This window comes from Protopterus annectens, chromosome 9.part0 (assembly GCF_019279795.1).
Source record: "Protopterus annectens isolate FY-2018-M chromosome 9.part0, PAN1.0, whole genome shotgun sequence".
Classification (NCBI taxonomy): domain Eukaryota; kingdom Metazoa; phylum Chordata; order Ceratodontiformes; family Protopteridae; genus Protopterus; species Protopterus annectens.
The window spans coordinates 103,645,108-103,717,196 of record NC_056743.1 but is presented as its reverse complement, the minus strand read 5'-3'; the positions used below and the strand labels follow the sequence as shown (position 1 = coordinate 103,717,196).

At 37.0% G+C, this 72,089-nt stretch overlaps 1 protein-coding gene across 1 annotated transcript; it reads right to left on the bottom strand.

Moving 5' to 3' along the window:
- Positions 1-34,991: 34,991 nt before the first annotated feature.
- FGF4 (fibroblast growth factor 4) lies at positions 34,992-44,378 on the bottom strand. The gene is made up of 3 exons (XM_044082407.1): positions 43,720-44,378; positions 42,155-42,258; positions 34,992-35,250 (listed from the first exon to the last, which is right to left on the bottom strand). Exons 1-3 carry the CDS (start codon positions 44,084-44,086, stop codon positions 35,074-35,076), a joined length of 648 nt encoding a protein of 215 aa, XP_043938342.1. The 5' UTR covers positions 44,087-44,378; the 3' UTR covers positions 34,992-35,073.
- Between the last annotated feature and the right edge of the window lie 27,711 nt (positions 44,379-72,089).

Below are 72,089 nucleotides of genomic sequence, written 5' to 3'. Positions count from 1 at the left end.
GGCAGTGGATGGTCAGCTGTAAGGAGAGGGAGAAACAAAAAGGCAGAAAAATTACCCCATCAGTAACTCTGGCATATAGAGTAACATTCAACAAATTTCTAGCAGCCGATTTCTTGGAACTGTAATACAGTAGTTGCCACTACTAAAATGTAAACAGTCTCAATGCAGTATTTGCACTGTACCCTGAGCAAGATTAACATATAACTGCTTAAAGTACCGCCAAGAGCTGTTAGTTGGAAAACAGTGGTAAGTAAGCTTATGCCTACTTACCCTACCTGACCTGTCACAGCAGAGCTGTGTCTTGCTGGGCTTACTTCATAGAAGTTAATTTCTTTTAGCTGGATCTGTGAGTTGGCTCGCCTTAACCACTAGGGATCCCACCCACTTCTTGGGTTATAATACTTTTGTATAATCGGGCTGCTTAGATCATTTTTCTCATAGTGATCTCATTTGCCTAAAAGATGCTGGTATTTTTGTGTGATCACTTTTAATATATTACTTATGCAATAATGGCTACATTATCTCATATATTTTAATAAATATTTTATTACTACATACTGCTTCATTGTAATTGTTACATTGCTGTACTACTTTGCATAACACACCTTACCACACACTTGTCCATCTCTTCTATCAGATTTTTTTCATGGTAGCCAAAGCATCTGGTAGCAGTACTTCATAATAACTGCAAACCTGGACGGTGCAGTGGTAGTGTTGCTGCCTCACAGCAAGAGGCTCTTCAGTTCGATTCTTGGCTGGATTGCCTTGTGTAAGTTGTCTGCATGTCCTCTCTACATTTGTGTGAATTTTCTCCGGGTATACCCCAAAACCTGGAAACAGCAAAAATCTGGAGAAGGCCCATGAAAAATAGGTACAAATCTGTATACTGATTAACATAAAATTTGCATACATCATTACATAAACCCACCCACTCCACTGGGAATTGTGGGATACCAACTTTCAAAAAACAAACTGAAGAACGGACAACCAAAATATGGCACCAGAGTCCCCCTACAGCCATTCCAGTGTCTCATTACCTGGCTATTTCGCCCCATTTACCATAAACACTGTGTGCATACTGCTTTATTTCTACAATGATTATTTAGATTTTATTTTTACATTTTATAGCACAATTTATAAACACTAATAGACATCTGCTAAACAAAGCAATACTGTCTCACAATGAAAATAGACTTGGCATTAAAACTTCTCTGCCCTTGAAACCACATTGAAACCCACACTACATCCAAAAGAAAATGCATCTGGCCCCTGGTGGATAAAGATTATCTTTGGGCTGTTTTCAAATCATTGCCCCCTTGCACACAAAACAAGAAACATACATGTGTTCATAGGTTCATAGGTTCATACTAGGCTATCTGCCCAAGGGCATTTATAAGCCTAGCCCATAGTTATGTGGCTTTCGCCACCCCTTTAGTTTGAATAAAACTATGCCTATTATTTTGCTGTGCCTCTGTCAAGCAGTGACACTGAAGTAATCCCTGGGGTATATCTGCAATCTCCCATCCATTGGTCAAGATTCCTCTTGAACAAGGCCAGCGAGGTGCTCTGCCTCACATGTACCGGGATTTTGTTCCACAGCATAGGGAGTCTCTGGGTGATGAATTTGTCCCTCCAGCACGTTCTATTAATAACCGTGTCAAGGTTTAAGTCTCCGCCCTTGTGGTTCTGAGGGATCTAGATTTTTGAGGTGAAGCATATTCATCAAATCTGGGTTTGACATGGCCTTATATGTCAGGCACAGGTCACCTCTGAGCAAGCGGTATGAGACTGAATAGAGCTGGAGTTCTTTCAGTCGGGCAGCATAAGACATATTTTTGAGACCCTTTATCCTTTTGGTGAGGAACTTTTGGGGCCTTTCCAGCTGCTGCAGGTGTCGGGTCAGATACATTCCGAATGGGGAATTGTACTCAATCATAGGTCTAATGAGTGATGAGTACAGGGAGACGATGACCTCCCTTGATCTAGATGTGAATCCCTTCATGATCAGGTGGGCAATGTAGAAGGTTTTCCTAACTACTTTAGCAACATGAGTGTCAAACGAAAGGCTACTGTCAACCTGCGTCCCCAGATCCCTGATGACTTCTGTGCTCAGTGGATTGACACCTATATGGTAGCTAGGGGTAACCTTGTTTTTCCCGAAGGGTATGACTATGCATTTCTTGGCGTTTAACTTTAGGCCATGGCTTTGGCACCAGTTATCCGTTTCTGTGAGGCCCTTCTGAAGGATATCTGTGTCAGATATGTTTTTGACTATGGCGCACAGTTTGCAGTCATCTGCAAACTTTGTCAGCCATAACCCTCCTGTGTTTGCTTGTACTTCAGAAAAGTAGATGCCGAACAAGAGTGGACCCAGGACTGAGCCCTGTGGGACACCACTTGTGACAGGCTTTGAGTCTGACATGGCTCCAGCAACTCTGACCCTGTGGGTTCTGTCACTTAGCCAGTTTGCAACCCATCTTGTGATGTATTGGTTTACATTCAAGCTGATGAGTTTTTCGATGATACCTGAGTGGGGTATTGTGTCGAAGGCCTTTGCCAGGTCAAGGTAGGCTGTATGGACTGCCTTTCCCTCATCAATGGCCTTGGTGACTGTCTCGAAAAAGTCAACCAAGTTTAAAAGGCATGATCTGGCTTTGACAAAGCCAAACTGGGTTGGATCCAAAGTCTGAAAGTTCCCTATGTCTTTATTTATGAGTTCCATTATGATCCTCTCCATGGCTTTGCAGATAAGGCTCATCAAGCTAATGGGACGGTAATTACCAGGGTCGGCGGAGGCACCGCCCTTGTGAAGTGGGACCACAGTTGTCGTGCGCCACTCCTTGGGTACGTATCCTGAGGTGAGGCTAAGATTAGACAGCTGTCCTAACTGTGGGTTTAATTCCTCATTGAGTTTGTAGAGCACACAGCCGGGGACACCATCCAGTCCCATGGATGCTGTGTTTTTTGCCTTGGAGAGAGCAGTTCTCACCTGGGCGTTGGAGATGTTTGGGGGGCTACAATCCTCTGGTATAGATATCTCTCCTTTTGGGGGGGGGGGAGAAGTTTGCACTGAACCTGTCAGCCAGTATGTTGGCAATGTGTGTAGGTTCAGTAATCTTCACATCATTTTGAACTAATTCTGAGCATATCTGGGAGTTTCCTCCTAGGTTTCTAACATAGCTAAAGAAGGCCTTATGATTGTCTTTTGAGTCCTTGGCGATTTTTCTCTCAAAATTTGCCTTGGATGATTTTATGAGAGCTCTTAGTGTTTTACTTATAATGATCAAAGGTGTCTTACCTTTCAAGGATTTTGCTCTATCTTGTAGTAGCTTCCTCCTTTTGTTGTAGAGCTTGTTTATGGCTGGGGTCCACCAGACTGGACGCTTGCCTTTGGTACAGAGAGTCTTAGTTTTGTTTGGGATTGCCTGATCCATGCAGTCCTGTAGGTGCTGGTAGAAGGCATTTGTGAGTGATTCAGCGGTTTGAGTAATGTTTACCACTGGCTCAGGGGCCTTAAAGGAGACCACGCTAGTTTTTAGAAGTGTGAAGTCGGCTTTTGAGAAGTTTTTCACTGTGGTCTTTTTATTTCAGGTGGGGGCGGGATGAGGACCTCCAGCGAGATTAGTTTATGATCTGATCTCACCAGTGAGGGGTATACTTCCGGTGTTGAACATTGTGATCCCATGTTCGTGATGATGAGATCAAGTATGTTTTCTCCTCTTGTGGGGATGGTGACTAGTTGTTCCATGGCATTTGAGTTTATGAACTCCAGGAACCTTTGGGCTAGAGTGTTTGGGCTTGAGTAGTGTTCCCAGTCTATATTAGGGTAGTTGAAATCACCTACTATGATGGTGTTTGGAGATATATTTATCCCCTCCAATGTTTTCAGGAAGGCCATGTGAGGTTCCTGAGTTTGACAGGGTGGCCTGTAACATGCTACAAATTGCAGAGCAGACTTGCCTATGGTTAATTGCACCTGGATGGTCTCCGATGCATCGTGCGTTGCCACCAACCTTGAGGTGTGGGTGTCCTTTATAAATATGGACACCCCCCCTCCTTTCTTGGTGTTGTCCGGATTTTGGGGCAGGAACGCATGATATGAGGTGAAACCTGATAGTGCTGGGGTGCTCTCAGGAGCCTTGAACCAGGTTTCTGTCACAGCACAGACATCGATGTTCTCCATACTGAGAAGGGCCTCGAGTGCATGCATCTTGAGATTGAGACTTCTGGCATTGAGCAGCATTACCCTTAGTTTTTTCCTTTTTTGTGTTCTAGGGTGGTAGGTTTAGAATTTGAGCCTTGCCTAAAAAGGCACTATGGGGTGGCAAGAGCCTTTGCCAATATCCGGAAGCCTAGGGTGACAGGTGCAAGCCATCCCTTGCGAAGCAGCGTGGCTTGTCCAGCATGTCATCCCAGGCAGACAGACATTGGATCCCCTTTGAATGACACCAGAATTTAAGCCAATTATTAAAGCTGATCATCTTATCACTGTATTGTGGCATCATTCTAGGTGAAGGTAGGATACTGCTCAAGGTCAGGGTCATACCTGCCTGGGCTACATAATCAGAGAGCTCCTCAATGTCTCTTTTCATGTAGTCCAAGGAGGTACGTCTCAGGTCGTTGACACCAGCGTGGACAATGACTGAGTCATACTTGTACCTGCTGTTGAGAAACCTGAGTGCTTGCGTTATGTGGCGGATTCTAGCGCCCGACAGGCAGCTTACTGTGACCTTCTCCTTACTCAGTCTGGTGAGCGGGACGTCAGTGTGTCTGACTATGGAGTCACCTATGACAAGTATGTTTGGTGTTGTATTTGGCCTTAAGGGCAGTGACTGCTTTGCACACTGATTTTGTTGTTTATGTGTTGTTTGTGTGGTGTATTGAGTTTGCAGTTGCTTGGGTGTCTGCTTTGGAGGCCTCTGCTGTTTAGGTAAATTTTACTCAGGGCCTCGAGTATGTCTTAGTGTGTTTATGTGTTTGATTCAGTGGTGTGGTTGAGTTATGTGAGACTGGTATTGTGGTGTGTGTAGTTGCCTTCTCCTCCTGCCTGGTCTTGCCAGTCCTGAGTTGAGAGAGCTCAGCCTCCAGTCTGGCTAAATAGCTGCATCTCTCACAAGTGTTAGTGTTACGTGAGAGGAGGAGAGGGTTGTCCGTGTACATGAGGCAATTGTAACATTGTCTCAGAATTCCCAGATTCACCAACTGGGCAGGAGAGGACGCCAGCATCTGACCCTTCGACATGCTAGAAAGAATTATGAGTTGGTATGAGACAGAAAAGTAGTGGGCTTAGCAGGGAAGTGGGCACTCCTGGGGGGTTTTGCTAGTGAGAGATTTGTATAATATAGGAGTGCTTGACCTGCAAAGAGAATGCTTATAAGACAAGGGATATGCTTATAAGACAAGTGCTGAGCTTTTTGAGAAGAAAAAGCTATTTGGAACAAGTGCTGCACTTTTTGTGAAGGTGTAAACTGTTTAGGTTCCTAACAGAGCAGTTCTAAGGGAAAAATTGAAGAACAGACTTTCTGGAGCCAGAAAGAGTTTAACCTTGTTTAACCGGCGCTGCCCGATGCTGCTGTAGTGGCAAATCTGTGCTAAATCGCGCTAAAGCACGTTAAAGCGTGCTTGATAGCAGGGACTGGAAAGAAGCAGGAATAGACCCAAAATGGACAATAAAACTACAGGTTCAAGTCAGTAACCACCTCTACGGGGGGCAGGGAAGCTGCTCAATGTTATTCACTGCCACTGATCACAGAGAGACCCTCCTTCAGCCCAAGCAAAAATGGCCTCTCAGAAACTTTCAAACAGTTCAGGAACAGCAAGCCTGTAACTGAACTTTTTTAACTCTCAGAAAAGTGGGAAAAAAGCAAGATTTTTTTTTTACAGAGATAGCAGAGGTTCACAAGTAATATCAAGTTATAACAGTGCAGTAAATGACCCCACACAAGAGTGCTAGGTCAAGGACAGAAAATATGCAAGTTTTAAGAAAAAACGATTTAAAATTAAGTGCAAACAGGAAATTTAGCAAACAGCTTTTGGTTGTGCTCTAAATACAGCTACTAATACAGAAATCAAGTTTAACAAGCCAGAAAATGCTCAAGCTAGGCAGCTATGCAGAAAAACTTAGCAAATAAACAGAGAAAAAATACTTAAAATCTCAAAAGTGGCTCCCTTCTTCTCTCAGCGTTTTTTCCTCTTGGAGGGTGCTTCACCAACAGCCAACAAGCCTGAAAAGACACCCAAACCACGAGGCAACTAGGTTTTAAGAGAGGAAGATGAAGGAGTTTTGGAAATGACCCTAGTGGCCAATAAAACTACAGTTTCAAGTCAGTAACCACCTCTATGGGGGACAGGGAAGCTGCTCAATGTTATTCACTGCCACTGATCACAGAGAGACCCTCCTTCAGCCCAAGCAAAAATGGCCTCACAGAAACTTTCAAACAGTTCAGGAACAGCAAGCCTGTAACTGAACTTTTTTAACTCTCAGAAAAGTGGGAAAAAAGCAAGATTTTTTTTTTTTTTTTTTTTTACAGAGATAGCAGAGGTTCACAAGTAATATCAAGTTATAGCAGTGCAGTAAATGACCCCACACAAGAGTGTTAAGTTATATTCCTTGCATAATACAGCACACTTGCTAGTCAGAGCACATTTTAAATTTATTGTTTGAACATTTTTCCAGTAGGCAATGAAACAAAATGCATCAACCCATAATGACAAAACTGCCCAATTCAGAACATTTCCATCATAAAAGTCTACTTCCCACCCAGACACTATACATATATATATATATATATATATATATATATATATATACACACACACACACACATATATAGTGCTGCCGCTTCACAGTAAGACGTTCCACTCTCAGCTAGAGAGTCTTCTGTGTGGAGACATGCGTGAATGGGCGTACCTTCATTGAAGGTTGTGCGTCAGGGCTGGCAACTCGGCACGTAAAGATCAACTGCCAATCATTAGCGGACCGGAGTTCTGCTGTGGCGACCCCTAACCGGGAAAAGCCGAAAGACACAACAACAACAACATATAAATAGAATGACAGTAGTGTAAGCCACAGGCTTCTCACACTTATTTTCACTTTCATTTTTTTTTTGTGGGGGGGGGGGGGCAAAAGGCCAAAAAACAGGGACACATTTTAAACATTGCTTATATAATTTTGGAAAGTTGCTAGAATAAAATGTTATGCTACCACCACTGCCAAGTCTTGAACCCAGGATCCTGTGCACTACAATCAGAGCAACATACCACTATGAAAAATCAGCAGTTTCCTGAAAGACAGGAAGAATGAAACTTAAATGGCTATCATTTAGTGAATTCAGTTCTCACTTCTCACCATAGCTGTCAACCTCTTAGCACAAACAACCTGGACAAAGCTAATAATGGGGGAATATAGCCCCAAAGTAGTGACACATTTCAAATACTGATCTTATAAACTTAGAAAATTGCTAGAATAAAAGGTTTTGTGTTACCATTTATTTTCTGAAGAATATGAAGTCTGAAATTCAAATATTTGTCATTATTTAGTGAATTCAGTCCTTCAGTGATTTGCCACAAGAATCCTGGAAACCACAGATTTTATGAGGAACAGCTCAAAAATATGAGGCATACATTCACAAGTAGTGGTGGCTAGGGACTTTAGGCTCCTTTTACCTTGTACCCAAGGTACAGGGTTTGAACCTCTAGCCAACAGCTGTATTAAACTTGGGGCATATGTACACACACACACCAGATATGTGAAATAGATTATTTCTCGAGTGCCAGAATAAGAATAAACAAACATTTCCATTAATCCTTCCTTCCCTCTGCAGTACCCAGGGGCAGCCAGTCCATTCAAAATAAACTAAAACATGTTACCTGAAATAGAAACTGCTCACAAGTGCAACCAGAACAGACTTTTTTCTGTTCACATTCCCAGGACTTCCTGTAAGTGCAGCCAGTCCATTCCTTGTTGAGTGCAGGCAGTATAAATAAAACATTAACATGTTTCTTTCTTGAGTGCAGCCAGAATAATTAAAACACTTCTAAATGTTCACTCTTCTGCAGTACCCATGGCTTCCTGCTCACTCCGACAGAGCTGGCGTCATCACACATGTGATGATGTCAACTCAGAAAGCATGAAAAAAATTAAAAAAAAAAAAAACTGGGAAAATTTCAGAAATGCAGGGGTGCCACTCTGGAATCATGGCACCCCATTATTTGGACCCTAAAACTCGGTAAAAAATGAGTAATTTGGTATGGTTGGAAGGTATGTGTCTGGGTACTCCAGTTTCCTCCAACATTACAAAGACATGCATCTGGAGCAATTTTCCCAAGGCCTTTGCTGAAAATTGGCTTTGTTCCAAGTCAGACTTTCCCAGTAAACAAATGTTAAATAAATAAATAAGCAAGCTTGGATATCAATGGAATCAAAGTTTTTGCACAGCTGAGCCCGTATACGGGTAAATTTCAACATGTTCACAATGGTGAATATTAATTTAAAACACCATAGTTAAGATTAGCAAAAAATAACTCTAAAGCAATTGGCTGTCTTTATACAGAACAGCAATATCCTAAAAATATCCCACCATGATGTTCACAAATGTTATTTCAATGGCACTCCACCTCTTACTCAATCATCTGAAGGGAAGAAACTATGTCAGTGTGTTGTTTGTTGACTTCAACTCGGCATTCAGTACAGTGGTTCCAATGCAGCTTATGGACAAGCTTGCACATTTTGGAGTTAGCAAGCTCATGTGCAACTGGATCCTTGACTTGATGAACAGACTGCAGAAAACATGGGAACAGAATAGTCCCCTTGCAAAAGCCTGGCACTGTGGTTCTTAACTAGGAGTCCAATACAAATCTTGGAGTCCTGGACACCACATTTCTGTGCCCTAAACTTGACACCTTTCCCGCAAATGCCTGCCATGTCTGCCACGTATCAAGAGCTGTGCAGGCAACAACACCTCAGGGTGCATAATACTCAACACTGGTGTTCCTCAGGGTTGTGTGCTAAGCCCTCTGTTGTTCACCATCCTCATGACTGTTATGCAAAATACACCACCAATCACATCATAAAATTTGCAGGTGATACTACAGTTGTAGGCCTCATCAAAGGGGAAGATGAAAGAGCTTACACAGACAAGGTCTACTCATTGTTTGATGTGCTAAGAACAACCTTGACCTGAATGTCAATAAAACAGAAGAAATCATTACCGACTTCAGGAAAAAGTCAACACACTCATTGTTCATGATAAATGTAGAAATGACCCTTTCCACCTCTTCGCCAAAGTTTTTAGGGGTGCACATTTCGGAGGATCTCTTTTGGACAATGAACACTGAACAGATGGTCAAAAAAGCACATCAACATCTCCACTTTCTCAGAAAGCTCAAAAAAGCTGAGCGCACACCTACTGCTCTCACTACATTTTGAGACAGGAGCAGTTGAGAGCATTCTGACTAGTAGCTTCAAAGTTTGGTTTGGGAACAGTACAACAGCAGAAAGAAAGAAAGAAGCTGTAGAGAGTGGTGCAGGTAGCTAAAAAGTCATGGGCACCAAGTTGCCATCAATCCAGCATCCAAAATAATTTGTGACCTCTCTCACTCTGCACATGGCTGGTTTACACAACTGTCTTTGGGGAAGAGATATCAGAGTATCTGCTGCAGGACCACCAGATACTTAAACAGCTTCTACCCAACAGTGTTGAGACTTACAAACTCTGATACCAGCCACCAATTATTTAGTCAGTAATCATTCTCAATATGTAGTTCAGCTAAAAACTGTATAGTACCCTTTTTATTCGTTGATGTAGCAATATATTTTCTTATTCATGTGTAATTGCCTGCTGTTTGTCTGATGCAGATGAACAAAGGAGGACAATCTTAACATGTGAAGTCCCACACTGTCATGCTGCTTTGTACAGTATTCTTGTTATGACTGTCTGGGGGCTTATGTGTTTTTGCTGCTTTTATTGGTTTATTTACCCTTCTCTGGGTCTTGTATTTAATATCTTATTTTAAATTGAAATGTTATTCTCTTGTTCTTGTTATCCTTGCGTCCTATGTACTCTCTGGAGGGTTGAGACTCGGAATTTCGTTCAGGCTGCACTTGTATAGTCCTAAATGACAATAAAGTTGACTTTGACATATGGGGCTTTATAAATATGCCACTATTTACGGTGGCAGAATGTGCAAGGGAAGACCTCACTAAAGAACAAGTTATATTAGGCCTCCTCTTACCAAAACTCTTCAACAATATTAACCACAAAAAATTCTTATAAACAGACTACCCAGCTTTGGTTTGCACAACACCACCATCTGATTGTTTTATAGCTTCTTTTAAAGAACTGAAATATTCAATAAAGTGGAGTCAGGAACCCGTAAGAAGATATGTGCATCAGGGTTCTGCACTGTCTGTGATTCTTAAGCCAGCATGTTACTTTACCATTAAAGTAACCTATCTGTGGCCCAGTAGGGTGAAGCTGTCTCTGCGTTGCTTCGTACATTATCACGAGCTAAGAGTTAAAGCTGTTACAGGTGCATTTTTCCTTAACTAAAATGTCTTGGTGATTTACAGGTGCATTTTTCCTTAGCTAAAATGTCTTAGTGATTTTCATCTTATTCTGAGTTTTAGTCAAAGTAATTTCCTTTGGGCTGCCAGGCTGCAGTCATTCCATTTTTATCTAAAATAATTTTTAAACATTATTTTTTTATTTTAATTAAAACATACTTATTTTTATGACCACTAAAAACACTGGAACTCAGGACATGTACTATAGTTATGAGTTGCATAAACAAAATGTTGGCTATGCTGATTTTAAGTGTCCAGCTTTTAAACTTGGTCTCCCATAGTGAATAAGGATATCTTCATTTATGATATTCCCCTTGGCTTTTTATGGCTATACAAAATGGTATTTCAATGGGGTCCATTTTGGATAAAAGAGAAAACAAGCATGTAGCTTGAGGCTGCAGGTGGTGTACCAATACAGCAAGCTCTGTAGCCTGAGGCTGCAGGTGGTGTACCAATACAGCACGCCCTGTAGCCTGAGGCTGCAGGTGGTGTACCAATACAGCAAGCCCTGTAGCCTGAGGCTGCAGGTGGTGTACCAATACAGCACGCCCTGTAGCTTGAGGCTGCAGGTGGTGTACCAGTACAGCACGCCCTGTAGCCTGAGGTTGCAGGTGGTGTACCAATATAGCAAGCCCCTGTAGCCTGAGGCTGCAGGTGGTGTACCACTATAACAAGAATGTAGCCTGAGGCTGCAGGTGGTGTATCAATAATAGCAATCCTGTAGCCTGAGGCTGCAGGCGGTTTATCTACATAGCTGAAGTGACAGTATGGATGACAGGTTCATTGGGTAGAATGTAACTTAAGTGTGTTTAACTAGCACTGGGAGTACACTGAAAAAGTGATGGAATTTAGATAAAATATATTTTATAAATCCACTGTTGCAGGTTTTGTACTGATCTGTATAAAATACACACATACACACACACACATATATATATATATATATATATATATATATATATATATATATATATATATATATATATATATTACTTACTCACTTATCAAAGTAATGATATAGTTCAAACTGTCAGTGTGGTAGCTGTTATGATAAACGAACCAACAAAAAAATGAAGAAACCAGGAATAAACCAACGGAAGACCTCACCAAATCCAAAACTTCCAGACAGTAAGCGTACCAGCAAATACAACTGTCCCTTCTTCTTGGAGATAAGCTTCCTCTTACTCTAAACAATAGTTTCCAAATCCAGGCAGAAAAATAGCCAAACCAACATGCTAAGTCGAATACCACTTTTTATTAATGCACAACGGAGAAGTAAAAGCAAACGTAGTGAAACACAATAAGACACAAGCGCTTTCGCCCGGTAATACCGGGCTTTTTCAAGTACAATCATCATGAATTTGCAATAGACTTAAATAGTCTGTTAGGTACATATTGATTGGTTAAGAACTTAATTAACTAATTAATTAAATTACTCTATAATGTATGAGTGATACACCGGAAAACTATCATGTAGACCCTGTAATGTTTCCGTGTACGACCTTTAAAGTACAAAACAGTTTAAATACTGATACCAAATTGTAAATATAAATTCATGAATAAAATGCAGCTTGTCTGTAAGCTTGTTCCACTTTACAAAAAATCAAACTGTAAAGTCTAAATAGCTTTTAAAACTTTTTTATATAAACAATTTGAATATAATTCATAAAACTTTGGTTGACTTCCACAAAAAAAAATAAAAATATGTAAAATATTAAAATGTGTGCATATTTGTGCAAAAACTATAACCCTAATTGAATAAGTTGCTAAAATGCAGTATAGTTCACTATATATTGTTGTTAAACTTCATAGAATTTAAAAACTAATGAGTTGTGTTGCTCATAAACTCTTAATCATAAAAAAATAGAATAAATGTTAAATAAATTAATCAATGGATGTACAATAAATCAACTAAACTACTAAAATCTTTGATGTATGATGCTCATAAATTAATATATTGGTGAAATAACTACTGCTCGTCAATTGTGGTTATACCTTAAGATTATTTCAAATATGCATATATACTGTACAAGTTAATGAATGCTTCTTAATTACTTGTGTTCTAAATTCATTAGTTAAAAAACCTTATTAAAATTGTGCAAAATACTTAATCAGTATAATGTTCTTATAAATACAATTCTGGGCACAGAGTTAATGAGTTATACAACGTTTCTATTTGCCTTTAAAATACAAGCCAAACTAGTATTTTCATTCAGCCCAGGGGGTTTTGTGGCATCTAGTTTTAACTGCCAAATAAGCTCTCTAGTACCTAGCCTAGTCTCCCAGTCCCCACCTCTTTGATCTTGGGTCACTTTTTCTAATACAAAAAATTTGATAGACATGTTCGAACAAGTAAGAGAGTGTTTAAAAAATGCGTTTGTTTCTTTCTTTTTACTAATCTCATAAAGATGTTCATAGATCCTGCGTCTGAATGCTCTTTCCGTCTTGCCCACGTAAAAAGCTGGGCAGCTTTGGCATAAGCCAAGATAAACTACACCAGTGGATGTGCAAGAATAATGATCATAAGCTTTTAAATTAATTTTTCGAGATGGTATCTTGATATGATCATCTTGCAATATGTAGGCACATTGGTGACATCTGCCACAGCAAAATGTTCCCAACCTTTTGGTGGAACAATTACAAATATGCCTCTGTGTAAAGTGTGGGCTCTTTTCAAAAATTCCCTTAAGATTGATATCTCTTTTTCTTGTAAAATTAATTGTTGCAGGAAGCAAATCCCCAATGTCTTGTTGCATAATGACAATTGGCCAAAAATTCTTAATGGTGTCTTCTATGAGATGTGAATCATTAGTGTAAGTGTATGTAAAATTCTTTTGTTTGTTAGTTTCCACTTGCTTAGTTAGTAAGGATAGAGGTAGCCCTGTTCCTAGTAGTGGGGGATAAGAACTATCTCTTTTCTCCAAAACCTCCACTAGTGTTGCTTGAAAAAGTGTTAAAGGGTAACCTCTTTCTATAAAAAGCTTTTTCAAGAAATCAACTTCTTTGAAAAAAAGTTCCGTGGAACTACACATTCTTGAGGCCCGAATAAGCTGGCCTTTTATGATTCCTTTTTTTATGTAAAGTGGATGGCCACTATCAAAATGTAAAAAAGTGTTAGAATATGTACTTTTTCGATATATTTGTGATTTAAAACCTTTTTTATTTGTGTTTTTGGTGAGTAAGACATCTAAGTAATGCAATGTATGTTCACTGATTTCGTAAGTGAACGAAAGAAACTCTGTTGTCCCATTTAAATAGTTGGCGAATTCAAAGAATTTGTCTTTTGAGACTCTCCAAAGAATGCAAATATCATCTAAATATCTATTATAATAACTTATATATTGCTTCCAAATAGTAGAATGAATAAAGAGCTTTTCCCATTTGTGTAGTACTATGTTGGCATATGCTGTGGCGCAAGGAGCACCCATTGCTACACCGCTTTTCTGCCTGAAAAATTTGCAATTGAAGCAAATAAAATTGTTGTGTAGAATAGTCTCCATGAACTTAACTATGAGGTTTATTAAACTGTTACTCAGCCCTGTTTCAGTGGCTAATATCTCAGTGAACCATTCTATGCCTATGCCGTGGGGTCTACTAGGGAAGAGCTCAACTATGTCTATGGTTACCATGAGGATATCAGAGTTGTCAATGTCTGAAGACATACTGGCTAAAAATTGCCATGAGTCCTTACATACAAAGTCAAGGGTGGACACAAATTCTTTTAAGTGGAAGTCCACAAACTTACTAAGGGGCTCAGTGATCCACCCCGCCCCCGCGACAATTGGTCGAATTTGAGGGGATCTAAGCCCCTTGTGCACCTTGGGAATTCCAAATAGCACTGGAGTTTTAGGTTTTGGTACCATTAAATAGTTATAAAGATTTTCATTAATTGCCCCTTGGATAAAGTGGTCATGTAAACCGTATTTGATATTTGCTAGTGCGATATTTAATTCATTTTTTGAAACAGCATCATAAATGTTGGTATCTTGTAAAAGGTCATGAATATGGTTGTCGTAGTCAAACTGGTGCATCAGCACTATTCCACCCCCCTTGTCTGGTTTCATCACTCTTATCCCTTCTGTTTTTAGTTTGTCTACCACTGACCGCAAGTGTGGGGCAAAATTCGAAGGTTGGTCCAGATGTTTCCTGACCATGTTTTCTCTCCAAACTCTCTCTACAGATTCTTCAAAAATTTTTAAAAGCGGGTTGGTGGGGGGGTTGAAAGTACTACTTCTAGTGAGAAAATTGTTATGTACTTCGTGGCTTTTGAAAAATAAAGTTAGATCTAAGTTCCGGACAAATAATTTAAGCTCAATAAGTAACCTGGGTAGATAACTAGATTTAGTGGGCACAAAATGTAAACCTTTGGTGAATAATTGAAAAAAATCAACAGTGACTTCTAGGTCTGTAAAATTAAAAATAGTGAAATTCTCCTGGTTAATCACTTTGTAACCTGTCTGTTGACTTTCTACTTCTAGTTGATAATTTCTCTCCTCACTGGAGTGAGTGAAATCTATCTGTGGTTCCTCCCCCAGTTCTGCTGTTGGTAATGATTGATTCTCCCCCCTGGTCTGCCCTGGGGGAACTGAAAAACCTGTTGTGCATTAGAACTACTCTTTTGAGCAATACGTTCACTTCTTCTGGGGGGTTCTAAATTAGAAATACTGTCATGTGAATTGGTGTCTTGTGCATTATTTATCCCTATATTGCCCGTTATTGGATGCTTAGGTCTGCCTGGTGCAGGGTAAGCTGTCCCTTCTCTATATTCAATCAGGTCTCGTTCAAGCTTTCTTGCTTTCCTGTCCAGAACTTTCATACAGTGTGAATCTACTTCTATGAAAGTGTCATCATATCTTTTTTTATAACCAATAAACCTTTCGTGTTTGATAATATGTTCATTCAATGTTGTTAATTCATTCAAAATAGAGTTAGCTCTAGTTTGATAATCGTCTACCATTAATTGCAACATTTCTAATCCTGTTTTGTTAAATAATTCTACTAACTGAGAGTGCAATGTGGAGCCCATGGGTGCGTTCGGAAATTTGAAACACCGTAACCCTTTGGGCACCCTCTGTATTCTAATGCACTCTTTTAAATAGTTTATTTCCATTTGCGAGTTTTTGTAACCATATAGTTTGCTTGTAAAAGTCTCAAAATCATTGTCCAACTGCTCAAATTGTGTATTAACAGTACCTGGTTTGAAATAAGGTTGGTGTTCTGTCCATGCTTTAAAGTTAAAGTTATCATCCGTGAAAATAGATGGACGTTCACTTTCGCTCCGTAAATTACTGTTTTGTGAGCTTGGAAAGTGCTTGTCTGCTATGTTTGTTTGTCCTCTTGCAACCGCGCTATGTTATGATAATCTACAGAACCTTTGCCTTTGTAGATCATTTGTAACAAGGCATATCTTGCTATTTTAACCAATTTCATACGTTTTATTTAAAAATATTGTATAAACGGAAATGATGGCTCCAAAAGTCCTTGGATTTCCTTGTACTGGATCCAGTCTATACCTGGACTGGACTTAATTTTCAAACTGTGACTTCATGTTCTTTCAGAAATGTCTCCACTCCTTTGAGATGTTTGTCCAGTAATCATTAGAATTCAGCCTACCTCTAGCCTCTCAGATATTTAAAAAGGATCTCATAATTTTTGGAAACAATGACTGGTGATGGGTCAAAAAAGAAATAAACACAGACTAGAGGTTTTGATTATGCTACAGTTGGCTGAGATATATCGCTGTCTTATGTCTCCTGGTTTACAGGAATTTCTTAAATTACAAAAAAACAATGACTTAATCATTCTTTTTCTACATTTATTCATTTCAGGAATTTGTTTGGGACTGTATAAATTTCCAAAGTCAAAACCTTTGATATTGTTTTTTTTACACATCACGTGCATTATTAATACTAGAGGCAATTTCCAGTCCTGCCCCTCTAATAATTTCTTTCCTCAGGAAAAATGTACTTTCTTACAATCAGATAATTTTATTTTGATATCTTGATTGATACAGCTATTATAAAATGTGATGAGAAAAAGGAACCCTTACTATTACTTTGCTTTAAAACTGCCCATACTGTTTTGTACATAATCGAACTGCTGGAATGGGTTAAAAGGAGTCTGATACAATAACAGTAACCTGGATTCATTTTATAACATAAATGGTTCCCTTAGACCTTATTACCAGTCCCCCAGTGCCCCACATCCCTGCCATATCTACCAGTCATTGTCCTACCCCCCCTGGACTTACTCTAGTGGTGCTGCAAGCCAGTCTTAGATTTTAAGGATGTCCTGGAGGCCTGGCTTGGCCATCTGTGCTTTTGCCTGATATTTCTTTTTTTTTTTATGATTTGTTATATGCCCTATCCACTTTCTCTTTTCTACACCCTGACCCTCGGTCATGTCCATGGGAACTCCCCTCTACTGACCATGCCTCCTCTTCGGGAGCATCAGCAATAACTAGCCTCCTCCACAACGTTCATAACCATCCCTCCATGCTACTCAGTTGTGCAAGCCTCTATCTGAACCCTGGTCAGCAGGACTGTGCTAAGGGCTTTATCCCTCTACACCACTGGAGTGGGCATAACAAAAGTGGTTTTGCTAGAAGTCATAACACAAACTGCATCTTTTGGCTACTGACTTCATGCTGTTGAGGGACAAAGATCTGATAACAGCCTTGTAACAGGAATTCAAATGCACTAGTATCTGTATAATAGAAACATTATTTGCTGATATTGATAATGTATCGAGCAAGCTAGCTATTTTCCAACTGGATTCAGCACCCTCTCCCCACATCCGACCTGTTAAACAAAGTTTCAAGATGCCCTTTAAAACTACATCCTTACCAACTGCCAACAAAGGTTCTCTCCGGAAAAGCTGACCATCACTTTTTCATTGATTGAGGTACCACACCCTTCTTATCAATAAAAAGGTGTAAAAGCATCTGATATTGCCAGCAATGTCGTGCCTGTTTGCATTATTGCATCCCTCAGTTCTATCTTACCTGGACTGCATTGAATAGATTTGCATTGCACTCCAGTGGGCATGCACTTTTAATATTCTCTTATCACTCCAAAATATTTTCTCAGCCCAACCAAATCTGTAAAGTATATAGCAAAATCTAACTTTGGATGTTAGCTAGGTAATGGATGCCAGAAAGTCATCAAGGAAGTCTTTTAAGGCTGTAAAATTACACACTAGTTAGGTGCAGTTTTGTTTCACTACAAGTTTGGGTGAAAAAGCAGTAGTACATCTAAAGCAAATGATCTGAAATCAGGTACGTCTAGGTCATTCAGGGACCTCAAGGGGTTGTGGAAAACAAGTAATGACCTGAGGGGTAAAACAAAAACAAATTGTCACCTTAAAGTAGCTGACAGCAGTCAAAACATCTCTGTGATAAAACCATTGTCAATGTTTCTTTATTTTTGCATAGCAGTTTAAGCACTAGCTGTTTGATAGTTTTGTGCAGTGTATTATGATGACTAACACGTTTCATCTTGTGGTCCTGCGTTTGATTATCTTCATTATTTTTCTTCTCTGTGGCTCTAAGCACATCACTTCTTTAGACAGCGCTTTAGGATCCTCATTTAAAATGGGGCCCCTCAACCCACTTCACTAATTTGTTAAATAACTTTAAACCTCCCAGCTGTATGATTAGCAAAAATTCACCAGAGGCATACTTTTGAGACATCTACTTTTTCCATTTTTAATCCTATGACCAGTCAGGAGGATGGCAAATAGCTTATCATGACCAGCTATGGTGTTATGAGATCAGATGGCCTCAAACTTGAAATTTTCAAGCTTATTATTCCTTCTTAGCAGTGTCCATCCAGCATATCATTAACATATCACCATCTTCTGGCCACATTTCAAAATCTTTGAAAAAATGGCACTGTAAATCCTTATCCTTAAACAAGGATCACTTCAGGTATTTAGCTTCTCCTGTTTCTCACTTCTGTCACCACTATAAAACATGCTAGGCAGTTTACCATATGATTGCATGTATGGTTTTATACTCTTAGTTAAATGAATTTGTAAGCCATGTTCATTCTTTCTAGAAGGCAGCTTAGAGTAAAGACCTCATTTACACTGAAATCACATTCACATTGTCTGTGGTTTTTGAACATTCTGACAAACAACCAAATGGTAAGTTGTATCAGAAATGAAAAACTGATTATATGATTATCTTTTGACCAAAAAAAAAAAGAATTAAGGATCTCTTAATGAAAAAAAAAGAATTAAGGATCTCTTAATGAGCTGTTTCCTGTGGTCCAGAGGTGCAAGGTTTAATTCCCTTAGCTTCCATTGCCTAACTATGTGACTCTGAGCAAGTCCCTTAATGAGACACCACTCCTGGGCTAAGTCTGAAAAAGATCCGTGGAGATCAGAGCTTTACTCCGGAAAACAAACACAAAATAAATATTAACTAACACAGCAACTAAACCTCATAGTATTGGCACACAACATTTCCCTATCCAAAACCTACAGAGACCTTTAACTAACACCAACAAAAGTGTTTTTGCAGGGCAGTAAGTCTGCTATACCTCTGAGCTTACATATAGCAACTCTTCAGTCACACAAACACAAGGAGGTAAATCCTAATTATACAATGATGGGTCATTGTTATTCAAAAATGTGCATGCTGACCGGACAAGACCAATCATCATGCCCATTGTAAATAGAGGATATACCAACAGAAAAAAGTTCAGCTGCTAAAGTACCATTGTGCAGCCAGACTTTTCTATTGGAATATATTATGTAGGTGGACCAAAATACAACAAAAATCAGGTACATTCTGCAAAAGTTGTTGTTTGTCTTTCTGCTTTTCCTGGTTAGGGGTCGCCACAGCAGAACTCCGGTCCGCTAATGATTGGCAGTTGTTTTTTATGGTGTCGAGTTGCCAGCCCAACCTTCAACGAAGGCATGCCCATTCAACGCATGTCTTTCAAACGCCCACTCGACCGTGGGGAGGACATGCAGACTCCACACAGAAGGCACTCCCAACACAAGCCGAGAATTGAACGGAAGAACCTCTTGCTGTGAAGCAACAACGCTACTGCTGCACAACCGCAGAAGTTACATTCGGCAAAAGTAAAGAAACAAAAATGTACCTGATTTTCTTTGTATTTCTGCACTGTTCCTCCTTAAATCATGGCAGAACATTGCTCCTCTCAACCATCCAGATGTTTGTGGAATGTTCAACATTTTTGCCTCATAGTATTACTCCATAAATAGTTGTGTAGCAAGCCAGTGGGATTGAAGTCATTTAAAAAATGACAGCCATTTAAGATTTAGCCTTCATATCCTTAGGGAAATGCACACTAAAAAGAGCAATGGAGATTATTTTTTCTCCATTGCTTCTCTTCCACAGCACTGATGTACTGTACAAGCATGGGAACATGACTCCCATAAGCATGCTAGGTACTTATGAAAATGCGAAAGAATGGAGAGTGACACAGGAATACTATGGTAGCATTATACAAAGACATTAAGAATTAAATTGCTTACCTTTCTTAAGTAATGTCACTGTATAATAGCAATAACCTAGGAGTAGGTGTGGGTCTATCCAGATTTATAACAATAACCACAAAGCTGTAATGTAGTGGTAGAAGATTTACTAGTAACTGTCCCTCAGTGACTGCAATTGGACAGACATTACAAGGTGCATCAGTAACAATCAATAGTTTGAAATAATTGGTTAAGTGCTTTCATATCAAACAGAGACTTCATCAGAACTAAAACTGTAAAGCAATTACCACTTTTAAAACCTAGGCATCAAGTGAATTGGTACATCAAATTACATCACTTTCCTTTCCCTTAAGGGAGACTAAGCACCAAACAAATGTCCAAATACATAAAAAAATAAATTAAATAAAATTTTGGAAAAGTCAGCAACTTGCAAACAATAACAACAATACATCTCAAGAAATGCATATAAATATTATATATACATTCATGTCATTAACTATAAATATTTAAAATATAATAATTTATAGAGTACTTCTAATAAAAATGAAGTATTTATAAACTTCATAAACCATTGACTGAAATTAACTCACAATAAAAACTCACTAAAGTTTTGCTGCCCTTAATTTTAATACAGATACTAGGGAGACTAATTTTAATCCTTTGGGGGGGGGGGGGGCATTCATTTAACCTTAACTGCAAAAGCAGCTCTCTATATTCCACCAGGGTTTCCCATTGTCCATCCCTCGGATTCTGATCAACTTGTTCAGTCACACAAAACAGAAATGAACTAGACTTAACATGATGTATGCTTATAAAGTGCATTAGTAATTAGCCACCAGTTAATATCATAATTATGTTAATTTATTTGTGCTTTCAGGGCCCATTTGGTCTTTCCAACATAAAAGAAAAACACACTGAACAATAAGCTAAATAAATTACTTTTGACCAACAATTAAAATGAGTGACTCCCCTGGAGTATTTTGCACAAGGTAGGTATGTTTAGAGACACTAAATGGGATATGTAAGGGCATTGTTATATTATACACATAAATGTTCCTCGCTGTTTGGAAATTCCATAGATGTTATAATCATTCCTCTTCTCTTTTCAAAATATTATTAATGTTTTCTCCCACTTTGTATGTAAGCAAAGGAGACTTGGAGAAGCAGTATAAAGTGTTCGGCATTTAGGGAAAAAATATTCCAATATTTTAGAATAATTCCCTGTATATACCTAGAATGTTGACTGTATTTTAAAACAAATACCCTATTATAGTCATCTATGTTGTTTCATTAACTGATTCCCAGGGGCAGTGTTATCATTGTTTGTTCCAAAGAAAGGGGTAACTTTGGTCCCCCAGTTGTTAAGAACCTCATTTGACATTTCAGGTACCAAGGTGGCAGGGTAAACAGACTGTTCAAAAACTCTAACTATATCCACCTCCACAATAAAGTCAGTATATTTAGATGGTATCCTTGCCACCCTGATTAGTTGCCCTTTAATTCTTTTTGGGTACGGTGGATGATCACTCAAAACAGTGTAGGTAAGAATTAGAAACATGTTCTTTCCTATGGAACTTGGGCGTCAAACTCCTTTTGAATAGTAACATCCAAATGATAGATTCAATGCCAGAATGGATAATAAAAAATCGTACTATTTTTGATATATTCCATGAATTCTTCTAAAAGTTCATCTTTACCATCCCAAATCAGAAAGATGTCATCGAGAAATCTTAGGTCTAGAGATATATGTTTATAATATTTAGTTTTAAAACTATTATGTGGTTCCCAGAAATAGAAAATACTACTGGTGAATGATGGGGTGCACATTGCACCCATAGCTGCTCCATTTACCTGCTTATAAATTTCACCCTCAAAATACATGAAGTTGTTCATTAAAACCAGCTCCTCCTTTTCAACCAGCAGCCTAATCTCCCACGCAGTCAAACTTTCACTTTCCATGAGACATTCTTAAACCACAACATTCCCTGTGGAGTTTGGTATAATTGAAAACAAATCAACTACATCGGTTGTAACAAACATGGGAGATGGTTAAAATATATCTTCAGTTAGTTTAGTAAAAAAAAAAAAATCCAAGAATCTAGTAAAATGTGCTTGTGTGTGTTTTTTTTTTTTTTTTTTTTGCAGAAACTTCAACCTCCTATCCACCTATGTAGCTAGGGGTAGGTTATTGTCTACTGCGCCTTATATTGGCCCTAAAGGGAGAGTCTAAAAGCTTTTTATATATTATTGGTATTCCAGAAATAGACGAGATAACCAAATTGCTTAATTTCAAAGCATCACATAAAGGCCTATCTATTACACCTTGCAACAGGTTATCTGCCATTATCAGGAATAGGTTCTTATAGGCTGCATTAACATCATTTCTGGAGACCTGGGTGTTTCTAGAATCAATGTGTAATTGATGTAACATTCTGGCTGAATAATCCCAGTGACTGATTATAACCACTCCTCCCTTATCAGGCTTCATAACATATGCTGATGTTTTTATTTTTATTAATTTTCTGTAATAACTTGTATTCCTCCTTATTCAAATGATAAAACAGCTTCTTATTGTTTTTTATACATTGCCTAATTTCTCCCTCCACCAGTGCTTCAAAATTCTGCAGTATGGGTTGTGGAGGGGGTTAAATACACTTTTCTTCTGCATAATAATCTCTGTGTTAACAAGTATGTTGTATAAATCCTGCAGGTTCAATTTTCGCACAAACAATTTTAAATCTACTAGTGCATCACTAATGGCAATACTCTTTGTTGGTACAAAAGTAAAACCTTTCTTGAAAATCAAAAAGTGTTCGTTGATTAGCTCTAAACCACTGTAATTGAAATATTACAGTTACCTTGGATGGTAATACTATGGCTGTCAATTCCCCAAGTCAAGAATTTTACTACTAATATCCATTCAACCTTCTACTCCTTCTCCGGTGAGAGTTTTTTCACTTTGTGAGAGCCCTCCAGATGAGTTGTCAAATGTCTGTTCTGCAACCTTTGTGAACATCTCAATAGGGGAAATTCTAAAGGGTCATTCAAATAGTAACCAGTCCCCTCACTGGTATTGTACTCATCATTTTCTGCATGCAAATTTTCATTTTGACCATAATGAACTTCAATATTAGCCCTACAGTTCATTGTTCCTGCACTATATTCATTAGAACATGTCCTCACACTTCCCCCTTGTGATCAAACTATGCTAACTGTGGGAAAATCCTGTTATATCCACACCCACTCCTGGGTTATTGCTTAAATAGAAAAAAGCACTAATGGCACACAAGAAACTAACAACATAATGCAAAACATGACAAGCACGACCTTTACAAACACCCAACATCAACAAGAAACTAGACAACGTAGTCAAGAGCATAACAGGTATCATAAATAGAAGTCAACACTACAACCATTCTGTAGTACTCTACTACTATAAAACATTCAACTTTCTAATGAATTACCTTTATCCATTGCAGCTAAAGAAATGTTTGTTGGAGAGATGTCATGCATTTATCCGAATATCAGAATAATTTGCAGTTCTGTCTTCAACTATTAGGAATTCTTTCTTATCAATGCAATTTATCAGAAACCTGGAAGTTTTGGATTCAGACATTTTGTTCCCTATGGTGAGCTGAATTTCTGCATGTTACTGGGTAAGAAGCCAGTGCCCTGAATGACAACAATTACAGAAGAGTGCAAGAGCTACTGAGAGCTTTTCTAAGGCCACAAGTTCCAACAAAGACTATAGATGCTTATGTTAATGAATCAGGCCAAAGATGGTGAATCTGATGATTTGCATATTTTATCAATAATAGAATAGCTTGTGGTATAAGAAATGTTCAAATAAGGGTCTGCTTTTAAGAGGAACAGACATTACCCTGATCAATAACTGCAGATGCATGCAGAAAAAATTGAAAGTACATAGTTAAGAGAATTCTGTGTCAAAACCGAATTGTGTAACACAAAACGAGAACTGAATAAAAACGAGAAAATGAAACCAGAGTGAGACTGCATTGTTAATGACTATAATGCAGATGAGAGCGATGAAGTATACAGAATGTATGGTGGAGTTAAAACCCATGCTGCCTTATGTAACAGGGCTGACCATAAGCACAGGACCAACATGTGTCCTACATAAAGAATAATTCTCTAAAGACGTTGACAGCTGCGTTCAAAATAATCTGACCATTGCTAAACAGAAACACGAATATGCAAGGAATTTGTTGACAGTACTGAAGTAAAACATGTACTGTAAAGTCTGAAAATTTATTATAAAGTGTGAAACAAGTTTAAGTGTAGGTGTAGAGTGAGTTATTTTGTCTGAAGATACTTTTGAAGCACTGAGACTGAAAGACATGGATAAGAGAGACCTGTATACTTTGCGAACAAGTTCAGGGCACTAAGCCATTGGCGTAAAATCTACTGACATATAAATAGAAAAGTGTGTTTCAGAGTTAGGAGTGATAAAGCAAATTCAAAATCTGAAAGAGAAATTATATTTCTGAATACATTTATGGTTGGTAACATTATTCAAACATTTGGATTATTTTACAGAGCCACAAAAATGATATCCTTCATAACTATGATAAAATATTTACTGGCTTAAGTTTACCCGAAGAATATCCCATGCAACTAAATCCTGATGCTATGTGACTAGTGCATGCTCCAGAGAAGCTACCTCTAGGTTTCAGAAGACAGTGGTTACTACTGTAAAGCAATACAAGATTTGCATTCACAAATAGTTGTATTTGTATTCAATATTTGTACTGATTTACAAGATCTGAGTGAAGAAGTTAAAAGATAGTATCATCCACTGCATACAGTTGAAGATATGACCTCAACAGTGCCAAATATTACGTTTTTAGTATTACACGAAGAAACAAGATATTGGCAGATAAAAAAGCTGAAGAAAGTTATGAATTATGTAAAATTAATGCAACACTGGGAAGGTAATCACCTTGACTCATGGACAATATCTCCACAGAGGCAGACACTTTCACTTGTTATAAACTAGTTTGAATTCCTAGGGCTCTGCCTTCATTAGCTTTTAAGTTCACCATTATCAAATTATCTATGAAACTCAATGGAATACAGGTAGCACACTATAAAATTACAGTTACCACTTTTCCAAATGACCAACATGAGACATTTTTATGGAAACAAAAAATTTTGCAGGGCAGGCCATACCCACAGGCAGTACAAAGGGCCGAACTTCACTTTTTTGCCAAAATAAAAGCACATTGTTACAGGATTTGTTTTTTTCTGTAAAACTAAGGTGTCTGAAATACAAAGCAATCATTTTATGCAATTATTAGAAGAAATGTTAGAAATACATTTTGTCCTTAAAAACAAAACACACAAAACTCCCAAGGAAAATGGTAAATGTCCTTGGATTTTTGCCCTGGTGGTAGCCCTACATAAAATATCCAATATAATTATGGTCACTAAAGGTCATTGGTTTCTAGCCTTGGAATACAGTTTACCAATGATTTCAAAAGGTACCATTCCTAACTGTAACATATCACAAGTGGTTTCAAACAAGTTCTTGGATTTATAGTTCAAAACCCTAGACATGAACTACACTGTACTGCACATAGGAAAGCTAGAATGCTACGACTAACCTACTGGGCAAACGTATTGTCTTGCTTGTCCCTCCCTGATTTTTAAACTTCCTTTTTGGAATTATTGTCCTACTCTTGGTTATCTGTATAGGACCAAACCATTCACTCACATCTTGTATATGTCCACCTTTAAGCTTGTCATCCTAGTGTTTCCTCAGTTTTCACTAAATGTCTCCCATAGGATTTTTCATTCTGTGAACCTAAAATCTGGACTGCATTACCACAGTCACTTATGGATTTGCCTACACCCTACACACCAATAGTTTAAAACTAGCCTACTGTTTGTTATCTAGATGATAAATGTAACTGTGCGAGACTTTAACTTACCTTCAGACTAGCAACAGCTACTCTAAGTTATGTCTAGGCTGCTGGTTATGTGTGTTGCTGTAATTGTTTTGTTGGATTTGAAGTACCTGACTTCTACTATGGTTTTGATTGCATTTTGAGGTCTGCATTTTTTTTGAATTTCCAGTCAATGAATACGATATAACTGGTGAAAAAAAGTGTCCGTTCCAAGGAATGAGACAAAAGTTACTAACACTGTCTTTTATTGGTACATCTGGTTAAGCGCTATGGAGGATAGATGAAAGTGCTTAACCAGATGTACCAATAAAAGACAGTTTTAGTAACTTTTGTCTCATTCCTTGGAACCGGACACTTTTTTTTCACCAGTTATATCGTATTCATTGACTGGAAACTGTTGGGTTTGTCTGTTGTTATTACTTTCTTGATTTTTTTGAATTAGCAAAAGTACATGAACATGTGACCTTCTGTCTAGATCACTTTCTTTTAAGGAATAAATAAACAGACAAGTAAACCGGAAATATTTTACCTGTGCAAAAAATAATCGGACTGTACCTAAGATAAGTTTTGTTAATTATGTGTATGAAATGGTATTTCTCTTTATTTAAAATGTTTAAAAAAAAAAAGTAAAATTGTGGACAAAACAGAAAATATATAAACAATAACCAATGTCCCCGTGATTTAGTATATAATGATGAAAGTGTTCTCTTTCTTACCACAAACATACAGCCTTTCTACTCTTACCTGCCCTTCCATCTCACTGCCACCCTCTTCCTTCAGTCAATCTTTTTCACTTTCAGGAAATAAACTATTACACTCATACATGCAACAGTCAAACTACTGCTTGCTGCAAATTACTTTCTCTTATTGGAATATATTGCTTGTTTTTTATGTTAACCTGTCTAACTGCATTTCTCTGTTATCTTTGTTAATGTAGTTCTGCTGTTATTGCAATGCTTGTTAAATATGTACCTGTAATTATGTTTATATTTCCTTCATTGTAATGCATCCCTTCTTCTTTGTGCTAAGACTTATATTGGTCATGTGTGGTCAGTGCTCTGTCCCGGTTAACAAATGGTAGGTAAGAAAAAAATTGCAGAAAAAAGGTGAGGGCACTGTTACCTTCCATGTAAGTAAAGAATGCCTTTTTCAAAAACAGAAATATTCTGAAATGAATCGTTGCTGCCTCATAGCAAGACGTTGTGCCATTCGATTCTCAGCTAGAGCATCTTGTGTGTGGAGACATGCGTGAATGGGCGTACCTTCATTGAAGGTTGTGTGTCAGGGCTGGCAAACTCTGCATGTAAAAAATCTACTGCCAATCATTAGTGGACCGGAGTTCCGCTGTGGCGACCCCTAACCGGGAAAAGCCGAAAGGCACACACACAATGTATACATTGCTTAAAACTAGTGGACAGTGTTAAATCCTAACCTTTAAATAGATATGTGGCTTTAAACAAACAAAAAAGGCACATTGGAGAAATAGGCATTTTACCTTAAATTCTTCATGGCCTCATTTTAAGTTGATTGTGGCAAATGTGAATAAAATGGGAAATGCCAGTGTATAATCCAGATTTTTCAGTCCTGTTAGAAGTTTGTAAATTCATTTCAAAATGAAACTGTCATTTCTAATACTATCTTTAAACCTAAGTGAACTAAATAAGAACTAGGTAGTCTCAGTTTATTAATTTGATAAAAGCATAGGTGAACTGGTGTAAACAACCCTTTTAGCCATGACCAAGGCATCAAAGACCATCCATCCATAAGCCCCCACAACCCTTTTTCCCATGTTGAATCAACAGTGACCATCATCCACAGTAAATGTTCATACCACCGGATGGTCAGTCCTGCCACGGACTCGATGTTCAAGGTAAAATGATAACAGATAAATATTTTTAACATTTTTCAAGAGGAGCTAAGACTTTGGAACTGAAACCAACTCATTAATTATCAACAAGTTTTCAAGAAAATACTTCATTACATGCTTAAATCAGTACTTAAATGCTAGTTTAGGGAAAAGGAATGCATATGAAGGATAGAGTAATACGCAGTTAAGATCAGAGCTAGGCATATGCTGGGTGTGCTATAGTGTAAACTGCTGGAAAATAATTTATTTTGTCTCATGTGATGCACTAGAATTTAAAATAAGAAACTCCTTCAATATTTATCATGCCTTTATTGGCCAGTTTTTTTATGTTTAAGCCTGAAACATATTTAGTATTAAAAACAATATCTGCACTATCCTATGTATGGGGGGGGGGCAGGTTTCATTGTGTAACAATAGGGTCTATATTTTCTGTTATATTTTTGAAGTTGAATACTAACTGATATTTGCTTCTAAAATTCCTGGCTTAGTCTGTCTATATCAATTCACCTCATTAAAGTAGCAAGACAGGAGAAGAGATGGAATAACAATAGTATTCTTAGGGTAGCAGAGGCAAAACAGTTTCCTAATTCATTTTTATTCAGGAAAACAAGCCAGAGTTAGAAATTAGTATCATTGAGGCTGTGATATGTCATAGTGGAAGTGAAATGCCAGAGGGTAACAAGTATAAACTGACCAGTGTAAAATAATTTATCTGTCCTAGATCTCTCTAAAATATTCCACAAGCTAGGGTGTTACAATTTTTAGATTAATAGTAATAGACCAAGCTATTGCTTAGAACCAAAGACAGACATTCCAAATGGCCAGCTAATGCATTTAGTGCTGTGTAAAATGAAGGGCTCAAATGACAGATTTCATGACTGGGATGTCAGTAAGCAGTGGAATGCAGACATATTGTGGTATTCCATACCACAGACATGTTCTTAGGTTTAATATACCATAAAGCATCTTAGTTTTCTTTGTTTTATATGGATAAGGCAAGCATTTCACTATTTACCAATCATTCAACAATGTGTTAATCACAATACAGATTATGTATGTGTGAAAAGTTATTCTTGCCTGCCTAGCTAATCATAATAAGTTAGAGCATAGTAATTTTTCTTAAGTGTCCACTGTTACCTTTTACTTCTGTAACTTCAAAAATTCTTCCAATTCCAGATAATGAGTTTTCAGTGACAGGACTACATGCTGTACCAGACATGCTAGTGCTCATATAGAATGTGACACACTTATGTAGTCGTATGTAATCATAATAAACTGACTATACATAGTACTTGGAGCAAAACAGTCCAAAAAGAAAAAAAGAAAAACTGGTCACCGATTGTAACATTCTAAACATATATAGGTTCATAGGTAGATACTAGGCTATCGGCCCAAGGGCCTACGTAAGCCTAGCCAACAAGGTTCCCTGGCCTACACCACCCAAGAAAGTTATTTTCCTGTGCCACTGTCAAGCAGAGACACAGAAGTGATCCCCGGGGTGTATTTCCTATTTCCCATCCACTCATCAAGATTTTTCTTGAAGAGTGCTAATGAAGAACTTTGCTTGACATAGATGGGTAACCTGTTCCAGAGTATGGGAAGTCTCTGGGATAGGAATCTATCCCTCCAGCATGTCCTGTTTATTGTGGTGACAAGGTTTAGGTCCCTAGAGCATGTAGCTCGGAGGGATTGGGATTTCTGTAGGTGTAGCATGTCCAACAGCTCTGGGTTTGACACAGCTTTATATGTTAGGCAGAGATCACCTCAGAGTAGGCAATATGCTATGGAGTAATGCTGGAGTTTTTTGAAGCGGTCAATGTAGGGCATTTGTTTGAGTCCAGTGATCCTCTTTGTGAGGCACTTCTGTGGCCTTTCCAGCTGCTGCAGATGTCTTGTGAGGTACATTCCAAAAGGGGCGGTGTACTCTATAATGGGTCTAATGAGTGTCGAATAGAGGGGAACGATGACCTCTTTTTTCCTGGATGAGAACCCTTTTATGATGAGGTGTGCCACGCAGAAGGACTTCCTGACTACTGTGGCGATGTGACTATCAAAGGAGAGACTACTGTCCACCTGGGTCCCAAGGTCTCTTATCACGCATTTGGTGTTAAGTAGATTGCTGCCTATGTGGTAGCTCATGGGTACAGAGTTTTTACCAAAGGGGATGACACTGCACTTTTTGGCATTGAGCTTGAGGCCATGGCTCTGACACCAGGCATCTGTCTCAGAGAGGCCCTTCTGTAGAATGTCGACATCATTTGGGGACTTGACTATGGATCCTAGTTTGCAGTCATCTGTGAACTTCTTTAGCCAGAGGCCTTCTGTGTTAGCCTGTACTTCAGAGTAGATACCAAAGAGGAGCGGTCCCAGGACAGAACCCTGTGATACTCCACTTGTCACTGGTTTGAGGTCAGATTTGGAGTCTGCAACTTTTACAGTGTGGGTTCTGTCAGTGAGCCATTTGGTAACACATCTTGTAACGTAGGGATTTATGCCTAGTTTATTGAGTTTAGCTATAATTCCAGAATGGGGGACGGTGTCGAAAGCCATATATAGTTCAGGCTATTGAATTAGCCATTTTTTGGGCTGCTGCTTGCATTGGCCACAGAGATTCCAGAATGTACAGCAAAAGGTAGTATCCATGAGCTGGCTACAATTGTTCTGACACATTGCAGCTATTTGCATATTAGTCCACTCACACCACATGACAAACACATTATTTTGTTAGTCTCCCATTCAGTTAAAAACAACCCATCCATCCACAACCCCATTTACACATTTTTGCACATGGGATCTGTTCCAAAATATAACGCAGACAACTTTACACATGGTCTTAAATGAGGGAACTTGTATCAGCCAGGTATATATAATGGTTGTCAAAGAAAAAAGGAACGAGGGCGTTGTTTTTGTAATACCCCTAACATGCGAAATGTTTCTTTTCCCTTCCTACTTTTCCTATTCTCATACACACTTTATAACATCAAATTTTGTAAGATCTTTCTCAAAGATCCATATACAGGCATGTTATCACTGACAATGCACTGTTGTATTTACAATAATTATGGGAAATGTCTGCATTACCTTCAGTGCATTGTACAAAATGTGTGCCAGCTTCTTCAAAAAATCTACTCTCGTTTGGTTTCCAACAATTTCAGTATAGCAGCTCTGCTTTATAAACTACCTGTCAGATCTAAACAAAGCAATAGATGCGAAGTTTGAAGCAATCTTAATGTGATAATGTGTGATAAATAATACACCATACATTTCCAGTCATTTATTTGTCAAATGTGCACGGCACATACATCACAATATTAAACAGCACCTGTATAAAACTACAGACATATCTGGTAAACATTTCAACTTTAGATATTACATAACACCGATTTCAAGTTCTTACAAATGTGTTTTACATTTGCCAGATGAATGCAGTAACAGTACAACTGCACATGAAAAATATCAGAAGCTGAATGTGACAAAATAAGATTTTCCTTATTTTCAGTAACACTTTTTCTCCGCACATCTTTTTTTACTTGAAATACATATCTATGCTAGCAATGTTGATTAGTAGGGTACAAAACTAGACACTAGCAGCAGTAACATGAAACTTAACAGAACTGAGAATTTATCTTCCACAATACACTTATAAATTCCATTTTAAATGTGTGGTAAGAATTCCAGGGCAAAGTCCTGAACTGCTTTTTAGAGCTTTTGAGATTTATATTTCATTCGTAATGGCATTTAGAAAACAAAATGACAGACAGAAAAAAAATATTTAATGGAATGTCGACAAAATAAAAATGGTAAATTCCCTGAAATGTTTAATTAACAGATGGTTGATATCAGCAGCTGAAATGCTTGATCCAACGGTTCTGGGTTTGATTCTCACAAACCCACTTTTGCATATTCTGAATTGAGCAAGCCATGTGACATTCCAACTCAACCCTGAAAACAGAATCTTGTGCCTAATGAAATGTAATTGTTAATAAAAGAATAACTTAAAATACTAACAAATAGAAGTGTACAGAACTTATTTTTAAGACAAGATTGTCGGAAATTACTAGGTGCTCTCTGACACTATCAGAACATGACTACATATATTTAATTTGCACTGTCATTATCACCCTTCTAGTAACTTTAAAACTGTTACTTTGCTACACTGCCTTAACAGCTATTATACATTTGTGAAATATATAAAGAAAACTATAGGGTTACTTGATGACCATATAGTGCAGTCTCTCAGCTGTCTGCAAATATTTCCACCATGATTACCCTTACTAAAAGTAAATCACTGGGTAAAGATAGCTCAAATGTGACAAGGCTTAACCAGAAGGCAATGGACTACATATGGAAAAACACTGACACAAGTCCTTCAGTTATTCTGCAGAAATATATCAGAAATGCTAGAAAGCAAAATGGTTTATGATATGAACATACTTGTAAGGAAATTAATATTAACAACACTGAGGTAGGAGGTGAAATTTTAAGTGGAATGAACTAAAATACAAAGCAGCATATTTCATAAAAAAATCTGTTATTTTTAAAACATCACTTAAGTAGTTTTAAAGTTGAATCTGTTTTATACACTGATCTGAAGATAAAGAGTCAAAAACACCATTAGTAGTGCACCTGTTTAACCCTACAGAGCTTGTATAGTTCTGCTTACAGACCTTTTTGTATCAATATAAATAATTCATTAATATGCCATCAGGCAAAAAGAGTCAAGGTTAGAAAGTCTTAACTGCTAAGCCTAAGCAACAAAGACAAATTATCAGTTTTAAAACCAAGAACAGTGCAAAAGAGCAGCATACTGGAGGTGCTTACTATATCAAGTTTGAAATTCCTCCAGTAGGAAATGTTTTTTTTTAATTGCAGCTTGAATAGCAGTTATGAGGGGTCTCTCTCTTACTTGCAAGTTCTGACGAAGATTGACTGCAGGAAAGTTCAGAGTTCAGTGGTGTCTGAGCTAAAAACAGCCTTGTAGGCTAAGAGCAAAGCAGTACACCCCTGCACTTTCAGTACAGCAGAGCAAAACGATAGGGTTTCAAGGAAATAGCAACCATGTACAAAGGAAGGCAGACACTGTACAGGGCACCAGTAGCCAAGGTGCATACTTCTTAATCATTAGTCACACAAATGTGACAGTATTTCTCTGAATATTTAATGAGAAGAAACCTGTGGCATTTCAGTCAGAAAACATGAAACAATGCTTCTGTACCAGTGTAATTCACAGTTATTGGCTGAAGTGTAAAGAAACTAATAATTGCGCAGAGTAGGGCAGAAAATAATATGCAGGGAACACTGGACTTTACAGGGTGAAATGAATGATGGTACTTTAAATGGGACATTTGAGATATGTACACAGATGGCAATGTGTTACTGACATTATTTTTATTTGTACATAATTTACTGAGACATGTTTCTCTACTAAGAGTTGTTATGGATGACAGCTGCAGGAGATGTAAAATAGTGATCTGAATAGAGTAACAAAGCTATTTTTTGTACTACTTTATACACTTCCCTGGTGTACTACGGCTATTAATAACAATGCACAATATGCCTTTTAGCAGGGCAATGGTTTCTGCACATTACTTCAGACCCGAGATGATTATAAATCTGTTTGTGATGTCACATTTACTCTACATATTCAAAGGGCAGCAAATATGGGGGGTCTATATTACCAAAGCGAAAAACCCTATATGCGAATACCAAAACATAGACCCCTATACAGCGAACCACGAAAATCCCGAACGCACTAAACCGTGAAAAAAAAATAGTGAACTGTCACAGTCGGCCAACCCCACCACCTGCTACATATTACCTACCCAAACAAAATAAATAAACCACATACATATACTAACCAAACCCTACTTCTAACCTAAACTAAAGCACCAACACTACACTAAACCCCACAAACACAACTATCTATGCACTCTCCTTAACCCTAAGGTCTGTAACTACCGCACACTTCCCCTACACACATACACCCAAACAAAATAAATAAAACACATACATACATTTAAATAAAAACCCTACCTCCAACACTATACTAAACCTCACATATACAACTAACTATGCACTATCCTTAACCCCTCCCTAACCCTAAGGTCCGTAACTACCACACACTTAACCCTACACACATACATACATTTAAAAAACACCTACTTCTAACACTACACTAACACTTACATACATTACCTATCTATGCACTTACCTTAACCCAAATCTTAACACTAAACTGCTATCTATCGCACACTTACCTTACGGAGCTATATCGCAGATGGGCCAACCAAAACAAATCGACATTTCGAACTTCACGGTTTTGAACTTTCACGGTTTACGTACTTTGCGCGATATGGGTCGATGTCTTCGTATTCGCCTAAAGAAATCTTCGCTCTCATAATAGGAACCCAATATGGGCACCCCTTTAAACTAATCCAATAGACAAGAAAGTCTAGGAAAGCTATTCTTCACTGCCTGGGTGCATACCTCTCAACTTCTTAGTTCAAAAATACTGGGAAAGCCAAAATTAATGGAGAGATAAAGACGCAGGATCCAAGACAACTTTTTAAATATTAATGTTATTCACTTAAAGTTAACAGAACAAGAGGTTTTGCATCTACATGCATTTTTTGAACAATAAGAAGTTTGACGCTGTAAAGGCTGACATTACTGACTTTTTCCAGTCGTTAGTAATTTACCAGATATTCAGAAACTTGGGGACAGGGTACAAACATGAGGCAAAATCAAGGATGTTCTGCAAAGTCAGAGACATTTGAAAGGCGTGTCTGGGGTCAGGGGTGCGTTTGCTATTTACTACTGTTTTATGGGTGGAGCCTCGTGACTTATCAACATAGAAGATAATTTATATGTCTGTATTTTTGTAAGTGTTTTTCTTCTAAGGCATCAACAGGACCTTAAGGGTTAACAGTGCAAACGAATATGTACACATAAATTGAAAGGTCACCTGTAGAGACATTAGATAGCAGCACCACACCTTGAATAACTTACAAAAATAGTTAAAATAGCAATACATGGTATATCTGTATACTGTAGCAACATTCAGAGAGGTATGCCACCTGGAAATATAAAACTGTAGGAACTATAAATAAAGGCTTACTCTATATACAGATTTAAATAATTTAAATATAATACAGCTACACTCACATAAAAACACTCACTTTAAAAAGTGCATCAATTTATCCCAGTTCTTCTTTTCCTTGTACCACATTAAGCTGAAGACTAAATCATCAAATCCGAGGCAAAAAATGTGTCAGTGTCATTGTTGGGGATACTTTATTGCCCTTTTTTGTTTTTCCATTTTTGCTTAGTGCAATGTACATTCCTGGGTACATGCTAGATTCATAGGCATTGTAGTTGTTAGGAAGAAGTTGCTCCTTAAATTTGCACTCATCATTGAAGTATACCTGCAAAAAAGAATTGGATGGTGGTGACAATGCTGAATATTAACTGATACACCACTATTGTTTTAATGCAATAGCAATCTATACTTAGCACTGCTTCAGAGGTTAAACTAAACAAAAATAAGTACTTCATTACTTGTATGCAAATGACTATGGACCAGAAAACAGCTTTATTTTATAAAAGATGCTAAGAGCAGTGGTGGAGGTCATCGCTAGACATAAGCAGTGCAGACTCTAAACTGCAAACCTACAGATTAAAAGCAATCTCAAAACTGAGCCCTGTAGACAGAGGAACAGAGAAGTCATTTACTAAGCACCAGAATAAGAGTTACCAGGCAAAAATCTCACATTTATGAAGTTTATACTGTATGTGGGACTCACCAGATTAGGCAGATTTGATTAATGAATACATAATGAGGCTGATAAATAATCATGAGTTTACACATTATCCTGTAATAGCATAGTTTAGTCACTGAGTATGAGTAAGTATACATATATACATAAACTTGTCTATCTACAGCCAAACAATATATATCAGTATCTATCTATATATAAAATATAGATGCACACACATACACACAAAGCCAAACTGTTACCTCTAGCAGATAATTCCAAAAAAGATGGTTTATTAGTTAGTGCTTTGACCTTTCACTCCCAATGGACTTTATCAGACTAATAAACTTTTAAAACCTTAGAAAATCACTTTCCATAACACTATAAATATTCAAACAAATTTGGTCTGGTTGTGGGAATTTTCTTGCAAGACTGCAAGAGAGTGTGAATTTGTATTTCAAAATGCAGGGTGATCAGAAATGAGTTAATGCCTTTGCATTTTATTTAGTTGCCTACAGCCCATACATACATATAGATAAATGAACATGCACACATGCATATACACACGCGCACACACACACACACACACACACACACACATACTTATACATGCTCGCCCTGCAAATGCTGGGTTTAGACAGCCATAAAAACTGTAGGTAACATACAACCAAATAAAACCTTGAAATAAGTCCACAATCTCCCTGCACCCCCTGCACTGTATATAATATACACACATATACATATATGCATGTGTGTGTGTGAAGTAAGTAAGCAAGTAATTGTAGTGGTTTAGAACAGTTAGCACTCACAGGAAACCACACGTATAATATCTGAGTGCAGTTTGTTCTGTCAAATTATTTATTTAACATTTCTTAACCGGGTTAGTCTGGCTGGGCAGCATGCCCTTTTTCAGCAGAGACCCGAGGAGAAAAGCTCCATTACAAAAAAAAAAAAAAAAAGCTAGAAATACAAAGAGTATTAAACAATTTGAGGAATAAAATTTTTGTCATTATACATGGCTAGAATAAAAAAACATTGTACAGTATCTGAGAAATACATAGTTTTAAGAGAAGAACAATCAAATATATATAATGACATGGATTAAAGAGAAATTATGGCACACAGAATCAGGTTGAGTCCTCTCCTTGTTAAGTTAAAAAGGGAAGCCTAAAGAAAAAAAATAAATCAAATAAATAAATCAAGATAGTAATCATTTTTGTTCAGTTTACAGCTGTGTGAATTTATTATAAGAAATCTTTGTTTAGAAAGAAAGTGAATGGAAAAAAAAACGAGCGTGCCTTTTCTGTAGGGGATCAGCTTGCAGTCATAGTAAATAACAGTGTGCTAATGGCAAAACTTTTAGCTATACCAAATGTTTTGTCCTTAAAGGTGTATGGGAAGTGTCTGTGGGTATCTTGTTTAGTTTTACTGTTAGGGAAAGGACTTTTCACAAGGTCATGGGTAAGTTTAAGGTTGGCATTAGTGCACGAGTTAAGGACAGCTTTACCTAATGAAAACCTCTTTCCCTAACAGGGACACTTTTGGGATAGTGCGTCTGAAGATCGTGTTTTTTTCTTTCTTTTTTTTTTTTTTTTTTTTTGCCGAGTCAAAAAATGAGAGTGCTTTCCTTTTTCAGTCGGTTAAAGTTTGATTGTATTCTGTTTTTGGCATGCTGGCATCAGTCTCATGTTTGTTGACGTTTGTGCACATCAATATAGTATAAAGGAAGACTATAGGTAACCCAAAAATGTATAAATGGTTAAAATGCTGCTTTATACAGTGTTATGAAGAGTCAATTGTAAACTGTTTCTTTAAAAGAAGTGTTTCAAGTTTCATCCGTTTCATTAAAAACAGAAACATTCTTGCCTGTATTTGTAAAAGCAGGTTTGTTTAGTGAACTATTGAATGTAATTAAAGGATTCTGACTGAAAACTAGTCAGAGTTAATTCTGTCCCTGGGACAGAGTATCAACCATATTTTGAAGACCTGCCTTGTTTTTATTTTCTATATGAAAAAGTATTAGTTTAACAAAGACTGGTGAGCGCAGCTGCTTTAGTCTTTCTAGACATATATTTATATTGGACAGGTTCATATTTATTGAGTAGGTAATGAAATGGACCACCGTGACCCTTTTGCACATGACTTAGTTACAAAAATATTTTAAAGGAAAATTGTTACAAAAACAGTAACACAAGCAGGAAGACTTGAATAATGTAACAATAATGGTTTTAGGGTCATGCTATGTTAATACATATTAAAGAATACATTTCTTAATACTGCAGTGCACATATTGAGCAGAAGACAGGAAAATGCAATACCAAGGCCACTTGTAAGCATTATACCAACATTAGACTCAACTTGAAAAGCCAAGTGCATAGATTTAAATAATAACCCATGTGTATTTGCAATAGGTGTCTAAAAAAGCTTTACCCTTTCATCTCCGTAATAAAGACAGCTAAAGAATGGCATTGGTTTTACGTTCCAGATGTGTACTCCTTGAAATGAGAATGATCCAGAAGAACAAAGTAAAGAGTACTGATGTATTGTGGATTATTTGTTTCTACATTAGGTGAAGGGTGCCTGGCTCAGTGTTGACATAATGGTTAAGGTGCTTAACTCACAGACACAAGATATAGGGTTGAAGGGAAATTGGCTAGCCTGAAAATGGCCTGCAAAGGAAGCTATCCTAGTACTTATCTATGAACAAAGCACAATCTAAGTGATTTGAAAAAAAAAAATGTTTTTATTTTTAATAGTCTTTTACCAGTACCTGTATCACTCTAGGTATATTATTTTATAGAGTTTCATTTACCTCTAAGAATGACCGGTAGCTAAATTTTACCTCAGACAGTGTGGTACACTGATGCTGCTTTGAGGGTCCCTGAGATAAATATGTAGATTTTATTTATCACTTTTTAGCTGATGTAACTGATAAGACAGGTAAAGCATATTCCAATACCATGTATAAGCGCTCTGTGATGACAGATTTTCTAGCCATCTGAGTTAAGAAATGTATTTTTTACAGAACGTTTTCCTTAATGCCTTTTTTGTTAATCCCAGGCAATATAGTTTCTACTCTTATAGGTTTATCACACACAGATTCAGTAGCCAAATGTATAACTATAAATGACTGTAAGTCAAAATCTGAAATTATGAACTGGATTGCAAAAGACTTGCTCTCAGCATAAGTGACTTAGTTTACTGAAATAAGTCATTTATACCCAGAGCAAGTCTTTAGCAATCTGGCCCTAGCAGTACACATGAATGCCTAAAGCTGAACATTAAACTTAAAATACCGTTATAAACAAAGCTGAAATGCTTCGCTAATAAAGTGAAAAAAGAAAAGTCTGATGTATACAAAGCTAATGTGCGCATGTGGTGTTAACGCAATGTTTAATGTACTATATTTTAAGTATGTTGCAGTCTTTGAATTATGTTGTATACTTTGTTTTACTTCACTGTACTTCTAGGCTGAGACTGAAATTGGTTCACTGAGTTCAGGGCTCTACCCTGATAAACAAATTCAAATAAAGTATAAATCTGATACAGCAAAATACATTTCAGTCTTTACTAACCTAATAGTTTTTGTAAATAATCGTAACACCAGAGTAATGTCAAAAAAAATTCAAATTCTGTCATATATATTATATATTTTTTTCTATTGTACATAGTGTACATTCATTTTTTTAATATATTTGTATGTCAGCAGTATTTTACACTTATTAATATTTTTATATATCATATATTTTTTTGTTATGTCTGTATAATATTCTACCCGTGTCTACATTTTTTCATTTTTTTTTTCACCCATGTTGTGCCTGCAACTGGTCACTGATGATCAATGCACTATCCCAGTAAACAAATATGCACATAAAAATAACAAAAATATGCCACTACACTATATTGCTGATAAATTTACTTACTACAATACTCAGTACTAGAAAAAAAATAATTTTATAAAGTGTACAGGTGCAGGAATTAAGATACACAAAATTCAAAAGAGAAGTAAGCTAACATGAGCTTGTATTGTAAAACGATTTCTGCATGACATAAAACTTCTGTTTCATTGGTTACTATACAATGGACATGCAGTCATTAAAAAAGTATAGCAGACTTTATACTTTAAAAATGCCATCATTTTAATTGTAGTATATTTTACTTATTTATTTTTTGCAAGGGCTTTCATTTTCCAGAATCTGCCCTTGTGGCACTGCGTCTTCAGGCTTTCCCATAACTAAACATCCTACCCTAGGTCAAAATAACTTGGGGTAAGGGGATATTACTTTTTGGTGTAAAACAAAGTACTCACTCTACTTTAAGGTAAGAAAAGTAGAGAGTTAGCACATGTCAGTTATGGGAGTTTGTGAGGCGCACAGCCCCTAAAATGCAGGGATGCATAACTATTTCTGAAAACATAATCTGCTCATTTTAAACTTTTATCTACTTTTTATTGTAGGTTCAATGCTATGACATGCAAGTGGACTAATTCATTTGAAGCTATACTACTACATTGATTATACAAGTATTTGCTTATAGGTTCTAATTCTGAAACTTAATATTATGATTTGCTATTTAGACAAATATTACATTTACTTTCTCAAACTCTCTTCAGAATGCATTTGATATATTTAATATATATTTGTAACCAAACTCTCTGCTACTCATAATTATAATGTAAAGTATTTCATCACTGCCACCTCTGAAAATGGGTCATGTGCCCAGTCAGGGCCCATTAAATGAAGGCACTACATAAAAAAAACATATATAACCTGCAATTTTGTAATAAGCTATCAAAATATATTCTGTTTTATAGTAGGCCATCAAATGACATGTTTTAGAAAGTAGGAGGAAACTGTACTATCCCAGGGCGAGCCATGCAGATTGTTGAATTACAAGTAAAGCTACACACTGGCATTGACTATTGGTCAAGACTGAACTTCATAGCTTAGTACTAGGCTTAACTGCCTCTGTGAGCCATTGTAAGACTAGCCAATTATTTCTTGTTAGACTTGAACCCTGCACCTTGTGTTTGTAAGGCAAACACTTTAACCATTAGGCCACCCTACCAACCCATTGCTATGATGCTATGAGCTAGAGATATTAACCACTGAACCATACACACGCAAACTAAAACTTTTTTAAGTGGGACACTGGCCACTGAGTTATACATACACATTTCCCACTTTCACTCTCTTTCTCTGGACATTACAAGCAAATTATAACATATTTAACAGGTCTGCTTTTGGTATAAAATGCATTTATTACAGACTACTTTTGAGATTGCCACATGTTCAGATGATTAACGTCAGGCATTTTAAAGAAACGTCAGATTCTGCAGGCCAAATCAAATCCGTGGTCAGTGCAAAAGGGCTCTGTTTTACAGTTTCAGTAGTTCCAGTTACCCACTAGTGAGAGTTTCTGTGGCAGTTAGTGGAAAATAATTCTTGACTTGAAATTGCTGCAAGGTTGCCATTTTTCTTCCTTTTAAAAGAGCACAACTGCCTTGAGGTGCTGACCTGGAAGAAGAGGGGCTTCTGGAAACTTAGGTTCTACAGGTGTTAAAACAATTGAAAGTGCATTTCTTGCAAATGTGAAGTAAATATATGACTTGGAGTGTGAAATTTCTACTACTTGCAAGCTATGGTGTTTGCATCATGGCAGATCAGCTTTTAGGTATACAGCTAAGACACTCCCCTACCCCCCCCCCTTTTTTTTACTGCTGCGAAACTTAACCATCCTGGATTTCAAACAGACCAAACAATCAAGAAAATCTGCAGGGAGCCTTACCCAAATGTTTAAATTACGACTTTTAATTGTCTCACGTAGGTGCAGGTTTTCCCACTTTCCTTGTTACCAACTACCTACTTGCTTTTCAAATGGGCTGTCAATATACAAAAGTGTCTGCTACTGAAGCAGTTTTGCCTTCGGGGAAAAAAAGCGTAACGCATATTAAAGTACCCAGTACTAAAACTGAGCCTACATATTGACAAGAGCATTGCTGGATAATTCATCTAGATGCTTTATGGAGTGGAACGTTTCCTAAGCTTCATTTAACTTCTAATCAGTTTATACAACTCCATTTAGCACTGCTGCAATTAACTTTCACCCCAAAAGACATCTATCCACATATCTGATGCTGTTAGGTATAACGGTCAGTAGCAACCACGAGAAGGAATTCAGCATGCTCAGCGCTTGCAATTTCAAACGCAGCTTTAGTCTGAAGAGGTCATTACCAGCTTTAGCCCCACAAAAATTAACGAAACAACTAGTTCTTTGTATCTATCAGATGATACTGACAAACCTGATTTTGTACAGAATTTCTAAATGCATTTACTGCCCAATTTCTTTATTGTAAAGCATGACATCCCCACTAAATGATATACAAAATTCAAGCGCTTTTTCTTACACTTGACCTCAAGTCTCACCAAAGCCCACCAGGCATGCAGCCACAATGTGTATTACATACAGCACGCAAGGTGGGAGGGACTGCAGACTGACTGATTCAGGAGTTACTTGTCATCAGCAACTGATAAGATCATCTAGAGAGGAATCCACACAGAAGGTCAGAACTTACGGAGCCGTAGAGTTTTCCTTTGCTGTTCATGGCCACGAAAAGACCACTTTTTACGCCAAATAAGGTCACCACTCCTCTTTCCACGGGGGAAACTTCAAGAAGACCTGCAACATGACAATAAAAAAAAGTTTTCTGTGTTTTAGTTTACAAAAACAAAATTACCTGAAGTTACTTTATAGTGGAATTTTCTTTCAGTGTGCTGGCCTGGATGCGACAGTTGAAGTTCATTTCTTTAATACTACTACTACTAATAATAATAAAAATATGACATGTGATTTGATCAAAAGCTGTATAATAATTCCCAATTAAGCTTTAAATACTTCTCCCAAAACCAATTTGGGGTTTCTCGTTTCCAGAAGAAGTACTTGTTTCCCTCTCCCAGTCCTATTGTCTCCGACTGGTATGGCATGGGTTTCTAAGGGCAGGGGTTAAGTCACTACTGGATGATTTACATTCACTCGTCCCAATAACTTGTAGCTAGTGTTTCTGTGGACTCTGGTGTACAAGCATTGAATACCAAGCTGGCGTCGCAGCTACTGGAACATAAGTTTAAGTAAGGATGTCTAGATTTGTCTGCTTTCAAATATTTATTAATCAGCTGTCAATCTGTAGGCTCACCAAAGACTTTCATTGCACTAAGTTTCTTATTCTGCTTAACGTTACCCAGAGGTCAGAGCCTGTACTACAGCTTACGCTCAAACCAGAGACTGAGTCCTAATGATTATACTGTACCCTAACACCCCTTTGTAATCCCAATGACAAGCTGTTGCTGACCAGTTAATACGCATGCATATATATATATATATATATATATATATATATATATATATATACATACACACACACACACACACACATATATATACATACACACACACACACACACATATATATATATATATATATATATATATATATATATATATATATATATACACACACACACACACACACACACTGATATAACTCTGGAAATGAGTCTTTAACATACCCATAGTAACTTGGCACATTCACAAAATACCATACAAGTACACAGACCACACTGCATTATGTATGCTCAAATCAGTGATATAATACATACCATGACAGTGTTGTTTCTAGACCATCACGGATAGATTTGGGATGGACAGTCCAGTGTATTTTTTCTTTCTTCCCCACTACGTATGCCAAAAAATTGTTAAGCAACTTTAAGTAACTTGGGAAATAAGTCCCCAAGGGATTTGGAAAATGTAAATTTTGCCTTCGTTGTATAAAGTTAAATAAATACCAAGTAGTAACAACACAAGCATGGAAAAGGCATGGTTAAATTTGATCATAGTTTTGTGGTTTTCTTGTGTGAAAGGAGCACCCAAGAAAATGAATGCATGCTCAGCAGGTTACATATTTATTTTCCAAGCAACAGGTTTATTATGAAATTGCAATAATGGGCAGTGCGATTAGTACAAAACTAAGCAAGTTCTTGATGAACAGTACGGTATAAACTTCTGTTACTCTGTTCTTTGGCAGACTTAAAACGCAACAAGTTAGGCTCAGCACTTATTTTTTTATTAGTATATAGTACTTACTGTAGCGGTTCTCATTGTGGACCCCACTGATGCGCCCGTCGGGCAACACTTGAATGTGGAACCCAATGCCAACATTGCAGTACAGTCGCCGCAGTCTTTTGATGCCCACCAGGTAGTGATCGCTGTCGCGGTTCATGTCCCAGTGTTCACCACCTCCTCCACCGGGACTCCTGGCCATTGATCGAGAGTAAAGTGTCTCCCAGCGCCGATCGGTGTCCATAACAGCTCCAACACTGTCCCTGGGGGAGGCAGCAGGACGCAGCATGGCAGCAACAGGAGTGCAGCGGCCCAAGCCTGAGCCAAGCCCCAGCAGCAAGATGGGCCAAAAGGCTGAGGGGCTTAGCATCCTTCCCTTCAATACCAGCATATACAGGCTGGCAAGCACACGTGGTGCAGACAGTCAAGTGCACTAAAAATATACCACAAACAGACCACAGCTCCACTTTATACTTAGATCAAAGAACGTACCGAAGAAAGGAAACCAAATGCTTCAGTCACGAAAGATCATCAACTTATTTCTGGCAGTTATCATTGGATGTTCATAAAGTTTGGGCAGGAGAGAGAGACAGAGGCTGCCTTGATACAGGACACTTTCAATGGAACTTGATCTCATACAGGGGTCCTGGGCCCCTCTTAGCAAAGTTTGTGTGCAGTGTCGAACGACTGTCCCAGTTCAGCCATAGTAGCACTATGCGTCTTAACTACGATATTTATATCTATCTGCAACTGGTACCTATTACATCACCACCTAGCGTTGTCACTTGCGGTCTGCAATGACTCTATGAAGGAAGTCACTGCTAATTTTCCACATGGATAAACGAGCCTTACAAGAAGAAATCTCAGTTTTGTGTGGCCACCAGATAACGCCACCTTTTAACTTTAGTTATACAAATGGCAATATAATGCCCACAAGCATGATTTTTAATGCACTCATTAAATTTTCAACTTTGTGTCCTGCTACATTTTCGACTTTGTGTACTGCAGGGGGCTTTCTATGTAGCTGGCACGAGTTATCCCCCAACAGGCAGAGTATTACTTGTCTGTGGATAAGATATTAAACAGGAAAATTAACCTGATTTATTTTGCCAGTACTTTTATTTATTTACTTTATGGAGAAATACATTTACAGTACAGAGTAATCCAGTAAGCATGTGTCACTTACAAAGAAACAAATGAGTGACAGTTTACAAATAACCACAATGGACAATTAAACAAAATCATCTTTACACAGGGATTTATCCTGCAGTCCACTTTACGAACATCTCACATCTTTCTAGAAGTTTTGTCGTTAGTATATTTTTTTAATTTATACTATCTATTGGTTTTGAACAATCTTGTATGAGAGGAACATTGAATTACATGTCATTATTATCAATTTCGCTTAAGTGCCAGCTGTGCAAAAGCATTGAGATGTTATGCATCATTGTACTAAATTTACTTGTATTCCTACCTCTCAACCTCTTAGAGCAAGAAATCTGGACAAAGCCATAAATAAAAGTAAGACAAAGGCCCAAAAATAGGGGCAATTTTTAAATATTGCTCTTACAAACTTAGAAAGTTGATAGAATAACAGGTTTTGCATTAGTATGAATTTTTTGAAGGGTATGAAGTGTGAAACTCAAAATGTCCATTATTTTCTAAACTCAGTCTTTAATGATTTTCTTCTAATTTGCCAGAAAACCACGAATTTATGAAAAACAGACCAAAATTATGAGGCAAAAATCTGGACAGTCTGAGAAAATCTGTACAGTTGAGAGGTATGCTTGTATTCATTCTGTTGTCATTTACTTGGGCTGAATAAAAACTTATGCAAATAAATAAATTACCATCTATATTTACATCTAAATAATGTATAGATATGGCTATCTATATGTGTGTGTGTGTATGCATATATAAACAAAAAATCAAGCCTACATATATCTGCAAGAGATGCTAACCCTCAAGAGGCGCCAAAAGGCTATCATCTTATCATCTTTTCTGGTGCCTTAGTAACCAAGACAATGCATCCTAACCCATGTATAAAATTCTGTAAATAATGTTACAGTTTAAATAATTTGTCATGTCTTAGTGTGGATTTGTGCATACCTAATTCTACAGCTGTAGACTAACACTTGAATATAGTTTCTTTCAAAAGCTGTAATTTTCTGCATATTTACATTTATCATTTGTCTTATGTTAACTATTAAAAAAAAATAAAGATGTGGGCATGGTAAAGTTCATTTATAATCTCAATTATTTTATTCCAGTAGCAAGTCTGAATATCTCAGATACCGACCTGTTTTCTTTTGTTATCCCAAGTGCACAAACCAGCTACTTCAGATAGCATAAAATGTGATGCTAGAAACAACAACTTAGAGTCCTGTTGCATTTGAGTCTTAAAAATACCCTGCATCTTTAGTAACGGAAGCAACATAAATCAGAATTCCTGCAGGCAAACTGACAGCAGAATCAGCTCCTGTGAAAACCAGTGACCTTCAATGAACGTGGGCAAACTTAAGATCATGCTTGTTCTAGTTACAATAAAAATGCGTGATATGTCATCTATTTAGGTCTATGTTCTTGTGCTGATGATACCTAAGAGAAAAAAATTACATTAGGACTTCAAGAAGTCAAATGAGAAAACAAGATGACATTAGTGTTTCCTGCAGAGTGAGAGATATGAAAGCAATATTAACCCTGTTCTGATGTAGAGAATATAGACAATTGGGTTCAATGCAATATAGCAAAATAGAATGTGAACAAGACACAAATAATTTTGTTCTGAACGTTTCTCTTAGCTCCACAAGAAGGTGGTGGAGCAGTGAGTATTAAATGTGACTTTAGCTTGGAGTATTACTGCTGGCAAGATGTGAAGCATAAGTTCAGATACCAGTACTTTTTACCTCTAATCAATGTAAAATTATTCTGAGCCTCTTTATATTTGTGCTTATATATGTTTTGTATTACTGTAACTAAAATAAACGATTTAATACTCCTATTCAAAGGTGTAGTTAGCAGAAAAAAAATTACAGTTGCAGAGTTTAAAAAGGGATTTGTTTTGCAGGATACTTGCATCTTTAGTGTTAAGGTATCCAGTTCCTTAAGGGAAACCCCTTCTTGCAGGTAAATCATTGCCTTCCTTCCTTGTCACATATAACTTTCATCTATATCTTTAAGTGTATGCTGTGAGTTTGGTATAATTCATGGGTCTGAGGTGGTAGTTAAAGCTTGGCAGTCCCTCAAAAGATGTCGGTAAGCATCTGTGTTTGCCCTTCTAGACTGTAAAGATATAGTTAACAGTTATATGGCAGTGCTCCATGATTTTTAACTTAAAAGATTATTGGAATCATTATATTCCAAATGCACAACCTTATTATTTCAGGTAGTGTAGTTATCCATACCTTTTAATTTGCTGGGTATAAGATATATTTGCATGAACAGATTGAAAGGGAAAATGCAGCTTATTTTGCAGTTATGTTCTTCATTGTTAGAACAGCCATAACCACATTCTCTTTAAAGTCATCATGACCTCCTCTGCCACATACAGAAATGCTCACTCTACAGGGCTATGTGCAGTTAGGGGTCGCCAAAAGGCAATATATAAGATATGTAATTCAGAAACATATGATGCATAGATGTTATCCTTTTTCCTCCAGAACCAGGACAAAGGCAAAAATAAGCAATGATGAAGAACTCGTCCACTTCCATGGACACTTTTTAAATACTGGCACTTATAACTTAGGATAATGAATATGCATTTTATGAAATTAAAGAAGCCTGTGAAATAACATGCATTCTTCTCTGAAACAAATGAAGTCTGTAACTGACACAATATTGTCATTATTTAATTGTAATCCGCTCTGATCCAAAACCAGCACCGTCCCTGAAAACTGGGCATGGCAAAGATGTGGTATAATGTCCAGTAATTTCAGAATCATAGTAAACATGTAGGATCAATGAATTAGAGTCTAAAAGTTATCACTAGGTTTACTAAAATTTTAATGAATGTAGGTATTGTGAAGGTTATCATGCAGTGATGAGTGCAGAATTCATTCTATAAGCGATCCTCCAAAATATGTGTACCATGCAATTGTTTAGTTGAGCCCAGATTTCTATTTGGGTCTGTTTCTATATTTGGGATTTCTATTACTCATTATCTACAAAAGAAAAAGTATGAAGTCTTCCACGGGTTCAATGTCTATCACTGAACGATTGTTCTGGTTAAGTGAAATTCCCACAGCTCTTCATTCTCCTCCTTGTGCCACTAAAATCGTGTCTCATTCTCGTTAATATATCTGCTCATGGTCATGCAAAGTGAACGCAGAGGCTGAATTAAGTATATGCATTGCAGTTCGATCTATATAATACAGAGATGTCCCTTAATATCCCATGAGCTAAAACACACCACATACTGGTAGATGTACCTTACTTTCTGCTTTGTGCTTCCCCGACTTTTGTAACTATAATAATACTGTTTGGGATACAACATGGACACATTAATAACAATACCTTAAAAACATAGCAAGAGAGAGGGGTGAAGGTTGAGACTGCTCCAAGTTCAAGCTGTTGGGGGCACTAATAGCACTGTAAAAAAAAGGTACTGATCAGTCCATGCAAGTGGTTTCAGCAATCATTTAAACAGGCAGTAGCTGCTTGCTAGTTCTTTTCCCCTTTGTCTCCGAGTCTTTTTTTTTTTTGGTCCTCATATCTAACAGGATTTTTTCTCAGCTTCAGACATAGGGAGGGAAAACTAAATGAAAGCATAGTCCATGTTACCAATAGACTTTGCTACAAATCTGCCCTAGATTATTAGGAAATGACCTACAATGTAATCCTTTGGTAGATATTATGACCTATACATATCTAGACACATGTCTAGACTAAAACTTTATTTTCCTTTCATGCCAGATGCATATTTAATAATGTTCATTTGCAATCTTCGAATGGATGAAATGTCAGCAGGTTAATATCAACTCTCTTCTGAGCATCCCCAGATTACTCATATTCCTTGAGCCATGCAAACTTTAAAAAGTGTTTTTTGCAGGGAAGACAAGCCCCTGCACCCCCATGTAGGAGGATGTATGTACCCTCCATATACCCGCTGCTAATTATTTCTTAGGGCATATTCCCCATACCTTAGGATTGTGCATTCTTGCACAACTGTGGACCATCTGTTTTGTCGATTAAAGTGTGCCAACAAAACAGGGGTCAATATATACTTTGACTATCTGCACACAACATATATATCATTAAAACAGAGTTTAGTGATTCTCACCAGGATGCTGTCTCAAAATGATGTAAAATGAAAATATTGTGCAAGTAGGTAAAATAAAACTTTTGTCTTTAAAAGTAATAATGCAATGTGTCTGAATGTATAATTGTTGCTTTAAGAAGGTACATATATTTTTGTATTAGGCAGAGGGGACCCCTGCATGGGTTCAGTTATTAGGAGCAACTGTCTAATTAAATGGTAGATAAAGGAAAGGGACGGCTGTAGTCCTACCAAACCAGAATAGTTGGCTTCTCATAGACAGGGAGTGTTTGCCAGGAACATTTGTTCTAGCTGTAATGCTTCAGACAGGATGACTCAATGTGCACTGTAATAACCTACCACTCAACTGTCCAGAATTTTGCAGAACATCCCTAATTTTGCTTTATAATTGTCCCCTGTCCCTCATCAAGTCTTTGACTGAAATCCTCAAAGATTTACCAAAAAATGTGTCTGTAATACTAGACATTAGAGTTTCATATGTCTTAGTTCTAAAAATGCATGTTAATAGAACCCTTATCTTAAGTGAGTTAAAGTAATTAAAAATTTAGCAAAAGTAAACGTGGAACGCTGTGGCTTGAAAAATAATCTCAACAGTCCACCAATACAATGCACCAAATAATGATCCTTAACGTGAAAATGCGAACAGATACTCCAACTCAAACATGAACAGAGCGTCCTTTAATTAGCGCTTTCAGGGCTTCATCAGACTGATGAAGCCCTACCGCGAAAGCGCTACCAAAAGGACGCCTGTTCATGTTTGAGTTGGAGTATCTGTTCGTGCATTTTCACGTTTAAGTGATCATTATTTGGTGCATTGGTGTATTGGTGGACTGTTGAGATTATTTTTCAAGCCACAGCGTTCCACGTTTACTTTTGCTATTTTTGGTTTTATTTTGGAACGCTGCTCTTCCCGTGAGCACTTCACATTATTTTTAATTAAAAATTTCCCTAATTTTGAGCTTTTGTGTCCTCATAATTTTGGCACTGTCCAGAATTCTTGAGCAAAGAAATTGGAAGGTATGCCGGGACATTTTCCTGTATAAGAATGGAGAGAGGAGTTACATAAAGAGGAGAAACTCTATGCACTGGGCATTGATTACTGCTTCTTAGGAATGTAAAAAAGGATTTGCTGCATTGTTTTTGGAAATAACCATTTCCTTGTTTTTGAGGGCTCTGGGACTTTTGGGAAAAAATACTCTGAATAATTTCCAGTTTTTCAGAAAGTTATTTTGGTACACTTGGTTTTGTCAGAGTCTGCCTCAGTGTCTGTTGTTGTATCATCAAATAAAAATGCACATTTTTGATTCGCCTTGGACTTTTGGTGCATAAATAAACTGCACAGATGGGTACAGCTGGCATTTTTGGCAACCTTTAATGGACAATGTTCTGTCCTTCACATTTTCTTGCTTGCACAAAGTCAAACTGAACAAATCTGCCCCAACTGAAGAGAACCTTGTTGTTCTGTTGTGAATGGGCCAATCCTCTGTTGACTGCTATATGTTGCTGTTGAACTGACTAAATGCCAACGTGACCACCTGTGAAACAGCTTTTGTAAAGCATGGCTATTACCATTGATGGCATGGAATCAGTTGCCAGAGGCATAACACCACCAAAGACAGTTTCACTATTAAAAGATTGACCAGAAGGACCTTGAGTCATGCCTCATAGTTCGAGCGGTATTCTCATCAGGAAGTTTAGGACTGGAGAGACTGGACAAGAATCTTCTCAACTTATCTTTCTTTTGAGGATTTAATAGTCTTCATGGACTTGGAAGATACTATCAAGACTACTTAAATTTATTAACTGGGGTACACTACTGATCAAAGTGACCCATTTCATTCACCCCAGAAAAAAAGTAAAAATGAAAAAAAATATGAAAAAGTATAGAAAGCATTGTAACCATGAACTGATGTTTCCTCTGAAACTGAAGTTAAAGCATTTAATAGTCGGAATTTTTCCACTAACAAAATGGTAAGTTCTTATTATGTAATTAAAATATATACTTGAATTTAGTCTAGATCCTAAGGATCAACATACTAAAAGTAAAATGACAGAAGTATTATCCATTGATACATTTACAATGGGTTTGCTCACTTCTTTATAAAACCGAGTATTCCAAAGTGATCTTAAGGATGCAGATCATTTTGTTGTACTAGTGGAAAGAGATTGATATGCAATAAGACTTTTAGAATTGAACAGTCTGTTGCTAGAATTTGACAAGTACATTGTCATATGCTTAAAGTATCACCTATAGACATATAGGGTAATATGTCTAGGTTGCGATAATACTCTACTGTTTCTAAAAGCTATAGCCAGTTAAAAGCATTCTGCTGACGATGCTATGTTTTTTTTATATCCTTGCAGACAATTCCACATATAACAATCAGTCTTTTGCTATTATGCTACAACCAAGTTAATTAAGTGTGAAGTACAATCCCTGGGATTTGATTAAACTCTGTGTAGGCATCTCACAGAACCTATATGAAGTGTTAACATGGATGCAATGTTGCTCATCATGCGGCATGGAGCAATACATATTAATGAGGTGCAAAGTGCCTAAGCAAGGTTGTGTGGCTCACAGCAGTGTTGCTGGCCACACAATCTGTTAGGTGAATGCGGATAGCATTTCCATGTAAGGCTACTAGCCATGAAAGCTTGCAAATGAATGCAGATAGCAATTCTGTTTAAGTCCAAGCAGCTCCTGTGTGTGAATTTGCATGAAATGCCACAATGACTACCAGGAGTACACATATCCTATCTCTCATTTGTATCTCATTTGGGGTCTTAAAGGTTCATGTTGCATGAAGTTCCACATTGAAAGGGTCTGTCACACATCTAATGTTATGAAGATTTTTCAGGGTAAATAGAAATGAATCACATTAATTCATGAAAAGATTTTATCTAAGTAAAACCAGCCCATGTTAACCATCATATAAACTTCCTAGTTTAAGATCGTAAGACATTAGTATGTTTTCCACACTTTGCCCATGTGTTCCCTTATGAGGGCTACTGTTCCTCATTTTGGAGATGGAAGGTTGAGAGTTATGACACAGATAGAAGTGATTCTGTTCAATGATTATATGACAGCATGGCATTTGCTTTTTCCTTTCTTTAATTTTCTTCATTTAAATTTTTTGGCCACTGCTTGTTTGAAGCACCGTGTAGTGCAAACACTGGAAGTGGAGAACCCAAACCAAAAAAATAGTAAAATAGGGGATGTCATGTATCTAGTTCTTTGTCCGTGTATTGTTGATATGTGGACTGGCATCGCCTTCACTTTTGCCTAAAACACATACACAAAGACTTGTACATCCAATAAACCTGAAATTGCATTGCTAGCCATTGTTGCTCACCATTGTACACCCAAAACACTATGTTTGTGCAATGCTAAGCATCGCACAACATTTTCAAACACTGTGCAGACACCCAGTAAGCATGCAGTAATTTTCAAACACTGTGCAGACACCCAGTAAGCATGCAGTAACTGGAATTGGAGGCAAAACATCAGGATGCAAGATGCAATTGGCAGGAAAACCGCATTTTAAAATTGGGCTTGATCTCTGGTAATCATAGCTGGTGTTTGTGGGGAGGGAGCACACTTCTGAGGTCACATGTGGGGGTGTCCAGGAGTCTGTGTTTTTTGGACTCCTAGTTAGCATCATGTGCCCCAGTTACTGCAGAGAGACTATTCAGGCTCAGAATACAAATCTGAAGGAAGGAATGGGGTTGGTAGAGCTTTGACCAGTGCTACTACAGGTACCCCCTGTGCTGGTGATCAATGTCATTTTGATGACCTCAGGAGGAGGAAGAGGGATACCCTCGACCATTGGATTGGGGAATTTAAGACTGGGGACACCCCACAGATGTGTATGCATCATTTGCAGTGACTACTTGTAAGGGTTTAAAGCTAAATATAGTCAAGACTGGTATTCATAATGGTATTTTGTTCTGTTTTTTCCACATCTTCCATGAAGACAACATTGACTGTGGGGACCCATGCCATGTGATTGGCAAGGATGAGAGAAGCATGTGATAGGTAGAATCAGAACAGTTATGTTACTGTAGCATAAAAAGTTAGACAGCTTCTTTGGTATTTAATACAGTTGTATCAAATTGAGCATGCATATCACAGTTGTAAAAGAAAGTATGCATGTCTTAGTCTGTAGCACAAAGCAACAGTTCCATGTTCTCAAATAACAGTGAGAATGCATCTCTCAACTGTAAAAGGAAACTACGCATGCTTTAGTTTACAGGACAAAATAACAGTACAGTATTAGAGAGGTTGTGGGTTCACAAACCACACTTACCAAATAAACAACAGTGTTTTAAGTTTTCATCATTGCTAAAATGTGATTTGAGACCTCTATATCAGTGGCATAAATGGCCTGCTGTAAACTAATCAGTATAATGTGGACACACATATGTGCAATATATGCACACATCAATATGATTGCTTGCAGCAATCAATGCTATAGTGTGCAGAAGTTATGAACTGGGTGGTCTTAAAATTGATAAATGTGTTAGGAGATGTAGTCTTAAAATTAAAGGTAACAGAATAGAGTCAAATAATTGTATCAATGCTTTGTATGTCACATATGAAGTTACTAATGTTATCTCTTCTTTTCTCTCACCCTAACTCTTATCTTCTCTCTTCCAAACACACAGCGGGGTGGGCCTGTCCCATAAGATCCTCCTACCCCCACTCTATCGGTTACAGCACTGCTGCCCAACACATCTGGGGTGTACCTGGCAGCATACCGTCTACTGCCCCTGCACTACCTGAGTCATCAGGTAGTTCTGCCCTGCAGGATAGGCCAGTGTGGCTCAATCTGGAAGCAGTGATGGAGGTAGTGGTTTTATCACCTGTGAAGAACTGCCAGGGTTGGTGTGTAGGATTGTGTGCCACACTGTTGGTGCCTGCCTACCTTGCATGGAGCACCTTCTCTTCATCCTTGTACAAAATACCAGGAGGAGTCATAAATGGGCACCACAACCATCAATGCAGTGAGGTGACAGTGATGAAAGTCCAGTGTGTGAGGATTCGATTCCCACTTTCACTCGGACTGATGTCCATGGGTCCTCAATGCCCCCACCCTCACCCCAACCACGGTCTTCACAGACATCTTGTGTCCTTCATCATCCTTGTATCTTGTCTTGTATGTCCAATCAGTCTGCTTCCTCATCTGCCCAATGTACCTGACCTAGACATACCTACATCCCTTCCCAAACATTCCTCTCTCTCTGTCTTTCCACAAAAAGAAGGGCACATGTTCCCCCCCAAAAAAAATCATCTCAGACATAGCTTTCCATTTGAAACACATGTCTTCTTGACACACTTGATATGGTCCAATTGGCTATGCAACAATTTGTTGTGTTGTGATCACCCCTCTCCTCTGGAGGTGACATTACAAAGTCAAATATATTCTGCAATATAATTTTTTAGTGTTGAAGAAATGGATAGCTCTGGTTCTTTCCTACCTCCCTCCTGCCCATTCCTGGCCTGATTTCCCTTTGTTTTTCCCCCTGATTTCTCCCCATTTCACCACTTTCCTATCTTCCCCATTCCCCTGCGACTATTGTTCCTCCCTACTCTTCATTTCTTCTATCTGCATGTCTAAATAAACCTTTATCTTTTTTGCATACCATACACCAATATGACCATATCTTATGAAAATGTCTTATGGTCAAGTGTTCTTTCCACAGAAAACCTTTTCATTTTATTGCATTGGTATTTGATATATCCAATTCTGGAGTTTAATTTGATATATCACCTGTTAGCCAAACTGCAACTTGATCAGAATCTTTCTAAGAGACAACTGTGAGGTATTCTTGGATCATATAGAGCTTGTACAAAAAATAGAACTACATCTTTCTTCAGAGGTAAAAAAAAGTAACTTTAAAAAGTTGGAAACAAAGTACAATGCTGGAAACAGCATATGCAATGTTAGGGAACCAGAAGGAGAGTCTGTCACACAAGATATACAGAAAACTGGTTTACTACCAAAGAAATCGCACAAAATTGTCAGAAGATGTCAGACAAAATACAATAAAAAATTGAGCAACAATAATATTTTACATTTGCTTTCATCCATCTAAGCTGCTGGATTTCTTCAGAACATAGCATCTTGACCAAACAACCAGTCAAATTATAATGTTAAGTGTCAGTACAAAAAAAAATGTTATATATGCATATACACACCATGTGCACTACATTTTAAATAAATTTTAAATACATTTTAAATTTAACAAAACCCTAGCAAAGATATAAATATTTTATTCTGTTGTATATTTATATCTCTCTGCATTTCTGAGGAAAAACAATTATAAGTTTTAACAAAAATGAAATGAAAAATACAAATTCAACAGTTCAAAAATATTTGCAAAACATACTACATGTAAATAACGCCATTTCAAAAATCCTTTAAAATTTTTTTAAAGTACCTGTTCATAGTTTGGAAGCTCTTAATTTAAGAAAGGGGAAAATGATATGTTTTTATTCAAACCTGGTTCTACAGCAATATTGAACTTAAGCTGTCATAGGAGCTCTTTATATTCAAAGGTTATCTTCTACACTCCACACCTTGCATCAGGGACTGCTCTGATTTCCTTTAAATACTTCTGCTTTCTTATTTTTGCTGCATCATATGATAATTATTGGTGTATTTAAACTGCATTTTGAAACGAACCTTAGTTCTGATGAAGACTTTTTCATAAGACAAAAATTGACTGATGTATCTGGTTTACAATTTTCTTTTTAGAGTGTTTTTTTCCTTTTTTGCCTTTGTTATTATTCATAGGTACTGCTATCCACCCTTTTATATTTTTAAGAATATTTCTTAAAAAATCCATCACAAATTTATTCTATTCCACCAACACATTTGTAATACAAAGTCTCTTGCAATTTCTAAATTTCCTCATGTTAGGAATAAGTGTCAGATAAGGTATGTTGGTGAACTGTTACAAAGAAACACTGAACTCCTACTTAATGGTTTTAATGCAACACATGGAACATACTAAATTACCCTCCATATCCTTCCTCAAAACAAAATCGATTGCATACCTAGGGATGTTAAAATGGATTTAGATCAGAAAAAAACCTAAATGGTTGCTCCCAGTCTGATATAAATATTTTGATAAGAAAATATACCTCTCAACTGTTCAGATTTTTGTAGAATGTCCGGATTTTTGCCTCATATTTTTGGCCTGTTCCTTATAAAATTTTGTTTTTCTGGCAAATTATTGAGGGTTTAAGTCAGAACACAATGACAGACATTTGACTTTTAAACTTCATACCCTACAGAAAATTCATGCTAATGCACAACTTATTCTATCAACTTTCTTTTTTTTTCAAATCTTTGTTTTTATTTTTTGTTACAGTAGACACATTAAATACAATATACAGTAACATGTGATAATACATTGAAAGTAAACCATTTACAAAGTTAGATAAGCCAACTGTTCATTCTAGCAATAGACAAGTGCCTTTAAAGTTCATTTTCTCAATATGAAGAGCAACACAGATGGACAACAGAACAAGATGAACAGATATATGAGAAATATGACAATATTAACATTGTTAATATATGATGTAGCTTTTTGCACATATTCAGAATGTATTATATAACTATATAGTGTTACAGAATACAGGAAAAACAACAGATAAAAAAAAACACACCCCAAAAACAACTTCTATATACAACTATTTACAAATAATGCTACGATATAATGACATGATTCTAATTACATTTAATAAGACATGATAATTCTTATCTTTGTATGCATCTTATCTGCATGTAACCATTAGAGAATACAGCAGAGGAAGACTCTGATGAGGAAGAGCCTGGTGGCAATACTACTAAAGGACAATGAATATAGAAAAACATTGTTTGCCATGTTAAGATGCAGTCAAGGGTAATACTCCAGAACCTGAGGTATTTCAGGTGTTTAGTCACATTGTTAGTGGTTAGTTTATGAGATAAAATATACTTGGATGCCATGTTCTTAAAGTTGCCCCAATCTAGTTTAGATCAATCTAACCAGTTCTACATAATATAGAGCTTGATTGACATGAAGAGAGTGATCTGTATCCTGAGATCAGTAGAGGTTATGTCCGCATGGCATATATGAAGTATAGCAAATTCCCAGGAGAGAGTGGATTTAACATAGCCTATTTTTTTAAGTTTGATCCTTAGGGAATTCCATAGATTCTCTGCATATTTACAGTACCATAGAACGTGTAGGAGGTCAGCTTTAGCTGTGGGGCTAAAAGGGCAAAAGGGTGAAGTGTTAGACGAAGAGAGTTTAAACATTCTGGAGTATAGTAAGCATTATTATTAATCATTAGCTGGGTATATAATAGACACTCATCTCTCCCAAGCAGTTAATGACATGACAGTTTTGCCCCTTTTAAGAAACTGTCAGGTCAGGATTTTTGTCTCTCCAATATTGTGCAAATGTAATAGAGGATTGGTATCTAGCTGTAGAGACTAGTTTGTAAGTAATTTGAAGGCATCTTCCTTATGATATTTAGACATTTCAGGAGTAAAGTAGCCAAGTTGATTTCTTATTGTAACTTATTTGGGAAGCATCCTAAGGTAGAAATTAATTCTTTGATTTGTCTCAAGATTATTGTGTATTTGCTATTTAAGTTAAGTTGTATTTTTATATCATTAAGGGAGTTATCCTTAAGCTGAAAGAAATCCCATACAGTTAAGGTTTTAATTTGAAGGAATTGATCTAGGTTTAGCATTTTGTTGCCCAATTTTAGATTTGGATTCAGCTGAATTGGCTGCAAGAGAATGAGCGTGTTTGACAGACCTAATGAGGCGAAGAGTTTTTGAAATATGTTAATCTTATGCTTAATTAGATTGTGTAATTTAATGTCTTTTAATAAATATTTATTTATGAAGGGTAATGCTTTGGGGTTTATTTTACAACTTTTCACATGAGCCTGCCAGAGACTTGAGGAAAGCGAGTTATATCGATTGAATTATGGTCTGCAATTAGTATGATTCTACTGGCACAGATTGTCATACTACAAACTGAAGTCAGGTAACCCTAGTCCTCCCTCGTTTTTTGGCAGCATTAATCTTGATAAGGAGATTCTAGGATTTTTAGGGAACCATATAAATTTAGTTAAGGTTCTGTTCATTTTTTGAAAAAGTTTAGTGGGATGATATTGTCTGTTGAATTAAACTGGAAGAGTATTCTGGGTAGAAAGTTAATTTTTAGTATTGCTATTTTAGACAAGAAGGGGAATTTCATGTTTTTCCATCTGGTTAAATCATTCTCTATGGATGACCATATTCTAAGGAGATTATTTTGTAGGGAGTTTTTTATGATTATGGTCAAATACTATCCCTAGATATTTAAGAGTATAGTTCAGCTTTATTTGGGATATTGGAAAAAGAGCTTCTTTATGACTGTTCGGGTTAATTGGAAAAATAAGAGATTTTGAGGGGTTAATTTCATAGTTGGAAGTTTTTGAGATTTCAGTTGTACTTTGGACCTGAGTAAGATCAGTGTTGGGAATCTGGAAATATATGAGGTCATCTGTAAATGCTGAAAAGGCAAGGCTATTCCCTAGAATGTTTGGCATACTGTGAAAGTTTTTTTGCGTAAAGAATGGGTTTCAATATATATATATATATATATATATATATATATATATATATATATATATATATATATATGTGTGTGTGTGTGTGTTAGAGGTATGGTGAGAGGGGACAGCTCTCTTTAGTGACATTATGTAGTTTTATTTTAGATGAGTGTAGCTTGTTGATTATTACCATAGTATATGAAGAGTTATATAAGATTTTAATTATATTTATGAAACTGGAAAGTTGAATTGTTGTAAAGTTAAGAATAATTTGTGGCTTACTCTGTGGCAATCTTTTGTTGCATTTAGTGCCATAAGGTATAGGGGAGGTTTGTGTTTTGCATTAAATTGTATAGCCACATCTAGGATAAGTGTAATGTCCCAAGTTTGTCTTCCCTTCATGAAACCTGATTGCTGTGGGGGTATAATTGAATGAATGACTCATTTAAGTCTATTTGCTGGAGTCCTAGCCAGAATTTTGACATCTATGTTAATAAGTGAAATAGGCCTATAATTTGATGGATTAGAGTTGTCAGTATTGTGTTTATGAATAAAGATAGTTTTGGAGTTGTTAAGATATAAGTCAGCAAAGCCATATTTACAAATATCATCAGTGATTTTAAGGAGGACAGGGCAAGTTTCAAGGCAAACATTGTATAAAAATTTGAAGTAAACATGTCAGGACCCGGTGCTTTGTTACTTTTGAGACTTTTTATTGCTTCCATAATTTCTAAAGTTTTCGAGGGGATTTGAGATTTTCAAACTGTTGCTTTCCAATTTTTGGGAATGTAATAGTATTAAAGAAGGAGTTATGAGACTGTGGATCTATTTCCTTCTGTGGTCCCTATAGTCTATCATAGATATTTTCAAAGATATATACTATATCTTGATTATTTGTGATTATTTCATTATGTTTAATTTGTGAAATTGTAGGTGGGTCTTGTTGAGCTTTTGTGAGCCTAGCTAATAACCTAGAGAGCTGTTGAGTCTCTTCGGAGTAGTTGGCTAGGAGTTTCATTTCTCTGAATGAGAGATTTTGAGCATGCAAGTGATGCACGTCTTTCTGTTGGTTTATGATTTGGGAGCAATTTTTCAATTTCTTGGATTTTCTGTTTAATTTCAGTCTCTTTCTCTCTAGCAAGTTTTTTAAAATACAAGGCCTTTTGGATCATCAGCCCCCAGATTTTAACTTTTGTGGCTGCCAAAAGAATGTCCAGAGCAATGTCTGAGGTTAATAAGTCGGTATTAAGATCATGCAGTATAGTGTTGATTTTAACTACTACTTCCTTTTCAAGAAGATTTGGGTTTAGGGACCAGGAGTTGTAGGTGTTTTGTTTAGTATTATTATTTAAGAAGAAAAACTTCAGAGTTATTTTTGGAATGATCTGATAAAAATCTGACTGTATAAATAGTGTTTTTGTTTAAGAGGGATTGTGAGATCAGAAGGAAGTCGATCCTTGACCATGACTTATAGCATGGTGAGTAAAATGTAAATCTGTCAGCATTATTGAATTGGTTGTTTGAGAGAGCGGGGTCAACTAAGGTGAAGTCTATTGTTAGTTCATCTAAGGTGATTAAAGCTTGCTTATTTTGTTTATTGTTAAGATCTACAAGTTGACAAAATTCCTAGCTCATGATTATATAGTAGAGGGAGATTGGAACATGGTCAGTGACCCTCTAAATGATAGATCCAACAAAAATAAAGTCCTGTTGGTTTATGCAGGGGACATATATATTTAGAAAAAGTTTGGGTTTATGGGTTATGGGATTAATGCAGCTAAAATAACACCATCTACTAATAGTATCCCCACCATAGTCCATAACTCCCTCCTTAAATGATTTTTTAATCAAAAACAGCTACTCCCTTTGAGTTAATTTTACTACACAAGGCAATAATTTGGGTTAACCAGGGTCTCATCCTGTCTTTGTTCCAGTCATAATTTAACAGGTGGGTCTCTTGGAGAAATATAATGTTTGCCTGGGGATTGGTAAACTAAATGGAGTAGTTTCTTTTTTTAACATCTTGCAAACCCTTCACATTCAGTGAGTCTACTTCCCACAGCATAAATACACACAACAGATGTAAAATGCAATTATTTTTAAGTTTGTTTTCATCCTCAAGTATTCATATGGATTTGGGTAGAAATATTGTAATATTAGATGTTTTGTAGCACTAAATACTCTTAGATCCCTAACTGTGCCTAAACACATACCTACTATCTCTAAGAGAAGATTTGAGATTAAATAATTAACAAGCCATTTCAATGTAAACAAGTCTAATAAAACTATATACACATTATATACAAACACACTTAGACACAAGATGTGCAACCTTAACCACCTCACGTAATCCCCCTTAAATGCACCGATATGTTTTAACCAAGAGTAAGTCTTTGCAAACTATTGTTGCTATAGCTGCATATTGCAAAGAAATTGGTATTTGGCATTAGTCACTCAGTCTATATAGCTACAATGTTACATTACATTATAGTTTTACAATGCTCAGACCAAACTGCTGTAAAGAATGTAGACTGGCTTATAAACAGTTAGCTTCAGTCAGACGCACTTTCCTATCAAAAGAATTTTTACAAGAGACAATGTCACAGAGCGGGACAACACATAAAAGCCTGAGTAAATACAACATTGCAGACCATTTTCTTGACCTCTAAGGAAAAAAAAAGTTATAGCTAGGAAATATTCATTAAATTGCACTTCAAACCATATTAGCTTTCCCATTAGATTGCATGTTATTGAGCATATTATATACAGAACAGCAGCTCCTGATAGTTAATGAAGCTGATTGCTATTATTTTTTGTCATTTAGCTTTAGGTAAGCTAACTTAAAGTTACTGTATTTACCCGGTCTTGATGAGCAGTTGCAGGCTGTCTGTAGAAGGTAAACATCTTTGATGCTGTCAGGGAATGTGCTGCCTTCATTTCATCGCAGATTTGCTATATTCCCCCCCCCCCTTTTCCCTTTTTTTCCTTTCCCTTCTCTTTTTGAATCCTTGTAAAATGAGCTGCGGCAATGATTATTTATTTATTTATTTATTTGCAGTTGGTTTACCAGGATAGTCCATTGGGCCAAAAGAACCCGTTTTCAATGGAGTCCTGGGGAGAAAAGCTCCAATACAGACGAAAGTAGGTACATACAAAAAACTACAATAGTACTTATACAGAGTAAGAGATAAAACATTTAACACATTTAAGCTCAAAAATTCAAGAAGCATTCAAAACAATACAATCTGATGTGGATTAAATGTCAGGAGAATAAGTTAAAAGAGTAATGTTATATGCATTCAAAGAAGTTGTTCAGAAGAAAACATAAACTTACATTGCAGAGTAGGTATTCTGAGGGAACATAAGCTTAGTTAGGAAGAGTTATGTATCATATATGTGAAGGAGAATGGGATAACATAGAATTATGAGGGGAGGGAGCAAGAACAATCCCATTGGGATCTTAGATATGTATGAAGAGATTTTTTGAACATGTACTGGTTAGTGGTGGTACGAATGGATGGTGGAAGTGAGTTCCAGAGACGGGCAAGATTAAAAGATAGTAAGTGTTTACCTGGGGGGTGAGATGGTTTATGTACTTCTAGTAGGTTTTGATTGTTAGACCTTAAGACTCTGTTTGGTAGGTGCATTTTGAAGGCGAAAGACAGGGAGGGACAAAGAGAGGGGCTAAGGATGAGCTTGTGAGCGAAAGTCAGCTGTATATATATGAGTTGATTAGGTAATTCGAGCCAGTTTAGTTTTTGGAGAGAGGAACAGTGGTGGGTGGCGGACCTATGGCTGTTGGCGAATTTGGCAATTTTGTTATAGCAGGAGGAAAGCTGTTTTTTTAGAGAAGTCTGAAGATTAGTCAATAATGGGGCCCCATAGAGAAGGGAGGGGATGAGAAAAGAGGAAGCGAGTGTGATTTTGGAGGAGCTTGTAAGGTATTGGTTCTGACGGTAGAGCATATCTAGTTTTTGATGTTTTTTTTTTAATATTTAGTTGTAGATGGGAGTTGTAACTAAGCCAATTGTCAATCTGTACACCTAGTAGCTTAGTTTCAGACACTAGTTCAAGGGGTGAGTTATTTAGGCTGGTAATTGAGAAAGAGTTCATGTTGAAGGAAGTGGATTTGGAGGGGGTGAATACCATAAGTTTTGTTTTGGAGGCATTGAGTGCTAAGTGATTTATTTTCATCCAATGTTCAGTAATTGAAAAAGCTTCCTGAGTAAGTTTTTGGAGCAGAGAGGAGGAGGTGGCAGAGCAAATGATGGTTGAATCATCTGCATATTGGATGATGTTTGCAAGTGGGATAGATTTGTGATAATCATTGATAAATATATTAAAGAGGAGGGGACCAAGAATAGATCCTTGAGGAACTCCAATGGGGGTACTAAGGAATGGGGAAGTGGCCTTTTTCCATATTACAGCTTGGTATCTATTTGATAGATAGCTAGAGAACCAGTTTATGGTAGAGGGAGAGAGGTTAAGTTTTGACAGTTTGGTTAAGAGCAAATTGTGTGAGATGGTGTCGAAGGCTTTGGAGAGGTCAAGTAGTAAGGTGGAGACAATGTGGCCAGAATCACGTGCTGTATTAACAGTCTCAAGAAAGGACAAAAGGGCTGTCATAGTGCTATGATTTGGCCTGAATCCGTGTTGTGTAGGTTACTGACCTGGAACTCCATTACCCAGAGAATCCTTGCAGGAAGGAAGGGAATAGTGCTGTGCCACATCATAATGCATCCCTCTGTACACAGGAAATTGAAAAATGGCCAGAAAAGATGTGGATGTGTTTCCCGTCATGATGGAGATAATTGTTACCTTCCTTAGCATGGAAATTTGCAACGGGAGCCTCGGCCTGCTAAACGGAGCTTGCACTGGCAACTTTTTACTGCAAATGGGGTTTAAAACTGTAAAGAAGGCCGCGGGGGTTGCAATGAGACATCCAGAGCATTTCAGACCGCATTTCACAAGATGGGCCATCTAAATGCAGCTTTTAGGTAACACTTCTACTTACATTTGTCAGGTTATAATAATAGGAATACAAAGCTTTTTTAAGGATTATTTAAAGCTTTGGAAGTTCTCTGAATGTCTTAATAATGGCAGTTTTGGCTTCAGAGTTACTTTTGGCTGAGTATTATTGTTCATTACTTGTAAAAACAATAGTATTGGGGTATTTCATTTGAAATTTTATCTTTTTGTTGATGATAAAAGCAGAGTAAGGAGCCAGTTGTCTTGCCTGCTTGATAGACATTGGTAAGTCCTATGAAAAAGTTATTTTGTGCCCCAGCCACAATAAAGTACCCTTTTGTTTTGCTGCCTGGAGGATTTCATGTACATGTTGGTAATTTAAGATTTTTGCATATATCTAAAGTGGAGACTTAGGATCTTGAGACCTTCAGAGGACTCTGTGGGCTCTTTCTATAACAATGTCATTGGATTTTTTTCCAGCAGTGTATTAAATATATTTTTATGGACATCCTGGAATTGTGACTGATCAACAAATTCTGGAATTGCAAGTATAAGACTATTATTCCTTCTGCTTTTGTTGCAATTCCTCTAGTATAGATTCATTATGTTTTAACTGTTTTTAGAGTTCTTCTATTTTCATTTTGTTTGCTGCTGACTTGGCTTTAGCATGGTCAAGATGAGTCACTATTTGTTCCAAAGTAGACCCAAACTTATTTGTTCAGAAATGTTTTGGATAGCAGATCGTATAGACATTAAAGCAGACTTTAGTTCATCCATAGAGTAGACCCCTTCAGGCTTATTTTTGGCAGTGGATTTTGTTGTTGCTTCTTGCTGTTTCTGAATTTGTTTTCTTTTAGTTAAAGTTTCCTTTTCAGGAGAAACAAGTTGTGATAATTTGGCTGTGAGTCCATTTGGCCTTGTTCGTTGGGCATCCTCAGGTAATTTATTTGATTAGTTAGTTCTTGATTACTTACTATGCTATGCTGGGTTCAGTACAGGCCTTAGGCTGCCATGAGGTTTGCAGTGACAAAGTTCAGATTTAAAATATAAAGTTTACATAGTGCCAAATGAAGAAATAATCACAGATGCTTAGACCTGATAATTCGTAGAGTGTATTGCTGCCCACTCTGGGAGGGAAATGGAGATTAACAAGGTTTGATTGCAAAGATTTAAATTAATATTTGAGGACCTCTAGGGAGTGAGAGTTTACAGGCTGGTGGCCATCTTGGAATCCATCTATTCTATCAACTTTCTACGTTTGTAAGAGCAATGTTTAAAAAACTTGTCTATTTTTTTGTCTTTTGCCCCCCCCCCCCCACTATTATGTTATACAGATTTTTTGCTCTGAAAATTGAGAGGTGTGCAAGAAAATGTCAATAATGGCTGCTAGCCATGGTGCAGTGGTAGTGTTGGCTCATAGCAAGAGGTTCTATGGTTCGATTCTCAGCTGAAGTGCCTTCTGTGTACAGTCTGCATGTCCTCCCTGTGTTCATGTGGGTTTCCTCCAGGTGCTCATGTTTCCTCCCACATTACAAAGACGTGCATCTGCAGCGCTTCTCCCTGAGCCTCCACTGAAAATTGGTTTTGTTCCAAGTTGGACTTTCCCAATTAACAAATGTTAAATAAATAAAAATAAATAAATATCCTGATGATTACCAGTATCTTAAAAATGAAAACTATTATTTTAAAATATTGTTGGTCACATGATTATGCTCTTAGTATCAACTGTTGTTACACTTAAGTGGTCAGTTAGCTAGGATCTTAATGAGTCAGCATCCATTTTTTTTTATTTTGCATTTTATGATTTGTGACATCATAAATTGGTAAAATATCCATGTCTGCTATTTGATTCTCTCAAATATAACCCAGAAAAATAAGTGTCAGGGTTTACAGAGATTTAGTACAATGCATGCAAATCAGCACAGGCAGAAGCAGTGCAAAGTGTATGAGTGAGTCAGACACAAACAGTGCATGGTTGCAGAAGGGAAAATAGCACTGTTTACAACACATGCAAATGACCACATGATGATATGTGTAGATCAGTGTGTGCGTATGTACCTTTAAGAAGTTATCCAAGGGCTTGCACAAGTGTATACATACTGAGCACGTGCAAATCTGACTGCCATTTTGTAGTAAGCTTTTGAGATGTAAGCATGTATGTGTGTAAGGTCTGTCTGTTAATCAGTTTGTTTATATTTGCATGATGCTGCTATCCATCTTGATGTGTTCTATGTATTAAAGCATCTAAATGAAATAACCTGCCTGCTTTTCATCTATGTTAGAGAGGGATGGGTGACATGGTGTCATAAGAGGCATGTGTAAAAAGGACATGGGGCCAGAATGGAAGTCAGTTTCTTGAGTCCGGAGGCACCTGGTTGGTATTGTAGGAATATACAGCAGTGAATCATCCTTACTGGATGTATAATTTGCAAAACAGGTTAGAAACAAATTTCAGATGTTAAAACTTGCTGAAACTATTTTTACCACAAAATATGAAATGAGGCATACAGAATGCTGTAAACGCTATTCGAATAAACTGATATGTCTGATATTCATGAAAATATTAGAATTACTAAGGAAAATGTTTGAAATAGTCTGAATTGCATAAAATGAATAAAATAAGAGGAATCGACAGCATTTTTTCTAAACACGTATTTTTTGTATTAATTAAAGATAGCTGAGTTATAAGTGTATAAAGTGTTTGCATGTTTGTGCAGTATTATAGTAAAGTTATTTCACAAAATACAGCCATTTCAGAGCATATTTTGCAAAGTAAAGTACTGCGATGTTTTCATACAGGCTGCATTTTCTGATAAAGATGACCGGACAAAGGCATTTATTCTACTTAATGTAGCTGGGTCCGTAAGTCATTGAAAGGGAATGTTTATTTGTGTATGCACCTGCTGTCTTAGCAAGGAAGGACCCTGAGTACTTAAAATGTAATTTTAGGGAAATGTGTAACCCCCCCGAGAAATGTTACAATGGAAAGACACTTATTTAATACAAGGGATCAAAAGCCTTGTGATACTTTTGAGGCATATATAACTGATTTGAGAAATAAAACTAAAACGTGCAGTGTTGGTGATTTAAGGGATGATTTGATAAGACAGACTTTTGTGTGTGGTATTAAGGATGATGCTGTGAGAAAGATATTGCTCTGTGACAATGATTTAACTTTGAATAAGGCCCTTGACATTTGCCAGACATACAGACTCACATAAAAGCACACAAATATGCTTACAAATGAGAGATGCATGCTTCCAGTAACTTCTAGAGCTCATGTTGATAATATGCAGCATGTGGTTAAAAGAAACAGGCCCAAGCACAAGGCAGCAGCTGTAGCCCCTGCGGAACTCTCTGGTAAACCCCAGGGCTTTCCAGCAAATTCCAGAGTTCACACAGTGTCAGTGAAGCATAAGATTGAGTCAGCAAACTCAAAGCATAGGCCCCAACCTAGTTTCACTGCCAACTGTCATAACTGTGGTGGAAATCATGAATCTAAGAGGGAAAAATGTTTTGCTTTTGATCAGCAATGCCACAAATGCAGTAAGTGGAATCATTTCAAAAGGTTTTGTAAATCAAAAGGCCAACATTCTTTTATAAAAAGGGAACATTTTAAGAAATGAGTTGATCAGTTAAGAAAGCTTAAGCCCTGCTCTTTATGTTGATGGTGTGTCGGTGCTTCATGAAACAGTCAATGCAGTAGATTTTAAGGGTGAAGAATGAAGTATTTTGAACCCATAAAACTCAAAGATGACACAGGTGCAATGTTATGTTGGCAGAAGCATTTGCTAGAGTGTGTCTTGGTGAAAGGCTGCTTGATTTTCACAGTGTGCAAAGCTTGTTGCTTATGGTGGTGAAGAAATTCAGAATGAAGGCTCAGCAGTGCATTCATGTTACTCCGCTGGCAGAAGTTATGACTTATTTTATGTGGTTAAGAGGCATGTCCAGTTATTATTATGGCTCAGAGACCGTTTGAAAATGGGAATGCTTTCATTTAACAGGGAAGGCCATCATGTTAGCTTAAAAGATCACTACTCTAATTTTGTCCAGTATATTTTTTTACCTATGCTGATCTTTTTTGAAGACAAACTAGGGAAGCTTCCAGTTGTGTACTCTATGAAATTAGACCCAGATGTGTCAGTCCAGTTATCTGGCCAGCTTGAAAAGTTCCAATAACCATTCAGGACAGAGTCAAAGCAGAGTTAGATAAAATGGTGCGACAAGGTGTGGTTTGTCCATTTGGTTCATCTGCTCCTACTGAATGAGTATCTTCCATGGTGGTAGCTCATAAGAAAAGCTCGGATGACATCAGAATATGTTGTTGATCCGTGAGATTTGAATAAAGCACTAAAAAGACGACATCATCCAATGCGAACAATCTAAGAAGTCACAGCCTCTGATGCCAAATGCCACTGTTTTTTCTGTCTTAGATGTAAAGAGTTCATTTTGGCAAATTCTGTTTGACCAGAAAACATCATTGCTAACTACTTTCAGTATTCCGTTTGGAAGGTACAGATTTTTGAGAATGCTATTTGGGATAAATTATGCAAGTGAAGTCTTTCAAAGTGCAATGGAGCAATTTTTTTCTGGGTATCCTTGTACTATTATAGTAGACAACATTAGGAGGTAATGGTAAAGCTGAGCAGATAGAAACCTCAGAAAAGTTCTGGAAAAGGCATGTTAAGTGATCCTTAAGCTCAACCCACAGAAATGCAAATTCAGGCTACAAGACGTTACTTATGTTGGTCATTTATTTACTAGTTCAGGCCTATGACCAGACCCTTCAAAGAAAACACCGATTCTCGAGATGCTAGCAGCAGACAATGTTCAAGCCCTGCAATGTTTTCTTGGCCTGGTTAACTACCTAACCAAGGAACAGAAAATAAAACAACTGAATAAAAATGAAGGCACGCGTTCAAGAGACCAAGTAACTATTTTTCTTAACAGACATTTAAATAGCCAGCATATAAATCACATGACTTTCAACTATCTAATGAACTCATAATGTACGAAAATATTGACATACACACCCACCCTCCCTCTCCACTTAAAAATACAGACAAAGAAGAAAACATGTATCTACTACATAGAAAATCTCTACACAATCACTTAGGTTAAAATTTATGTTTAATGCTTATATTCATAAAAATCAAATAATAACAATCATCTGTTCAGACTTTTAAGTTTTAACAAACAAGCAATTGAACATGTATCATTCAAGCCAGTATAATAGGTGTTCAACCTCACTTTTCAAAGGAGTTCTTGCCTGTGTAATTTTAATACTGAAGGGCCACCCCTAATGTCAAAATCAATATGATCAATAACCTTGAATTTAAAGTAATGGCCAGGATTTAAAGAGACATGTTTTCCCAAGGCATTCAAAACTTTGCCTTTCTTGATCCTATAAATATGTTTATAAATTTGCTCTCTCAGCCTGCGTTCAGTTTTCCCCACATAAAAACTTTTGCAAGCTTGACACCTTGCCAGGTAGACCACAGCCTGAGAATGACAATTAAATTTACGATGGATATTATATTTTTGATTCTTTACAGAAAATGTTCGCCCACTATCTATGTATTTACAATATGGGCACTATTCACATTTAAACATGCCTGCATGGAAACCAGCGGAAACTAACAGTTTCTCCAAAATGCATTTTAGGTTAGGGTCTCCTATAAATTACGGTTGTCTGATTATCTAATTCTGTTCTCACATAAGGATCATCTAGTAACAAAGACCAGTTTTTTGTTACTATTATAGGTTCATAGGTAGGCACTAGGCTATTGGCCCTAGGCCTATATAAGCCTAGCCAAGCAGTATCCTGGCTTTTGCCACCCAAGAAAATTATTTTCCTGTGCCCCTGTCAAGCAGAGCCACAGAAGTGATCCCTGGGGTGAATTTCCTATCTCCCATCAAATCATCAAGGTTTTTCTTGACGAGTGCTTATGAGGAGCTTTGTTTGGTAAAGATAGGTAGTTTGTTCCAGAGTATGGGAAGTTTTTGGAACAGGAATCTATCCCTCCAGCATGTTCTGTTTATTGTGATGACAAGGTTTCTCTTAACATGTTGGAATCTAAGCTGAAATGAGTAATAAAGCTTAGACTAAAGTTATGTGTCCTGTCCTCTGCTGTCGATAAAGGTGATTGATAGGAAACTGTATTAACAGGAATATTACTTAAAATAGGTTGAAAATGGCCAGCAAGTCTTTTTCTGTGTAATGCCTTGATTATGTTGTCCACTGAGATAGTTGGATAACCTCATCTGGAAAACATATCCTTTAGTTTATTACATGCAATCAGAAAATCTTCTTCCAGAGATTTCATCCTGGCCACCCTTACCAATTGACCTTTAACTACAGAATGTTATTGGTGAAATGGATGGGCACTAGAAAAATGTAAATGCTTTTCCTAAAACTTTTAGCTACATATCTCAGATTGGGTCTATCTTTAACTCTCCATCCAAAAAATGTAATTTTTTTCAGTATTAAATGCCAAAGAAAATTAAAAAAAAAATCAGTGGTGTTAAGATATTGCATTAATTCAATGGCTACATTTTCATCACCCTTCAAGATGATAAAAAACATCATTAAAGGTAAGGGGTGAAATAAAATATTTTGTTAAAAAATTTTTGTTTTTTGAACAAGTATTCTCGTTCCCAAAATGCCATTACTAAATTGATGAAACTAGCGCCACATGGGAACCCATCGCGACCACCTTAGTCTGCAAATAATAAGAACCTTCAAATAAAACATAATTATTGTTAAGGATAATATCAAGCAATTCTTCTACTAAGGAGATATCAGAAGGGGGTGCACGTTTCTCAAGCAATAATTTTATTAACCATTGAATTCCCAACTTTTGGGGGGAAAATGTGTAATGATCCTTCACATCTACTGTTAAAAAATTATGTTGTTCCTGAAACTCTAAGTTATTAATATACTCCAAGAAAGACCAAGAATCCTTACATATCTGAGGTTCACTCACCACAAACTTTTAAAGAATATTATCCATTACCTTTGCACATGCATAAATGATGGAATTTCTCCCATCAACAATAGGATGTAAAGGGGGATCATATAACTCTTTATGGACTTTAGGGATGCCGAAAACTGTTGGAATCATTGCTGCAGACATCATTAGATAATTATATAAATCAGCATCCACCTGGGCATCTATAAATAAGTCATTAATGCAGTTAGTTGGTCTTTTGAATGCATGCCTTTATTTTTATTCAGTGATTAACTACCTAGGCAAGTCCATTCCAGACTTGAGCCAACTTTCAGCACCGCTCCGAGAGCTGACACATAAAGATGTATCCTGTCTTGGTTAGATCAACACCAAAGAGCATTCAATGTCCTGAAATGCAGAATTGACAGTCCACCAACTCTCAAATATTAGGATGTTATGATGTATTATACTCAAAACAGCGTATATCCAACTATATAATTAAAAAATAATAAACTTGTAGTACTCTGAAGAAGGTATCACAGCTCACAGACACCTCATTTGATTGTCTATAATACTCCCCTTCAAAACATATATAGTTAAAGTTGAGAACAATAGACATAAATTCTACTATTAAACTTACTTTTTCCCAATCAAACCTCGTATATTTCTGAATACTATTATTAAAGCGTTCAAGACCTTCACCTTTGGAAATACAAGAAAATAAATGGAAATAAATCCACTACATCAATTGTTATATACACAAGTCCCTCTTTCCATATTTCAGGTTTTAGACAGCCTAAAAAATCCCATGAATCTTTGACTATATGTGGAACACTCTCATATATGGGTTTAAGCCAACCTTCTATAACTTTACCAAAAGGAAAGGTTTTGGACTTGCTACCTTTATATAATAGGTCTATATGGGGGATCAAGAATATTTTTGTGTATTTTTGGGATGTCCACTATGGTGGCTAGGACAGGGTATTCCACACGTAAGTAATTATACATATTCATATTAATCCTGTTATCCAGGAGAAATTCCTCTGAATATAAATCTATACGTCTGTGCCCTATATTTACCTCATTTACAGAGGAAACCATATATTTATTGTCACTGTGTAACATTTCAAATATTTTGTTATTGTACTCCTGTGTGTCTGCTAGTACCACTCCACCACCTTTGTTGGGTTTCATCACCCGAATATCAGTCTCATAACATATTTGTTTTAGTAAATTATTTTCCTCTTTACTTAGGTTATACTTAACCCTCCATTTCATATACTTCCCCTGTAGCTTGTTTACTTCATCCATAACTAGTTTTTCGTAAGCCACTAATGTCGGATGTAAAGGTGGTGTACACTTTCTTTTTTTCTTGAAATCACCAGTCTGAATATTTCCTGTAGTATCATGAAAATGAAGAGCCAAATTCAATTTTCTCAAATACAACTTAAATTCTATAAGGACATCCACTATAATAAATTTCTCATAAGAGACACTTTTCATACCCTTTGCAAACAGCTTAAAATGAGCTTTTTCAAGCTTTAACTGCATATAATTCTATATATTAAATTGTCCCATACTAAACTGAACTGCATTATGT

Excerpts from the sequence above, each read along its gene's own strand:
- FGF4 (XM_044082407.1), bottom strand. The coding sequence starts at position 44,086 with ATGCTGGTATTGAAGGGAAGGATGCTAAGCCCCTCAGCCTTTTGGCCC. Across the intron at positions 42,259-43,719 it reads CCACAATGAGAACCGCTACA|GTCTTCTTGAAGTTTCCCCC; the intron begins GTAAGTACTATA and ends GTCATGTTGCAG. Across the intron at positions 35,251-42,154 it reads AAGGAAAACTCTACGGCTCC|GTATACTTCAATGATGAGTG; the intron begins GTAAGTTCTGAC and ends TCTTTTTTGCAG.